Source organism: Pyrus communis, chromosome 1 (genome assembly GCF_963583255.1).
Source record: "Pyrus communis chromosome 1, drPyrComm1.1, whole genome shotgun sequence".
Lineage (NCBI taxonomy): Eukaryota > Viridiplantae > Streptophyta > Magnoliopsida > Rosales > Rosaceae > Pyrus > Pyrus communis.
The window spans coordinates 37,470,179-37,531,126 of NC_084803.1; the positions used below are offsets into that span (position 1 = coordinate 37,470,179).

Genomic DNA, 60,948 nt, shown 5'->3' on the forward strand with positions numbered 1-60,948 from the left:
CCTCTACTAGCTTGATTATTTCTCCCTTGCACACCACGGCCTTGACTTGGCTGACCAGATTGCCTCGAAGATCCTGCACTACTGGAAGCAATCTCTTCTTGCTAGGGCTGTCTTCCCTGGTACCACTGAGATCCACCAGCTGGAATGAGAAGATACGGAGTATAACCTCCAGAATACTAAGGATACCCACTCTGATAATAAGGATCATGGGAATACTGATACTGCCTTAAAACATAAGGAACGACGTCACCTTGATAATGGTAAGCACCATCACGACCCATCTGACCATAACTACCAAACCCTGGAACTTGCTGGATCAGCGTTAGTGGTGGCAAGGAAGGCTACCGGGGCCTCTGCTGGTTCTGAGGATAATTTATAGCTCTATGTCCTATCTGCCCCCAAGTAAAACATCCACTGCTGCCCCGCCTACACTCTTCAAAATGCTTATTGTTACATCTGCGACACAGCGGAGCCCTTCCTCTACTAGTATCCCCTTGTCTCTGGAATCTAGGATCCCCAGAAAATCTACCACCTCTTCCCTGACTAGTGGCACTAAAACCCCCGCTGGAAGAACTGGAACTAGCTCCACTTCGCTTAAAGCTCTGAGTCTTGGGAGGTTCTTAAGATGATTTACCTTTAGCTTTATCATCTTTCTTCTGATTACCATCCTTTTCTTCTTCCTCACTCTCACTAGGCATATTCTCTGAATCCTCAATCCTCAACAAAATCTCATAGAACTCTTGGTAAGAAGCACAAGGAGTAGTGGTCGCCATAAAGCGCCACTTCTTCTTAGTACCCAATCTGAAACGACGGAGCATTTCAACCAGATTAGCAGCAATATCCGGATGATAACGAGACAAGTCAGTGAATCTCCTATAATACTCATTCGCCGTCATCTTCCCCTATCTCAATTGAGTACATTCTTGCTTCTTGCGATCAATATACTTAAGAGGAATAAACCTTTTCTGAAACAACCGTTTAAACATTTCCCAGTCAGCAATTTCCTCTGGGGTCAACTGATAAACCTCATGTTCCCACTAGGATGCTGGTTTTTGACCTAAGAACCATGTAGTCATCTCGACCCACCTTTCAAAAGGAAGATTCCCTTGACTTTGCATCACTCGGAAAGTCTTTTCAAGATGCTCGAGCCACCGTTCTGCCTCTTTATGTCCTTCATGAACCTCAAACTTATCCAACTTTAAGTTATACATAGTCTCCAGGGGAGTCCTCTGAAGAAGGCGAAGCGAAGACTGAATCGCATGAGCTATAACTTCCCCCAACTAAGCTATGTCAGGGAAATTAGGTTCAGCTAAACGATGTGGCTCTCTACGAGGCAGCATAGTTCTGATAGAAGACACCAAAATAATTAGAATATTCACAAAATATGCAGGACTGCCAAACCTAGGCTCTGATACCAAACTGACACACCCCGACCGAAATCAAGGTGTGCTAGCCATCATGTGAGGGTGACATAGCCATGTGCACAATGCTGAAGCAATAATAATATAAGAAATGCGAATAAATAAAAACCAAACTAAATAGAGCACTAGATAAGATAAGGTGCAAGATGAAATAAGTGTGAATTTACAACCAGAGCATAAGTTGCCTAAGTGCAGTCCAGCAGGACAAATACTAATTATACAACACCAAAGGTAATCCTACAATGGTGATAATTTATCAGAGCTGCCGTGGATTCCTCGCAAGCCACCAAAAGCACTCCTAACTAGAACCTGGAGGGGCGCAAAACAGAAAGTGTGAGTGGGCAAAAACAAAGCTTTTCAAAACCATTTCAATTACCAAAGATAGTAATCCTTCGCCTTAAAACCTGTATAATTTCCCAGAAAATAGAATACATATCTATACCACAACCATGCTCAGAATAACAAAATTCACAAATATGCCATGTCGAATATCTCAGCATAAAAATATGTAAGCCAGGTGATATAAATCAATGCAAATGATATGTCAGCCGGAGTCACCTAATGTGACCTGTACGGCTGAATCTAGAGCTCATCCATCTAGACGGAGTCACCTAACATGACATGTACGGCTCAAATCCACATCTCAACAAATATACCTGCACATGAGTCGGAACCACCTAAAGTGGTCTGTACGACAGGACTGGGTGTAAATAAATACGCTTAAGTGCTACAATCACGTGAAGACTGTGCGAATAATCGCGGGTCACCTACGAGTCGGAACCACCTATAATGGTTTGTACGGCACGACTGTGCACCTAACTTGGATCCAAGATGAGTGTATGGTGCAGGAGGTGAACATCACGTGAAAGACTGTGCCCTAACCACGGGTGGGAGCACTAACGCTGGGGTGTAGGTTTATAAGCTCTCAACACATCTCACATAATCATCAATTCACATAAACAATCTACAACTCACCTGGTACTTACCTGAGCGTCCACCATGTCAAAACACAATATGCACATATCATACAAATTCATAGTCTAAGCATAAATCAATAGGCATGGCATTTGTAACATAATTTCATTTAAATCGATTTTCTGGGAAAAATCTCAAGTATATAGGTATATACAGAAAACCAAAAGCCCATTCACTGGTATGTGGAAGGGTTATAGCCCCCAAGCCTCAATTGACTGCGCTCGTCCTGAGGATAGGTCTCACCTATATGCGAAACAACTATATAAACGTTAATTTAAAGCACATAAACAAGACTAGCTAATAACTTCTCATACATTGCTCAAATGGGGTGTTTGAATATACCAACATGATCTACTTAACACCACAAACATCGCCATATTTTAAAATAATTTTTGGATCACCCACGCGCCAGTAAGGGCACGGCCAGACACGCCCCCACGCGCGGCCAACTCTAACGGAAACTTAACTGCCGTTAGGAATATTCCGTTAAATATACCTGACGCCATTAATCGCCGTTAGGAATATTCCGTTAAAATTGGCGAAATATTCTCATTTCTTCTCTGGTGGATCGCCGGACTTCGCCGTTGGCCGCCGTCTGTGTCATTGGAAACTTGAAAAACTTCAAAGCTTGATAACTCACTCATTTCAACACCAAAATTCATGAACTTTTCACCAAAATGAAGCTCTCAACTAGGAGAACATGATCTTACCACTTTGGAGCCTGAAAACAAACAGAATCTCACCGGGAAAACCTCGAATGCTCCGGCAAACTGTGCAACTCGACGAACTCGAGCTTCTCGACGTCCAAAACACTTCAAAATTCTTCTTTGAGCTTCATGAAGATGTCCTAAAGCTTCCTGGAACCTTAAAACTCTCTGAAAAACTTCATGATCACGTTTGCATGAACAGTGCACCAAATCGGGAATTCTTGGTTCTCGGGTTTTTGAAGGCTTCACGTCCAACCAAGGGTATGGATGAGTTCCTGGGCTTGCTAGGAGTCCAAAACCAACCTTCAAAGCTTCGATCCATGCATGAAATGATTGGTTCAAGGTTTGTTCGTACAACTGTATGGAATTTGCAGAAAATTTGAAAGGGAGGAAAGAGAAGTTACATGGGTTAAGGGTGTGTGTGTGTGAGTGTGGTCCAGTTGGCAACCAAACAAAATCAACAAAATCTTACTTCCAATTAAGTCCAAAAAGTTAGGAAGAAAAATAGATTGGTCCAAAAGCTTAGCCCATTTACACACACAACCACACAACGTTCAAGGGCAAAATCATCATCTCACGCTATCGAAATAAATTTCAGGACAAGCTATCACAGTAACTGTTGCCCCCAAAATGTCAGTTTTGTAATTCTTATTATTGAAGAGGATTTTCCAGTTTTATTTTGTTTCATGCAGATTAATTTGCCTGTATTCAAATCTAAATTGAATCATTTCAATTTTAAACAATTGATGTCGGGATAGGGGAATCGACATGCTTTTACCAACTTTGAGTTACATGTCCCTTGAAAATCGATAATTGAATTGTCTCTCTAAGGAAGAAATGCCATAGAGACATACTGTTAGGCAGAGCAAGGATACTGCTGAACTCTTTACAAGTCTTTTACAATGGAAGAGGATTTGGTCAGATCTCTCCCATCAAAGGTCCAGGATCAAGTGATTTGGACCATTGAAATTTGATCCAACGGCTATATTTATTATAATTTTTAGAAGACCCCCTGTTTGTAGCTGTTGGATTAAATTTTAACGACCCGTATTACTTAATCCTAGGCCTGTGATGGGAGAGATCCAGACCAGATCCTCTTCCCCTTAAAATTTAGTAATTGAATTGTCTTCTTTTTTAATTATTTTTTTTATACAATGATATTGCAGGCATGGGATCTGGGCTAAGTCACACACCATAATTTGGCATCAAACTAGAATTGAATTTAAATCCTGCTACTTATAAGTATAGAAAAATATTATTAGACTATAAAGCTAGAGAAATTTATAATTGAATCATTAGACTGCATTATAGTCACAGTTTTGTGAGTATGACCTATGAGTATATAAAAAAAAACAAATGATTATTGAATCTTAATGTGTGACCTATGAGTATAGAAAAATGATTACTGAATCTTCGTGTATGACCTATGAGTATAGAAAAATGATTACTGAATTTTCATGTGTGACCTAATAAGTATAAAAAAAAAATTGATTACTGAATTTTCGTGTATGACCTATGAGGCTATGAGTATTAAAAAAAAAAAAATGATTGTCGAGTAAAACACGAATTTACATATTTTTGAAAAAGCTATGTATTATTGTCGGCTGAATTTTATTGGTTTGTTTGGGCGTACCCACCCTCATTTACCCAAAAAAGGGAAAAGAGAAAAGAGAAAACAGAAAGCTCTCGTCCTTCTTCTACAGCTTCTCTGGTAGCATGATCATCTCCTACCTCCTCTTCTTCATCAACTCTTAAGACTGACGCGCATTCAGATCCTTAGAAATTTGAGCATGGTGGAGAGGAACTATAATTATCAACTTGAGGTTGCGAGTTAGCAAAATTCGATTTGTGAAATCGTCCATTTCACAGTGTCTTTTTGAAGAAATTAGTTGGGACTTCCCTCAACCAGCTTGCCGGCAGGAAGAAAACTCACGGCTTTCGACGTCTTACAATACACAACTCTGGTGTGTGCAAGGTACCTTCGAGCTGTCCTGTTGTGAAAACATAGATCTGCTTGTATAACCTTCTTTTTTTCTTTTCTTTTTTCCCCTTTTGGTCAACTGCTTGTGTTATTCGTTTTGAATTGAAATCTTCATGGTGGATATCCTCTTGGTTTCTTATCTTTAATTTTCTTTTTAATATATTCCGATTAAAACTAAGATCTAAAGTCTTTTATTTTTAGAAAAAGTACGATATTCATTGAAGATTGAAATATGTACAAATCGAGGATAGGGTGTTTATAGTGGACCTCAATAAAAACTTTGTCAAGGTTTTTAACTCGAAGGGAAAAAGATTGTACCGTACCAAAATTAACTACTAGTACTATCCTCTAATAATAAATAAAAAATTATATCAGAAGGCTCTTCGAACCAAGAAATTGGATGATCAATAGTTAGACTAAACCTCGCAAGGCGATGAGTCACCTTATTTGTCTCTCTTCGACCAAATGTAACCTTCCATTGCTTGAATTCTTGAAGAAGCTGGCTTGTATCCTCAAACAGATGCCTGTACTGACCACTAAGTGTTGCACCTGTATTCTGAATTGCAGAAGTCACCAGCAGCGCATCCCCTTCCACCTGGACCTGTTTCGTTCCCCATTGCCGTAAGAACAACACTGTTGCACGTACAGCAGCAGCCTCTGCATGCAGCATCGATCTCACCCCTTCCTTCCTGATTGCCTTTGCTGCCATGAAACCTCCCTCCTAGTTCCTTACCACAATCCCAAAGCCTCCAACCGATCCCTTCTCATCCTATGCTGCATCAAAATTACACTTTATCCATCCAGATTCCGGAAACTGCCATCAAAATTACACATAACACATCTATTAGCTTTTTACATACTAAAATTAGAATAATATAAACGTACCAATAGTGTGGTATATATCTAAATAAAAATTACATAACATACCAAAATACTAATTTGTACACAAATTTGGATTACATAACATACCAATAACATACCAAATTATTGGAACGTTACATTTAGTAAATATGTGTAGTTTCATTTAAAATTTTAAAGTACGTTGGTATGTTTAAAATATCACGTTTGATTTTTTTTTTTTTTTTTTAACAATATATTTTTTGTAAGATTTTAGGAGTATGTTATCTTTCGGAATTTTTTTTTTTAATTTATTACTATTAAAAGGAGGGGATGATTCAAAACTATTACAATAATTTAGATCTTGTCACCTAGTACTACGGTCTAGTGGTATTCCTTTTCACTTGTACGTGGATGTCTTAAATTCGATTTTCGCCAAATTCGAATTTGAATCACATTATTGCTAGCCCATTGTGAGGCTTATCCCACTCCTCCACTCCCTAGTGTAGATGATATAGTTTGTTCAAAAAAAAAAAAACCTTAGATATTTGGGCTAAGAAATTAAAAAACCGAGCATCTAGATCAAAATACCTCCTAAATTATTTGGTGGTTAAGAGTCCTAAATGAGCTCCTCCCTAAAACTTAGAGAGGATTTGAAAAATTACATCTCGAATCAGACCTTCATTCCTAATACAAGTAAGCATACTAGAGCCAAGTTAGACCAAAATTAGACTATTATTATGTTTATCATTTCCTACATATTTCCAAAATTAGACCTGTAATATCATTTGCATCTCAGTGTAAAATCAGATATGTTTGGTACCTGGAAAATATATTCTCCATTTGCTTTCCAATTTGTAGATAATAACTCTTCTTCATGCATTCACTCCTGCAGATAGACTCTATTAAATAGCTGCAATGAGCACCGAGCAACAGAATGCTTCTTCGTCCTCTTACCGGTGCACATATGATGCTTTCTTGAGTTTCAGAGGCACAGATACACGCAAGGGCTTTACAGATCACCTCTACAAGACTTTGGAGTTGGAAGGAATCCACACTTTTAGAGATGATGATGAAATTGCGAGAGGAGCAAACATTGAACAGGAGCTACAGACAGCAATACAAGAGTCACGAGTTTCAGTCATTGTTTTCTCCAAGGACTACGCCTCTTCCAGGTGGTGCCTGAATGAACTTGCTATCATCATGGAACGTAAAAGAACAGATGGACACATGGTTGTGCCAGTTTTCTATGATGTGGAACCATCAGATGTCAGGAAGCAGACGGGCAGTTTTGCAGAATCATTTACTAGACATGAAAAGCGATTCAAGGACGAGATGGACAAGGTGGAAGAGTGGAGGCGAGCTCTTAGAGATGTTGCAGACTTGGGAGGGATGGTTTTAAGAGACCGGTAATTTTTCATTCTCTCCTATATTCAGTCAAGTAGATCAGATGCTAGTCTCAAGCTTGTGAAAATTTTAGCTTTTTTTTTTTCTGAAAAAATAAAAAAAAATAAAAAAATAACTTTCTTGTGTTTTTTCTTTTGGTCTGAAAAGAAAGAACGTATTGTGCCTCATATATTTTGATATCAATAACACATAGGTACGAGTCGCAATTTCTCCAAGATATTGTTGAAGTGGTTGGAAATAAACTGGACTACATGACGAATAGGAGATTAAGAATTGATCCCTATGTGATTGGACGAGGTTACTATGTGAAAAGCCTAAACATGTGGCTGGAAGATGGATCAAATGATGTTGGAGTAGCTGTCATCCATGGAATGGGTGGAATAGGCAAGACCACCATTGCTAAAATTGCTTATAACCAGAACTTCTCTAAATTTCAAGCTAGCAGCTTTCTTTCAGATATTAGGGAAACTTCCAAACAAGCCAATGGTTTTGTTCACTTGCAAAGGAACCTTCTTTCAGATATCCAAAAGAGGAAAATGGAAAAAATATACAGCCTTGATGAAGGTATAGCAAAGATCAAACGGGTTGTATGTTGCAAAAGAGTTCTTATTGTTCTTGATGATGTGGAGAACTCGGAACAGTTCAATGCAATTCTTGGAATGCAAGACTGGTTCCATCCTGGAAGTAAAATTATAATAACAACTAGGCATGAACATTTGTTAAAGGCTCATGAAGTTGTAAGGTTTAAGGTTGAAGGATTACTTGAGTATGAATCACTTAAGCTTTTCAGTTGGCATGCCTTTGGACAACCCCATCCTCAAGAAGGTTACATGGAGCTTTCAAGACCCATACTAGAACATTGTGGAGGGGTTCCATTAGCTCTTCAAGTTCTGGGATCTTCTCTATATGGAAAAGCAATTGATTTTTGGAAAAATGCATTACACAACTTAGACGTGATTTCTGAGGGGAAAATTCAAAAGATTCTTGGCATAAGCTTTGATTCTTTACAAGATCATGAAAAACGTTTATTCCTGCATATAGCCTGTTTCTTCGTGGGAAAGGACAAGGATTTTACAACTACAATCCTTGACGAATGTGATTTTTCCACAGAGGTTGGACTTCAACATCTGGTTGATAGATGTCTTGTGGAAATTAATGTCCACAACAAGTTAATGATGCATCAATTACTTCAAGACATGGGAAGGGCAATAATTCGTGAACAATCACCTGAGGACCCTGGAAGACGCACTAGACTCTGGCATAAAGATGCATTTAATGTTTTGAGAAAATTAACGGTAAGAAACATGATCTTTATCTGTATATATTTGCAATGGTATTCTGCATGTAACTAGTAACTTATCCAATGCTCTTATTTGTTAGCAGGGTACGAGAACTATCAAGGGCCTCATGCTTAGCTTTCCCTCAACAGAGTCATCTCCGGTATTAAATGAGGTAGGTTTCGAAACAAAGGCATTTACAGAGATGCTCAATCTTGAATTACTTCTGCTTGATAATGTAAAGTTGAGTGGAAGCTATGAAGATTTTCCAAAAAATTTAATATGGCTATCTTGGCGAGGATTCTCTTTAAAATCAATACCAGCCAATTTTTGTTTGGAAAATCTAGTTGTTCTTGACTTACGGAAGAGCAGTCTGCAACATGTTTGGAAAGGAACCAGGGTATGTTCTAATCTCTCTCTGTCTCTCTCTCTCTCTCTGTCTCTCAAAATACACACAATCAAAAATAATTTTCAGTAAAATTTAACTGTGTATTCATAGCAACTAATGACTTCTCTTTGACACAGTTTCTTACAAGATTGAAAATTCTTAATCTCAGTCATTCACATGGCCTTAGGACAACATCTGACTTGTCCGGACTCCCTAACCTTGAGAAACTAATTCTTAAGGATTGCATTAATTTGATTGATGTTGATGAATCCGTTGGAAACTTGGGGAAACTTATTTTTTTGAATCTAAAAGATTGCAAAAGTCTTATGAAGCTTCCAAAAAGAATGCACATGTTGAGGTCTCTCAAGGAACTTATTCTTACTGGTTGCTCAAAGCTTGTTCTTCATGACAGTGCCACGGTTATTCATTTACACTCTACATCTAGGGATATGAATAAACTTAGACTGTTATCAATTATATCATGGACACCAATCAGGTGGTGGTGGATGTGGGCATGGCCAGGAAAGACTCTTCAATCAACAAGTTTCTCTCTGGCAAGTTTACCCCGTTTTTTGGGAAGCTTAAGTTTGTCTTACTGCAACGTGTCAGAGGTTCCCAATGATCTGTGTACACTATCTTCCTTGAAGCATTTGAATCTAATTGGTAACCCAATTTTGTGCCTACCACAAAAAATGAAGGGTCTTATTATGCTCGAGACTCTTTTGTTAGATAATTGCACAAACCTCGAAATTCTTCCAGAGCTCCCACCAAGGTTGAAGAAGTTAGAAGCAAAATATTGTACATCATTGAAAAGATTAACAAATTTACCAAACTTATTCAGATCATTGGAATCACTTTTTTGGGGTTGTGAGCATTTAGTTGAAGTTGAAAGCTTGTTGAATATAAAACCGCTGAGAAGCGCTGACATAGAAATGACAAGATATATGGGCCTGTTCAATTTGAAATCCATAGCAAGCACTGATGTCGAAATGATCAACTACTTGACCAGTACAACCAGGAAGGCTCCTGTCCAGGTCTTTCTCTGTCTCCTCTCTCATGTATGGTTGTTCTAATTATTATATCTATGAACTAGTTAGGCCAAACTGTTTGAATAGTTAAATTTGAATTGTAGATTCTTGATGAAACAGGTACTCTATGAATGTGGCATATATAGCATTTTCTTTCATGGAAGCAAGATTCCAGATGGATTTAGCTTCACAACAAGATACAGATCTGTGCTGTCAGTTATTGCACCTTCACATCCTAATCCCAAAATCCGAGGCTTGAATTCATGCGTTTTATATGCAAGAGAACCAGGCTTGGTTATTGATGACTATCTTGTTAGTGCTATGCATTTGATTAAGGTCAGTAATCAGACCAAGGGTCTTATGTGGACCTATTCTCCAGTCACAGTAGGTTTTCCAACTGAGAAGGAAGATATGCTATGGCTAAGCCATTTTCGATTTGGAAACAATGAATTGGAGTATGGGGACGAAATACGTGTTTCGGTGGAGATGCATGATTTTCGGATAAAGGAGTTCGGAATCCAGCTTGTGTACGAGCAGGAAAGATTTCCTTCTAGCCAGAACAATATTGTTGCTGGAGATGTGTCAATGTCAGCATCAGAGTACCAAATGTGGACAGGAAAATACTTTCTCAGTAATCATAGGCACCGTACTCATCAGGCTCAATTCCGAATGAGACAGGAGAATCCAGCACATATTGAATTTTCATTTGGGCCAGAGCGTCTATTTCATAAATTATTCAAGGCCCAAGGACCATTGGAAATAATTGGGACAGAATGTCCAGCAGATTCCTCAACTGCTTCTGGTCACCTGTTTTGGGGAAATAAATGTTTTAGCTACAATGTTAACTGAAGCAATAACTGTAAGCGGACCGTAACGGTAGAGAAATATTCAAGTACCTAAAAGAGCAGCCAGCCATATCAGAATAATTATGCTGGACTTGAGTTGTATAACTTCTCATCTGATATGGCTTGGTCCTTTTATAGCGAATATTGGCGCACAAACTCCCCTTTTCTATATTTTTAGAGAAAGTCTGCGAAACTTAAATCCTATAGTTCTTTTTCTGCCTTTTTCTAATATTTTTACTGCCTTTTTCTACTATAGTACTACTCCTTCATACGATAATCCTAGTGGCCAAAATTATATCCTAACTTTCAAATCCCAATTAAGGTGAAATTTTTTTATGTTTATGCTCACTAAAACCTCATTGATGTACAACGAACAAACAACTACCGTAGAGATAGTTGGTGCCTATAGTATGTGTGGTGGTCTAGATCACTCATTTGAGCCATACATACATGTGAACCGAAAAGCTATTTAACTTTAAAAAGGGGAAATTTAGCATGCCCATGAACTTAAGGGCGGAGCCAGAAAATATTTTATGGGTGGGCTAGCTAAAAAAATTACCCAAAAATCTTTTTTTGTTTTTTTTGTTTTTTTTGTCGGTTTTTGCTACATACGTATTTTATGCAAAAATTTAAGTTTAACTTTTGTATTTATATACTTAAAATTTGCCTGGTAGGAACTCAATAAGTTTCGCAATTGCAAACTAACAAAATTACAATGAATCATCCAATTTCACATATATTTAGATTTAAACACAAGAAGAAGATAGAAAACTTAATATCTCAATTACAATTACACAACTAGATCAAAGCAAAACATTGAAAGTAGAAGACAATATTAAAAAATTGGTTGAAACTAATTAATTAATATAAACCCCACTATATCAAAGCAGAATAATCTTAAACAAAATGACATCACAATTTTCGTGGTAATTTTTATATTTTTAGTTGTGCTAAATACTCACTGGGCTAGTTTCATTAAAAATAATTCTTCTTACACATTTTTTTGTCTATTATAACTACACACTAAAGTATATATACATATTGCTACAAATCCTCCCTGGGCTACATCCTACCGTAGCCCTTAGTGTGGCTACGCCATGACCTTTTAAAATGTTTGTAGCATCTCAGGTTTGAGTCGCAGCAAAGGCATGCTTTCTTAATTTTTGCACGGCTTACAGCTGGTGCGAGGGACCTCCGCACGTTAACGTGACATCTCTTTTTCATTCATTTCACACAAACCAATCATCCATTTAAAATAGTGCTTGAATAAAAACAGGGTACATAATTATATACCTCAAAATACCAAGGAACCAACTTCTCCCTCCAACAATCGAAATTCCTGAAATTCCAAAACATAGCAAATCCATTAGCAATATCATGATGTTTCTTTGCTTTATAGAGTCTAAAGTTTATAAGGATGTGCACACATATGGAGTAAAGAAGTAGTGCAACCTTTCAACCTCATTTCTAGAAAACTACCCAAGAAACAACGAGATAAAGAGAACCTTTTTTTTTGGGTATTCTAATGATATTTTAGCCTAATTTATACCATGCGAAAAAGATTTTGAACTTGGTGCAGTGGCTGCAAAGAATTTGTGCCTCCAAATAATAATGCTTACCCATAACCTAGAATTTTAAATTACCATTTTGTGCCATTAGGATGTGAAAACTCAAGTGGCAGGTGGCAGCAGTGGTACCAAATTATAATTCTAAATCTAGTAACAGAAACCGGTTGATAATTAACCCAGAATATAAAATCCAAAGAAGTTAGAGCAAAAATTACCTCAAATCTTCGCTTCTCTTGTACTTTGGTATTGTGGGGTTGACTTGTAAACGGTAAATGAAGTCCTGAAAACCGAAGAATGAAAAGCATTTTTTCAATTAACTAAAAAGCACTCGTAAACGGAGTAAGATATCTAGTAACCAAAAAATAAATCTTTGAAAGCAGACATAAACAAACTTCAATCACAATTACTTTAATACATTTGGATACAAAGTAAAATTAAATTTATTCAATTTTAATATTAAAAAAAATATTAACTAATGCAGGAAGAACATTTGAGCCTCAATGGCGCGAAAAGTACTCAAAAGTACTCAAAACAAACATTATGATGTGCAAACAGAAAATGATCATGCTCTCCAACCTATATTTGGTGACGGAAAATTTACACAGAAAATGAATGTGCTCTCCAACCTACCCGTTGGCATTCTCCTTTCCAGTTCTCTATATGTGATGTGTAAACCACATTGGTTGTCCTACTAAGACATATAGGACAAAATATTTGGTGCTTAATTTAAATAATTTTTGCATGAGTTGTTAATTATAGTAGGTCTAAATCTAATTTTAAAAGTCTCTCTACCCCAATTATAAATAACAGTAGTGGAAAATTAGGTACATGAGGAATCATGTAGTTAAACAAATTATTAATGCCTCTAAGTTAGAGAGCATTTGAAATAATGGTAGAAAAGAATTTGTGCTTCCAAATACTAATGCTTCCCCATAACCTAGAATTTGCACTCACACTCCTCATTCCTCACTCAAACAGAAAATTAGATTAGAATTTGTTAGATTTTCAGACTCTATGTGAGTGACTCCGTTTGAGGTTTGTCATTCAAGCATGCATTGACTCCACTGACATATTATGTATATATACTCGAAAATTAGAAGAAAAATAAACATGATCTTATTTGTCAACAAACAGGAAAAAGAATACAAAGAAGCCCTGGAAAGTTTCAACGAAAAAAAACAAAGAAAAGGCTCAACTTGTAACCACACTTAGAGCAACTCCACCCCTAAAGACTTTGCGTCAGCACCCAGCTCATTTATCCACTTCAATGAACAGTAATATACCCTAATGAACAGTAATAGGCCAAAGCATCTCCACCCCAAAAAAAATGTGCTGGCACCCAGTCTAAAAATGCGCTGGCACAAACGATCTCCACCCCTACAAAATGCGCTGGCACCCAATCCATTTAAAATATTAAATAATTTTTTTATAAAATAATAAATAAATAAAATAGTTTTAATTTCGGATAGGATTTTTAACCAATCTCGTCACGCCACGTGTCATTATCCGAACGTACTATTTTTTGAATCGATTTCCGCTAAGATTTTCAACCAATCCCGACAACCCACGTGTCACTTTCTGTTTACAATAATTTAGGCAAGATTTCGATAAGATTTTTAACCAATCTTGTCACGCCACGTGTCATTATCCGAACGTACTATTTTGTAGATAGATTTCTGATAAGATTTTCAACCAATCCCGAAACGTCACGTGTCACTTCCTATTTACAATAATTTAGCCAAGATTTCGATAAGATTTTCAACCAATCACGTAGTGCCACGTGGCATTGTCCAAAACCTCATCTTCTCTTTTTTTGTCCATATAAACCCTACATCCCTACATCCATCCTCATACTAAACTCAATCCTTTTTTTTAGCTCAGAATTCTTCTTTATCGTTTTGAAATCTTGAGTTCTTACAATGTCTTCTTCAAGTAGAGCGTATAAACAGTTGCAAGAGCAGCAGAAAAGGTTGTTGGCACAACAGGAAGAATTGGTCAATCTTGACCAAGGTGGAGGTGGAGATGAGGCCTTCGCAATGGAGGAGGATGAAGATGATCACCATAGAAGGCGGAGGGCCTCACATTCCCGCCGTATCATGGAAGCTATGGGTCAGATAGCCAAACCCAGACGTGCGGCAAACATTGATAGAAGAAGGGAAAGACGAGGTAAAGATCTCTTGAAAGATTATTTTATTCCCAACAGCGTTTTCCCTGATCATGTTTTTAGACGTCGTTTTACAGTGCAACGAAGTTTGTTCGATAAAATCATGAGTGATGTTTGCAACCATGATCCATATTTTGTGCAAAAAGAGGATGCTTTTCATGTTCTGGGTCTTCTTCCTGAGCAAAAAATTACGGCTGCCTTGTGAATGCTTGCATATGGAGCATCTGCAGATCAAATAAAGTTCTAAAAATAAATAAGAAATTACATAAGAAATTAAATAAAGTTCTAAAAATAAATAAGAAATTAAATAAAGTTCTAAAAGTAAATAAGAAATTACATAAGAAATTAAATAAAGTTCTAAAAATAAATAAGAAATTAAATAAAGTAGTACAAATAAATGCGAAATTATACAAAGTCTGTGGAGTTAGGATATGTGGTGCTAGGATCTTGGTTGCTAGGATTTCTGTAGCTGGAACCCCCTTGACTTGTTTCGGCATCTCTTGCACGCCTCCTTCGCACGACATCTCTTTTTTCTGATGTCCAAAAATATTTTGAATTCGGAGACAGTCCTACTAGAGACTTGTTCATGGTGTCACGATCTGTTTGAGCCATCCTTTCTTCTCTAAGCATCTCATTCTCTCGATGAAATGCTTCTCTAATCATCTCGTTCTCTCGATTAACTATTTCTCTTTGTCTCTCAGCCGCCGCATCACGAGTCTCAGTAGCTGCTATTATTGCTGCCATAGCAGTAGCTTTTTCTTCATCTCTAGCCTTTTCCCATGCTATGTTCAGTTCACCTTGACGAGTAAGTTCCTCCATATATTTAGTGTAGTCATTTTTGGAAGAACTACCTTTTTTCTTTGATGCCTTTTTACCTTGAGGCATGAGGGACTGACAAGTCGGTTGGGTCTCTGGCACTTCTTTAGGCGTCCCTTCCGTGTCTTCAAATGTGTTGGCTTCTTGTTCGGCTGTGTCTGCTTCTGGCGAACTGTGTAGACCCATACCGTGCATGACAACTTCTGGACCGATTGCCACAATTTTGTATCTAGGGCAATCTTTGACAATTTGCCAACATTCCCATTTGTTGAATGATTTGTTATGGTTCTTTGCATTGTAGAATGCTTGTGCTTGTAGTGTCTATAAAAATGTGGGATAAGATAGTAGTAAAAAATACGGGTGTAACACAAATAAATAAATTAAAATATTGATGGACGTGGAATGCATATAAATTACATAAGAAATTACATAGAAATTACATAAGAAATTAAATAAATTAAAATATTGATGTGGGTGTAACACAAATAAATAAATTAAAATATTGTTGGGCGTGGAATGCATATTACATAGAAATTACATAAGAAATTAAATAAATTAAAATATTGATGTGAGTGGAATGCATATAAATAAATAAAAATATTGTTACCTCATCCGCTAAACTTGTCCCACTACGCAAATTACCAGAAGCATGAGAGATGGCGTTTTTTCAACAAGTAAAGGATGCGTTGAGTTTTTTCCAACGACCTTGAAGACCTTGACTAGATCTGGCATCTTTTCCATGTACATCGCAAAACGATTTCGTAATTTTACTCCACATTTCTCGCTTATCCATCTCATTACCCGTAATCGGGTCATGAGTAGTGCGAACCCAATATTCACACAACGTAACATCTTCAATGAGCTTCCACGAAGTCATTTTTTTCTCTCAAAGTGTACAAAATATTCAAATGTAGAAAGTGTAAAAAGTGTAGAAAATATTGAAATGTGGTGTAAGGTGGAAGATGAGGGTTAGGTATTTATAGAAAAAAAAAATTAATTTTTTAAAATTTTTCTGTATTTTTTAAAAAAAAATTCACAATTTTTAATAAATTTTAATGTTGTAATTAATCTGGACCGTTGGATTTGAAAAATAATCAAATCCAACAGCCAACCAGCTGCCACGTGGCCAACAGTCAAATTTCTGACCGTTGGGCCTTTATTTTTTTTTAATTTTATTTTTGGTGAAAAAAATGTGAACCGTTGATCTGTGATCGGACGGTCCAATTTAAAAGTCAAATTTAAATTTTTTTTACCGTTGGAAATCTAACGGCCTACAAAAACTAGCCGTTGGAAATCCAACGACTCTGAGGAGGGCCACATAGCCCTCAGCTGTTCGAAGGCAAGTTGGCCTGAACGCGGGCCCCACCGCCTACAACACTGTCGCCTACTCGCGCCCAGTCGCGAGTGTTGTGCACGCGCCAGCCTTTTGGACCGGCTTCTGGGTCTGTCCGAAATGGGCTGACCTGCTGCCTGGCTTGGGCTGGGTGCCAAGCTGTTTTGTAGGTTGGAGGTTTTGGACAGGGTGCCGGCCTGTTTTTTAGACTTGGTGCTGGGCAGGTCCACCTCCGGTGGAACTGCTCTTATGGAGGCAGGTGGACCTGCCCTTATGGAGGCAATTACACACAATAAATAAATTATAATTAATTAATTGTCCAGTCCCCAAATTTAACTTATGTTACATGCATGCGATCGAATTAGACCTGGGAAGTGGGAAACATGCTTAATCCTTAAACACTGAGTTGATTGCAGGGCAAGCAAGCATCAAATTAGTATCACTACATAACATCGTTAATTTAACCCAATTCTAAGTGACTAAAACCTTTCCTCCATACATCTTAATAAAAATAAATCCACTTTTTTATTTATTTATGGTGTATTTTGATTTTCCGTCTCTTTGTTTGATTTGAGCTCTAGTAGAACATGCTTTGTTGGAGAACAATTTAGAAACAATAAAATAACAAAAATACAGAACCGAAATACCTATACTTTACTATTCAAAAATACTTGCAATACAGAATGCAATTACACAATAATTACAAAAAATTAAAATAATACTAACTTGAATGAATTGAAGGTAGAGAATAGCGCAAACGCTATGTCCTTCGAACAGTATTTCCGTCCCACTTGTGTGCTTGTGGTTCTACAACGTCTGCTCGACCAGGATACAACTACCTAATTCTACAACCCGCACTGGATTATAAAACTCTAGCGAATTGCTTTGTGTGTTTACTCTCTGGAAATTTTGTACGGAAGACAAGATAGAAGAAAAGATGATTCTCACTTGGACTGTGATTGCAAATATATAGGATGTTTCACACCCTTTCAAATACTTGTTCAGTGTATTTGAAAGTACACAACTCTTTCTAATAGCTGTGTCTTTTAATCAAAACGTACAACTCTTTCTAATAGCTGTGTCTTTTAATCAAAACATTTTTTAATTAATAAATTAATTAAAAAACTTAATCTGAAAATTAAAATTAATGAATCTGATCAATTTTAAATTACAAGGCCTTGTCTTGATTAATTAATATTAATTGTATTTAGGCTATATTATATTCAAGCCTAATCCACACAACCATAAGGCCCAAGCCTTCAATCCATTTCCAAATAGTCCAAGTTCTAATTACTAAGAAGAAGGAATAAGCCTATATAAAGGCTAGTGAAAAAATATTGTTGCCCAATGTGGAATAAGAGGGTCTCAAACTCCTACATGCTTTGTTATATATTAGATTCAAATAGAGGAGGCTGGAGCCTAGAAACGCTTACAAAGAAGATATTCCATAAAGTTTCCATGTTGAGCTAATGACCAAGGTAGGTTAGACTCATATCAGGATTACTACACGTTCTTGACATTTATAATTATTATAACTTTAAAGAAGTTTTCTATTTGTAACCGTTAGATAAAAATCTAACGATCTAAAATCCTTGATCAGGAGGATCCTCTCCTTGGACTCAGGAGAGGATCCAATTCCTAAAGAAAATGAACTTTAGAAAGTAGAAAGTAGGATGTTCAACAAACTGAACAGTCAAGAAACCATTTTTAAATTTGCGTCAGAGGATACACCAAGAATGGACTTTTCCACCAGGCAAAACAATAAATTGCTGATGAACTAAACGGATTTGGATCCTCTCCTCTCCTGAGCCAATGGTGAGGATCCTTCTGATTAAGTATTGTGGACCGTTAAATTTTTATTCAACTGTTATAAATAAGGAATCTCTTTAAAGTTAGAATAATTATAGTCGTTGGATGAAAATCCAACGGTCTATGATGATTGATCAGGCTAATTATCCATAATAGTTGATCAGAAGAATCTTCTCCATTGACTCAGGAGATCCAAATCCGAACTAAACAATCTAAAAAAATCTATGACAACTTTAATGAAGTTAAAAAAATATCTGTGACAATTTGAAGCAGATTGCAAATCAAACATTAAATAATGAATTAAAAAAATCTAAGACATGATTGTATGGCTTCAAGCAGAAGGGAGCAGCTGCGTTTGACTTACACGCGAAAATGTATGCCGTGGATTGATTATTAGAGCTATGTTTTAATGGGAGTTGTTGTGTGTTAAAGTGGTTGTTAGTGTTCTTCCAAAAAAAAAAAAAAAAAACAAAGTGGTTGTTAGTTGGTAACTTCATTTATATGAAAGGGAGTCTGCACTTTGTAGTAAATGCAATGTCGGCTTGGTGGGTGCATCGAAGGTGAATAATTCAAGGCTTCTATTTATACAACCGTAGGCCATGCATAACAGTATGTTGGTTGAGTTAGAAAAACATTTAGGGGATTGGGTCTAGGTGGTTAAATGAGGTTAATATCGACACATGATAATTTTAGTAACGGACATTTACAAAGATCGTGACACATCACACTATATCTCCTCAATCGCTCTCACTTCTTCCAGTCAAGCCATAGAAATCAAACAAAAAATAAGAAAAATTAAACACCCCCTCAACTTTCAAATGAAATTTTTACACGAAACGCGATCGACTCGAACCAAGTGGCGTGAGATTTGTCCAAATGTTTGATGATTTGGGTGGGGTCGCTTCTCATCTATTCATTCACCCCTCCACCATACCACATATATTCATAAACACCACCACCCCCCCCCCCCCCCCCCCCCCCAAAAAAAAAACCAATTTAGATGATTTGGGATCTTGGATTAGCAATAGTTTCCAAATGGGTGGCGATATACACACTATTTTTTTTACTTTCTATGTACCATTTGTTCATTTATTTTTTTTAATTCTTTTGATTCGATGTTCAAAAATTAAAAAAAAATATGTAAGAAGTAAAAATAAATATGTGGACAACATCTGTATTTCAAATAAAGAGAATTGATTGGAGAGAGAGCTGGAAGGATGTTGGAAGAGAGGGAGAAAGGCAAGGTTAGATTTTGGAGTTGCTGTATTTAATGACATAAAAATATTAATAATAATAAAAGTTAATTAGAGTCATGTGGACTATGGAGAACAGGTGTCAAGCTGGAGGTGTGTAGGTTACATAGTTTGGGGCATTTTTACTCACCTTTCTCGAGTAATAATAATGTTCATCATTATATTTATCATTGTTAAATGAATTTAAATTTTAAGATATGTATTTATTCACTCTACAGATTTTTTCTATTAAAAAAAATTATGAACATAACCATTACTCGATAGCGTTGAACAAAAATATTCTCAAGCAAAAATGCTCCTGAGAAAAAGAGAAGCCCATCATCTTTAACTGTTACCCCCAAAACGTCAAATTTGTAAATGAAGAGGTTTTTTCAATTTTACTTTGTTCATGCAGATTGAATTTTCCTCTATTCAAATCTGAATTAAATAATTTCATTTTAAACAATCGATGTTAGGAGAGGGGGCTCCGCATGCTTTTAGCACCTTGAGTTACAAGTCATTTTAATAATTGAATTGTCTATTTTCTTAATTATTTTTTTTTTATAATGATATTATCGGCGTAAGATCAAGATTATATCATATATAATTAGCCAGTCATAATTGACATAGAATTAGAGTCAAATATAAAATTTTTTACTTATAAGCAGAGAAAATATTATTAGAAGGTAGGTCTAATGAAATTTATGATTGAATCTTTAGATTTGCATTAATGAATTTTCGTGAAAAACGCATACTACACGCGTCGGTACTTTTAAAAAAGCTATGCATTATTGTTTGCTGAATTTTATCAGTAAATGTTGGTTTGTTAGGGCTTCCCCACCCGCTTTTACCAAAAACAGAAGAGAAACAAAAAACTATCGTCCTTCTTCTTGATCTTCTCTGGTAGCATGATCATATCCCACCTCCTCTTCTTCATCAACACTTAAGACTAACACCCGTTCAGATCCTTATAAATTTGATCATGGTGGAGAGGAACTGTAATTATCAAGTTGAGGTTGCGAGTGAGCAAAATTCGAATTGTGAAATCGTCCATTTCAGTGTCTTTTTGAAGAAACTAGTTTGGGACTTTCCTCCAACGGCTTGCCGGCAGAAAGAAAACTCAGCAGCTTTCGGCATCTTACAGTACGCAACTCTGGTATGTGCGAGGTACCTCCAAGCTCTCCTGTTGTTAAAACATAGCTCTGCTTGTGTCATTAGCTTTCAATTGAAATCTTCATGGCCGATGAGTCAATGCCGCCATTGACTTTGGATCCCCTTGGCTTTTTTTATTTTTAATTTTCCGTTCTGTGTTTTCCTATGAAATTTATTTTGGGTCTCTAACTCACACTCAGCACCGCCGTGCTGTGACCTGATCGTCACACTCAAAAATTCCTTTGAGCCACTTGGTCATTTTCTTTTGTTTATGAAATTTAGAGAGACAAGCAAAAATGTCATAAATTATTTGGTGGTTAGACCAACTCCAATGGTGGACTAAAAACTAAATTATCCCTCAAAAATTCCCCCCAAACCCACTCCAACCCAAGGGAAAAATTTGGGTTAAATGCTAAATCCTAAACCAAAGCCAAATTCCCCTCAAAATTTAGCCCAGAAATCGGAGTGGACTCCACCCAATATTTATCTGAATTTAAATTTTTTTAGATTAAAATGTTCATAAAATTAATTTACGATAGTCTACATATTTATTTAAAAAAAATTAATTTAACAAAAAAAATAGCCTAAGTTCATTCTTTAATAATTCCGGGCTAAAATTTTAGGCTAGAACGGTTAGAGTAGAAAAGCTGTTTCTGGGCTAAAAGCTAAATTTTTCGGGCTAAAATATTTGATTTTTAGCCCAACCATTGGAGATGGTCTTGAAGTCCCTAAATGAGCTCCTCACTAAAATTTAGAGAAACAAACAAAAATGTATGCGCTCCACTGTGGTTTTAGAAATCGTAACGCACAATTTAACACATGCATTTTTAAATTATTCAGAAATCAATCAAATCAACTGAATCCATATGGTAAAATAAGTCTTTCAGTTTCATCTATATTCTATTAAATTTACTTTAATAGCTTTTGTACCATCACAATCGCAAATTTCTAAGTCCTATATTACAAGTTACATGATTTTTTAGTATGGATTTGAGAATGTGGTTGTTTAATTGTCCCTAAGGTGTAGTAGTAGTTGTTAATTGGAAAACAGCAACAACAAAAAAACCCTAAGACCAACTCCAATGGTGGGCTAAAAGCTAAATTACCCTCTAAAATTTCCCCCCAAACGCACTCCAATCCAAGGGGAAATTTTGAGCTAAATGCTAAATGCTAAACCAATGCCAAATTCCCCCCGAAATTTAGCCCAGAAATCGGGGTGGACTCTACCCAATATTTATCGGAATTTAAATTTTTTTAGATTAAAATGTTCATAAAATTAATTTACGATAGTCTACATATTTATTTATTTTTTAAAATTTAATTTAACAAAAAAAATAGCCTAAATTCATTCTTTAATAATCCCTGGCTAAAATTTTAGGGTAGAATGGTTGGAGTAGAAAAACTGTGTTTGGGCTAAAAGCTAAATTTTTCGGGCTAAAAATTTTGACTTTTAGCCCAACCATTGAAGATGGTCTAAAAGACCTAAATTACTGCAGATTAACATGAGTTAAAAAAAAAACAGGAAAAAAAAAATTATATATATATACACACACACACATAATTTGATCAGACAAGAGCCCAACCTTCATAAATCCATCAAACACATGGTGCTATATACCGATTGCTATTGGTGGAAATCGGTATATCTAGATTTAGAGCTTCAACCCAATGAGCAAAATTGAGATATGGTAAGCAAATTTTTTAAGTTCAAATTCGTCCCGAGGTGCCATGTGACATCCCACATCGCCTAGGGGAGTGATCCTTAAATATATATTCTCATCCCTACCTAGCACGAGGCCTTTTGGGAGCTTACTAGCTTCGGATTCCGTAGGAACTCCGAAATTAAGCGAGAAGGGGGCTAGAGCAATCCCATGATGGGTGACCCACTGGGAAGTTGCTCGTGAGTTCCCAAAAACAAAACCGTGAGGGAATGGTAAGCCCAAAGCGGACAATATCGTGCTATGGTGGTGGAGCGGGCCTGGGAAGTGATCCACCCCGGGCCGGGATGTGACAAATTGTTATCAGGGCCAATCCCTGGCCGGAAATGTGCCGACGAGGACGTCGGGCCCCTAAGGGGGGTGGATTGTGACATCCCACATCGCCCAGGGGAGTGATCCTTAAATATATATTCTCATCCCTACCTAGCACGCACGCCTTTTGGGAGCTCACTGGCTTCGGGTTCCGTAGGAACTCCGAAGTTAAGCGAGAAGGGGGCTAGAGCAATCCCATGATGGGTGACCCACTGGGAAGTTGCTCGTGAGTTCCCAAAAACAAAACCGTGAGGGAATGGTAAGCCCATGAGTTCCCAAAAACAAAACCGTGAGGGAATGGTAAGCCCAAAGCGGACAATATCGTGCTATGGTGGTGGAGCGGGCCTGGGAAGTGATCCACCCCAGACCGGGATGTGACATGCCAGCATAACTAGGAAGCTATTTTTTTCACAAATAAAGTTTTCTTCAGCACAATCTGCAGGGTAATACAGTTTTCCCATACCATATGCTAATTTCCATGTAAAAAAAAAAAAAAAAAGTTATAAGAATATTAAGTAACATAAACCTAATCTCTACCAAAGATTATAAGAATATTTGAATAAAATAAAACTAAATTATAGCTACATTGAAGAATACAATGTGAAAATGCATAGGACATAGACATACTAAAACACCCATGTTCCCACCTCGAGGTTAACGATTCTTTGTTCAGATAGAGAAACAATCAAAACAAACTAACCTGCAGCAACATGCTACGTTAGTAAGAATAATGCACTCGAGATAAAATCCAGAGCTGTGATTGGCATTTCAGAAAACTAAGTCGTAGTATTGTTATTCGAAAGAGTAATGTATTTGTACTATATTTTTATACCACATTTCTATACTACCTTAGGTGGCATCTGATGTAAATAGTCACATCATTTGAAAAATTTGCAAAACCCAAGAAAAGAAAGGAGAAAGACTCCCCGTATATCACAATCATTATTTAATTAACTAGTTTTTCTTAATAATTAGTTTATTAAATAATGAACTAAATTTAAAAATCTGATTAATTCAAATGATGTGGTTGTCCACATCAAATGTCATCTAAGATGATATAGAAATGTGGTACAAAATCATGGTATGAATAGCATTACTTTATTCAATAACCACCCCAGTGTTATTCAAAAACTATATCCTATACTGTTGAAACAATGAAATTTATACAATTTCACTTTCCAACCATGCTACTCCAAATGCTACACAAAAATGAACCATCTCAAACTCAAATTACACCAACGATTTCATGGCTTCCTATTCTTTTTTTGCTATTCAATTTCAGTATACTCTTATTTCATCTTAGCTTTGTAATCGTAAGAGAGTTGTACACATTCTTACACAGAACAAAAAAAAATATATAAAAAAGGAACAATTTGCGGAGCTAAATTCAAGTCGTAGAAAAAAAAACAATTTATTCATGTATCAAAATAAAAAATATAATTCAAAAGACATATTTTGGAAAAGTGGTGGAATCGATCAAAGAATTTAACATTATGTTTGGGTGAAGAAATTTAAAAATGACGGAAATTGAAATGACGAGATTTTATTTTCTAGAATTTGTAAATTTTCTTATTTGGTTAACCTAAAAGAACAATGGAATTGAATACGGAATTTATTATTTTTAAACTCTCAATCATAGAAATTGAGAAATGACACCTATTTACATGGAATTTGAACCTGGGATTTGGAGGTCCCAAATTCCAAGTTTTTTGTCCATGTGGAAATTCTAAATTTCTTTGTTTATGAATCCAAACAAGAGAATTGGTGCCTGTCAATTTATAAATTCTGACTTTTACCAAAATTTCATGTTTATTTCTCTTATCCAAACATAGCGTAAATAGTCGTACATTTCTTCTTAAGTTTAGTCGGAAATTGTAGAGTAATGAAATGTACCAGGAAAAAAAAAATCAATAACCCAAATAATCATCAATCAAACACACTACAAACCCCAAAATTACCCAATTGAAATAACTACACCAATTGAACCTATACCTCAGCCAAATCCCACCACACTCCCCTTACTCCTGAAAAAGGGCTGCAGGACAAATCTAACTGCTTTGTACAATTATATAAGCTCAGACCCTAAATATTTATTTCTTCCAATGAGATATAAATAATTTGGATGCAAAAAACTGGGTAACCAATTGAAGATGGGCCTGCCTACAATACATCGGAGTTCTCGGGCATTTAGATATGTTAGATCCAATCTGGTTGAGTGTAATGGCTCTAAGTGCCCAAATATGCAATACTCCAGTGTACTGTAGAAGAATTCCAAAAGACGAACAGAAAGAAAGAAAGAAAGAAATAAGAGCTTTATAAATCCTTTCTTTAACCATGCGAGCTTAGCAAAATATTTTTTATTATAACTTTATTTTCTTTCAAGTATTTTTTATATTTCTTTGTATTGCTCACAATTGATATAATGTGGAAAGTGTGGTGATAGCTTCCTATCTTTTTAGTACGAATTGTCTCAAGTCTCTCTCTGTGTAAGTCCAATGATTTTGGTTTTGTTTTTACAATTTGTATAAACACTTTCAATCATGCAACTACAAAACAATTAACTTAAAGTCCCTCAAACACAAAAAATAATTAACTTAAAGGAGAAACAAATGGAATTAGTAAAAAGCAAAGACATCGTTTATTCACAATTCATCCATTCAATTCTAAAATTAGCTTATATTCCTCTAATGTTGCACACAAAGCAAACTAAAAGGTCATGGAATGTTTAAAATAGCTAGCAATGTCTTATGCTAGCAACATACAAAACTAACCCTTTGTCCTACATGTGCTCAAAAAATGTAGTCTTATTCTCTTCGAAAGCCACATTAACAGTTTCTCGTATTTATTACTATAGCCAACTTTAGAGTATAGTAATTTGAAAAATTCCATATCTAATTAGACTTTCATAATACAAGTAAGCATACTAGAGCCAAGTCACATATACATGCCTAACAAAAGTTTAGTCCATTTTTACCACAAAAAAATGAAATAAAATAACGAATAATATTCTTGTTTGACGATATGATGAATTTACTCTTACTAGAGACACCAATTTGTTTTTTTTTTTTTTCCTTTTAGGTAATACAAGACATCAACTTATTTGTTTTTGCATCAATTTTTTATATCCCAAATTTCGTGGCAATGTTTCAACACGTTTTCTGTTCACATTTTACAACAAATAAGAATTTGCATTGTGACTTGGTTAACAATAACTGGTGTCTCTTGCACTATTATTATGTTTATAATTTCTTACATACATCTAATATTGGACCTGTAATATGTTTGGCATCTCAGTGTAAAATCAGATGTGTTTGGTAGCTGGAGAATATATTCTCAATTTGCATTCCAATTTGTAGATAATAACTCTTCATGCATTCACTGCAACAGATAGACTCCATTAAATAGCTGCAATGAGCACCGAGCAGCAGAACGCTTCTTCGTCCTCTTACCGGTGCACATATGATGCATTCTTGAGTTTCAGAGGCGCAGATACACGCAAGGGCTTTACAGATCACCTCTACAGTGCTTTGAAGTTGGCAGGAATCCACACATTTAGAGATGATGATGAAATTGAGAGAGGAGCAAACATTGAACGGGGGCTACAGACAGCAATACAAGAGTCACGAGTATCAGTCATAGTTTTCTCCAAGGACTACGCCTCTTCCAGGTGGTGCCTGAATGAACTTGCTATCATCATGGAACGTAAAAGAACAGATGGACACATGGTTATCCCGGTTTTCTATGATGTGGAACCATCAGATGTCAGGAAGCAGACGGGCAGTTTTGCAGAATCATTTACTAGACATGAAGAGCACTTCAAGGACGAGATAGACAAGGTGGAGGAGTGGAGACGAGCTCTTAGAGAAGTAACAGACCTGGGAGGGATGGTTTTAGGAGAACGGTAATTTTTCATTCCCTCCTATATTCAGTCAAGTAAATCAGATGCTAGTCCCAAGCTTGTGAAAGTTTTAGCTTTTCTTTAAAAAATAAAAATAAAAAATAAATAACTTGCTCATGTTTTTTCTTTTGGTCTGAAAAGAAAGAACTTATTGTGCCTCATATTTTTTGATATCAATAACATATAGGTACGCGTCGCAGTTTATCAAAAATATTGTCGAAACGATTGGAAATAAACTGGACTACATGAGGAATAGGAGATTAAGAGTTGATCCCTATGTGATTGGAAGAAGTGATTATGTGGAAAGCCTAAACATGTGGCTGGAAGATGGATCAAATGATGTTGGAGTAGCTGTCATCCATGGAATGGGTGGAATAGGCAAGACCACCATTGCTAAAATTGCTTATAACCAAAACTTCTCCAAATTTCAAGCTAGCAGCTTTCTTTCAGATATTAGGGAAACTTCCAAACAAGCCAATGGTTTTGTTCACTTGCAAAGGAACCTTCTTTCAGATATCCTCCAAAAGAGGAAAATGGAAAAAATATACAGCGTTGATGAAGGAATGGTAAAGATCAAACGGGTTGTACGTTGCAAAAGAGTTCTTATTGTTCTTGATGATGTGGAGAACTCAGAACAGTTCAATGCAGTTCTTGGAATGCGAGACTGGTTCCATCCTGGAAGTAAAATTATCATAACAACTAGACATCAACATTTGTTAAAGGCTCATGAAGTTTGTGTAAGGCTTAAGGTTGAAGGATTGCTTGTGCATCAATCACTTAAGCTTTTCAGTTGGCATGCCTTCGGACAACCCCATCCTCAAGAAGATTACATGGAGCATTCAAGACACCTAGTAAAATGTTGTGGAGGGGTTCCATTAGCTCTTCAAGTTCTGGGATCTTCTCTATTTGGAAAAACAGCAAATGTATGGGAAAATGTAGTACGCAAGTTAAAGGAAAATGCAGTACCCACCTTAGACGTGATTACTGAGGGAAAATTTCAAAAGATTCTTTGCATAAGTTTTGATTCTTTACAAGATCATGATAAATGTTTATTCCTCCATATAGCCTGTTTCTTCATAGGAAAAGACAAGGATCTTGCAACTACAACCCTTGATGAATGTGATTTTGCGACAGAAGTTGGACTTCAACACCTAGTTGATAGATGCCTTGTGGAAATTAATGCCCGCAACAAGTTAACCATGCATCAATTGCTTGAAAACATGGGAAAGGCAATAATTTGCGACGAATCACCTGAGGACCCTGGAAAACGCACTACTCTGAGGCATAAAAAAGAAGCAAGTGACGTTTTGAGAAATTTAACGGTAAGAAACATGATCTTTAACTGTATTTATTTGCGTTGGTGTTCTACATGTGACTAGTAACTTATCCAATGCTCTTATTTGGTGGCAGGGCACGAGAAGTATTAAGGGCCTCATGCTCCACTGTCCCTCAACATTTGAAACAAAGGCATTTACAAAGATGCTCAATCTTGAACTACTTCTGCTTGATAATGTAAAGTTGAGTGGAAGCTATGAAGATTTTCCAAAAAAATTAATATGGCTGTCTTGGCGAGGATTCTCTTTAAAATCAATACCAGCCAATTTTTGTATGGAAAATCTGTAAGAGTATAAACATGAGATAAGATGATCGGGCATTAGCTATTCAGATCCAATAAGGATAAGAAAGTCTTATAGAAGATGAATGTCAGTTCCTGTCAATAAAGGATTTTATTGCAGTAGGAAACTGATATAGGAAAACACAAGTTGTTTCCCACAAGGATTTTAATAGGAAATCCTCATTGGATTAGGAGAGGTGTATGTATATATATATATGCTGTAATCTCTGCTCTCGGGGACAAGCTCAGTCAAGAACTAAGTCCTATTCTTAGTTAGAGCATTAAGAGTTCTGCCAGAGAGGAGAAGAGTTGCAGCAAACAGAATCTGGACATCCGCTGCAATGGCATTTTCCAATGGAGGTTCATCAGGTTAGTGTGATTATGTCTGTTCATGTCTAAACAGGTTTTGTGCTCTCTTGATTGTGTTTATTGTGGCTTTAATCTAGATCTTGGCTATGTTAATCTTACATGTGGTATCAGAGCCTTGGATTTAAGCTCTTAAAATCAATCAAGCACGGGTCAATGAAAATCACCATAATCAGGTTTCGAAACCGGTTTTGAATCTCAAAACAATTTCTTTTAAAACGGCGCGTTTTAATAAAATTAGGTTAGTTTAATATGACTGTCGGTATTCGAAATCGATGCGACTTTCAGTTGGGGGTTTTCTGAGTTTTGTTCTTCTGCAAAAGAGAACTCTAACTCGTCCCTCTCATTCTGACCCACTTATTTGCAATCTGAGTAAATCAAATCTTGTTACTGAGTGTTCAATACATGTCCAAAATTGTTTCCGCTGCTGTGTATTGATGGTTGTCTCTTTAAAAGGTATGTAATCTTCAAAACTCGGATCAGAAATATGAATATTTAAGAATCTTGTATGGAGATTTGTATAATAATTTTGATGAACATGAAAGAAGTCGTTCTTAGCATATGATTTAGCCTCTGAAATATTGCATCTTAAATGATCTGTGTAATGAAAGAAGTCATTCGTAAGATGATTATATCTGGTTAAATTTATTGTCGTTCATCAGATCATAAACTGAGATGTATGGAACAAATCAGTGTGATGGTTGGTTCTGAATATATGGTGATCAGTTTATGATCTACTCTAAAATCAATAATCCTATATGCGCTTATCAACTGGTTGTTGTTAAGATTGTATATATGGATATTGGTTATAAAGCTTTGATGTGCAATAGACTGTGAAACGAAATCAGAACTTTGAATGTTCATTTGGTGATTTCAGGTTCATCGATGTCTGCAATATCAATGAAGACCTTAAACTTGGCAAATATTCCGATCCTCACAGGCGGTAGTAATTACAAGAAGTGGAGGAGGGATATCAACTTGCTATTGACTCTCAATGAGTTTGATATAGCAATTGAAAATCCCAAGCCTGTTATGAGTGATCAAAGCACCAGAGCTGAGAAGTCAGATTTTGAGAGGTGGTCAAGAGCTAATAAGGTAGCACTTTCCATCATAGAAGCTGGAATGACTGACACTATCAGAGGGGGAATTAAGAAACCAGATCTTGCTGTGGAATATTTGGCTGCAATTGAAATGAAATTTAAGGAGTCCGAGAAGGCAGAAGTAAGCCAGTATATGTCTGTGTTGACTCAATACAAGATTGAAGGCACTGGTTCAATAAGGGACCATATAATGAAAATGTCAGATGCTGCCGAGAAGCTAAACTCCATGGACATTAACATTGGTGAAAAGCAGCTTGTATTCATGATTCTTCAAGCCCTCCCTACCAAGTATAATCAATTAAAGGTCTCTTACAACACTCAGGACAAGAACTGGGGATTAGATGAATTGATTGCACAATGTGTGCAAGAGGAAACTCGACAGAAGCAAGAGAAAGGCAAGGAGATCGAAGAAGCAAATTATGTGCAATCTGGTCGAGAGAAGAGAGCATTCAATAATGGCAGCTCTTCAGGTCCTGGTAAGAATTCTAAATTCACTAAGAATTCTAACAAATTCAATATGTCTGCTAAAGTAAATAACTCCCCTAGAAAATCTATCAACTTTAAACCTAGACCTAAAGATGTGTCTAAACTAAAATGTTTTTGGTGCAAGACTAAAGGGCATTTAAAAGTCAACTGTGAAATTTTCAAAGATTATGTGAAGAGTAAAGAAAAGGAACAAGTACTTGTCTGTGTTGAATCAAACCTTTGTGAAGTACCTGTTGATTCTTGGTGGTTTGACACTGGATGCTCAGTACATATAACTAACTCTTTAAATGGTTTTCAAAAACAAAAGGAAGTTGATGATACTTTATACAATGTCTATGTAGGGGAAGGGACAAGGGTTACAGTTCATTCGATAGGGATTGTGAATTTAAAGTTAACTTCTGGTTTTGTTTTAAAATTAAAAGATGTGCTCTATGTGCCAAAGATGAGAAGAAACTTAATTTCTGCCTCCAAAATTGTCAAAGACGGTTTTGCTTTCTTTGCTAATGATGAGTGTTTGAAAATCTTTAAAAAGAACTGTCTAGATTCTGTTTTAGGTACTGCCCTTCTATTTGACAATCTGTGGAGTTTAGAATGTTCAATAGAGTCAAATGATCACTCAATTTTGAATGTTGGTTTCAAAAGAATGCTAGGAACTGACACTTCTTATATTCTTTGGCATAAGAGGCTAGGGCACATTTCTAAAGAAAGAATAATGAAACTTTCAAAGGCAGAATTGATTCCAAAATTAGATTTTACTTCTGCAAATGAATGTGTTGACTGTTTAAAGGGTAAAATGACTAATTTCAGAAAAATGGATGCTAAGAGAAGTCAAGGGCTATTAGAGATCATACACACTGACATTTGTGGTCCTTTCCCAGTCAAAACAATTTGTGGTCATAGGTATTTTGTCAACTTCATTGATGATTTTTCTAGGCTTGGTTATACTTTTCTTATTACAGAGAAATCAGAAGCCCTTAGTTGTTTTGTCAAATATAGAACAGAAGTAGAAAAACAGTTAGGGAAGGTCATAAAAATTGTTAGATCAGATAGGGGAGGTGAATACTTTGGCAGGTACACTGAATCCGGGCAACAAAAGGGTCAATTTGCGCTCTATCTCGAGAAGAATGGGATTGTGGCGCAGTACACCACACCTGGAACGCCTCAACAGAATGGTGTCTCTGAAAGAAGAAACAGGACCCTCATTGGTATGGTAAGAAGTATGATGTCAAGATCAAAATTGCCAGGATTTCTGTGGGGAGAAGCTTTGAAAACAGCTAATCATATATTGAATCAAGTTCCAAGTACGGCAGTATCTACCACACCTTATGAGTTATGGCATGGGAGAGTTCCCAGTTTTACTTATTTCCATGTTTGGGGTTGTAAAGCGGAAGCTAGGTTCTATAATCCTAATGAAAGAAAGCTGGATCCAAGGACTCAATCATGTTACTTCATTGGTTATCCCGAGAAATCAAAAGGATACAGGTTCTATATCCCACAAAGTCACACTCGGATCCAGGAAACAAATAATGCAGTTTTTTTGGAAGATCAAGATGTCTCACATTTGTCAAGGGAAGCTTTTGTATTTCAAGAGATACATCAAGATGGTGATGACCTTGTGGCAATGGACTACACTCATGTTTCATTGTTTTCTAATCCATTGACGCCTGCTACAGAGGATATGAGTGAAGAATTGGGGGTTCAAGTTGACAACACTGCAGCAGTCGATCAATTAGCACAACCTGAAATATTGACTTCTTTTGAAGAACCACCAGTATCAGTTCCATCTCATGTTGAAATCAGAAAATCAACAAGAGCCCGAAAATCCACTGCAACAAGTGACTATGTGTATTTGCAAGAGAGTGAGTTCGACATAGGTGACAGTGATGACCCTCTTACATATACTCAAGCAATTGAAAGTCCTCAATCAGTTCTATGGAATAATGCTATGAAGGATGAGTTAGAATCTATGTTCAAAAATCAAGTATGGACACTGGTAGATTCAAACTCTGAAATTCGGCCAATAGGTTGCAAGTGGGTATATAAAACTAAAAGGGATGCTAATGGAAGAATTGAGAGATATAAAGCACGGTTGGTTGCTAAGGGGTTTACTCAGAGAGAGGGAATCGACTATAATGACACTTTCTCTCCAGTTTCCTCTAAAGATTCTATGCGAGTTATAATGTCTTTGGCTGCTTATTTTGATCTTGAGTTACATCAAATGGATGTAAAAACAGCTTTTCTTAATGGCGATCTACAAGAAGACATTTATATGAAGCAACCTGTTGGATTTGTTGAAAGGGGGAAGGAAAGTATGGTATGCAAGCTCAATAAGTCAATATACGGCTTAAAACAAGCATCAAGGCAATGGTACATGAAATTCGATCAAATTGTCTCTGCACAAGGTTTTGTCGAAAACAAGTTGGATGATTGCATATATATTAAATTCTCAGGATCCAAATTCATTTTCTTGGTACTTTATGTTGATGACATCCTTCTTGCAAGCTCATGTCCTCAATTGCTTCAAAGTACTAAAAGAATGCTCAGTGACAACTTTGAGATGAAGGACCTTGGTGAAGCACATTATGTATTAGGAATAGAGATTGTTCGAGATAGGCAAAAGAGGCTTCTCGGTTTATCTCAAAAGGCATACATTGACAGAATCTTGATGAGATTTCATATGGAAAGTTGCAATAGTGGTCAAGTTCCGGTCAATAAAGGTGATAAGTTCTCGAAGAGTCAATGTCCAAAAACTGATTTGGAAGCAAAGAGAATGCAAGCTAAACCTTATGCTTCTTTAGTTGGAAGTCTCATGTATGCAACTATATGTACAAGGCCTGATATTGCCTTTATTGTTGGCTTGCTAGGCAGATTTCAAGCAAATGCAGGTGAAGCACATTGGGTAGCAGCCAAGAAGGTTCTGCGATACTTGCAGAGAACCAAGAATCATATGTTAGTATATGGTAGAACCAATTCTTTGGAACTTATGGGATATACAGATTCGGATTTGGCTGGAGATGTGGATGATAGGAAGTCAACTGGGGGTTATATCTTCATGCTTAATGGAGGGGCAGTTTCATGGAAAAGTGCAAAACAAACTGTTATAGCTACATCTACTATGGAGGCTGAGTTTGTAGCTTGCTTTGAAGGCATGAAGCAAGCAGCATGGTTAAAGAATTTCTTAACAGATTTAAAGGTTGTAGAATCGATCCAGAAGCCTATTAAGATGTTCTGTGATAACAACTCGGCTGTATTCTTTGCCAAGAACAATAGGCGGACTTCAGCTTCACGCTTGATGGATGTCAAATTTCTTAAGGTCAGAGAGCAAGTCAAGAAAGGAACTATCGAAGTACAGCACATAAGCACTACAATGATGCTTGCTGATCCGTTAACTAAGGCACTGCCTGTTGGAGAATTTAGAAAGCATGTTTCTTTAATGGGAGTGCTGGAAAGTTTTGATCAGTGGGAGTAATCAAGCATGTTTTGAGGCTTTGGAGTTGCAGCTGTGAAGAATAGATGAATAAATGCAGCTCTGACAAACTGAGGTTAAGTTATAGCTAGTTTGCTAGTTTGATTTTGTGTTTTAATAAAGTGTCTTTGTCCCGAGACTGAATGCTTTAAGTTTTGAAAGTATTGCAGTATTGGAGATAGACTATGTTAGAAATTTTGATTCATTTGATACTTTGAAAAACAGTTTGTCTGTTTTAAAGTTTATAGTTAATGAATTTTTATTTCAGTCTTTAAAATGTTGCTTTTCAATGAAGATTGTTATGTGTTGTGATCTTTTGAAAAGTGGGAGCATAATCTGGACTGTTTATGATTGTTTTGAATCGTGAGTCATATTTACAGATTGAGTACAAGTGAGCTTAGATTTAATACTGCATTTTGGCTATGTTAATCTTACAAAATCTAGTTGTTCTTGACTTACGGAAGAGCAGTTTGCAACATGTTTGGAACGGAACCAAGGTATCATCTAATCTCTCTTACTCTCTCTCTCTCTCTCTCTCTCTCTCAATACACACAAACAAAAATAAATTTCAGTGAAATTAAACTGTGTATTCATGGCAACTAATGACTTCTATTTGATACAGATTCTTACAAGATTGAAAATTCTTAATCTCAGTCATTCACATGGCCTTAGGACAACATCTGACTTGTCCGGACTCCCTAACCTTGAGAAACTAATTCTTAAGGATTGCATTAATTTGGTTGATGTTGATGAATCCATTGGAAACTTGGGGAAACTTGTTTTCTTGAATCTAAAAGACTGCAAAAGTCTTATGAAGCTTCCAAAAAGAATGAGCATGTTGGGGTCTCTTGAGGAGCTTATTCTTACTGGTTGCTCAAAGCTTGGTCCTCATGACAGTGCCACGGTTATTGATTTACACGCTACATCTAGGGATATGAATAAACTTAGACTGTTATCAACTTTATCATGGACACCTATCAGGTATTGCTGGATGTGGGCATGGCCGAGAAAGACTCTTCAATCAACCAGTTTCTCACTGGCAAGTTTACCACGTTGCTTGGGAAGCTTAAATCTGTCTTACTGCAACGTGTCAGGGGTTCCCAATGATCTGTGTACACTATCTTCGTTGAAGTATTTGAATCTAATTGGTAACCCAATTTTGTGCCTACCACAAAAAATAAAGAGTCTTATTATGCTCGAGACTCTTTTGTTAGATAATTGCACAAACCTCGAAATGGTTCCAGAGCTCCCACCAAGGTTGAAGAGGTTAGAAGCAAAATATTGTACATCATTGAAAAGATTAACAAATTTACCAAACTTGTTCAGATCCTTGGAATCACTTTTTTGGGGTTGTGAGCATTTAGTTGAAGTTGAAAGCTTGTTGAATATAAAACCGCTAAGAAGCGCTGACTTAGAAATGACAAGATATACGAGCCTGTTCAATTTGAAATCCATAGCAAGCACTGATGTCGAAATGATCAACTACTTGACCAGTACAATCAGGAAGGCTCCTGTCCAGGTCTTTCTCTGTCTCCTCTCTCATGTATGGTTGTTCTAATTATTATATCTATGAACTAGTTCGGCCTAACTGTTTGAATAGTTAAATTTGAATTGTAGATTCTTGATGAAACAGGTACTCTATGAATGTGGCATATATAGCATTTTCTTTCATGGAAGCAAGATTCCAGATGGATTTGGCTTCACAATAATATATAGATCTGTGCTGTCAGTTATTGTACCTTCACATCCTATTCTCAAAATCCGAGGCTTGAATTCATGTGTGTTATATGCACAAGAACCAGGCTTGGAATATCGTCTTACTGTTCAGCATTTGATTAAAGTCAGTAATCAGACCAAGGGTCTTATGTGGACCTATTCCCCACTCACAGTAGGTTTGCCTACTGAGAAGGAAGATATGTTATGGCTAAGCCATTTTCGATTTGGAAACAACGAATTGGAGTATGGGGACGAATTACGTGTTTCGGTGGAGATGCATGATTTTGTCCGGGTAAAGGAATTCGGAATCCAGCTTGTGTACGAGCCGGAAAGACCTCCTTCTAGCCAGAATAATGTTGTTGCTGGAGATGTGTCACTATCAGCATCAGAGTACCAAATGTGGACAGGAAAATACTTTCTCAGTAATCATGGGCACCGTACTCATCAAGCTCAATTTCGAAAGACACAGGAGAATCCAGAACATATTGAATATTCATTTGGGCCAGAGCGTTCATTTCATAAATTATTCAAGGCCCGAGGACCATTCGAAACTGTTGTGAAACTTAGAGCATATCCAGCAGATTCCGCATCTGCTTCTCCTCACCCATTTTGGCTAAAATAAAGAGAAACCTCCTCAGTTCTTTATCCAGCATCATTCATTTATGGTTGGAAAGAAACATCAGCATCAGTTTTCTTGGTGAGTATCGTCCCTTTATTCTTTCTTGTTATCTATTTCTGAATGTATACTCATGGCTTTGTTGGATTTGTTGCTCTTTGCTTATTGTCTTTGATTTGTTAATTGAATGAATATATTAAACAAAAGGAGGGAAAGCTCTACGAACTCAGAACAACAAGGTCATAAGACCAATCAAGGAAACAAAACCGGAACAGTCCTCATGAGTTAGCCGATGATGTTTGAAAACCCCTATAGAGCAAAACCAACTTCAGCGTAACAGCAGTGGGACAACATGTATTTCTGAAAATCCTGCAATTAGATTCCCTCCAAGGCCTACTCCTTACAAACGAATCTTGAGTTCCTGCGACGTAGTATTTGGGGTAACTTCTATGTTGACACATTTATACGAGAAAACTTTTCTTATTCTATTATTATGCATTCGGATTAGAAAGTGCGCGATCAATAAGATATTGAAAACGTGTATTTCCTGGTACATTATATAAAATTAATAATTCGCTAAATTCATAAGATAATATATTATAGAAAATTCATATAGATTCTGCATAATATGTAAATTAATAATTTCCTGATACATTGTGCTTATGATTCGACAATAAGGCCTTCCTAAAATATGACTCAATGATTGTTTGTTTTTTTTCTAGAAATTGATACCTTGGATCTTATCTTTTTCTTAATATGATAAAAAGTTCTGATGTGGTTTTTTCATATTGCAATAAAAAATTATTCAATGTCATCACCTCTTTGAGAACTTCTTTTCGGAAAACGGGCTCCATAGTAGAACCATGTACAATCTATTTTTAGAAAATAAGTAGATTCAAAATTTTACTTGGTTAAACAATAAAGTTGTTAGTTCGTAAAATGAGAAACTAAATTAATAACTTATTAATTTATCAATTATTTAATATTTTGCTAAATTAATTAAAAAAAATTGTGGTCTCAAGGCTATTAATTTATAGAGGTCTAATGGATTTAGATAGAGGAGACTAGGTATGTTTCCCTTTAAAGAGTCTGATATGGTTGCTTTAAGTCTCACTTCTGCCATAGTCTACTTACATGCCAGAGTCAGATTTTCCTTTTCCTGTTGAGTCAAGTTCTCAACATTCAACGTAGAAATGATATGAATTTCCACCATTATTGTGTTTTGAGGTTTTGAGCATCTCCCTTTCATACAATGGGAATGCATTTACCATGGTATCCCAAATCAATTATGCACCACCATGCTTGGATAAACTACAGAAATGTCTCCTCATGGCATGCATGATTGACTTGAGATACTGTCAGAATGTCATCTTTGTTGTAAGTAAGTTTTTCTCCTCTAAACATTTGTTCACCAAGGAATTTACATGTGAAATGAAACTCTAAGCAAAGAAATTTAAAAATGAGAAAGTGATCCACCTAATCACGTGTGTCGGTATGTAATTGGGCCACGCAAGGACTAATGAACAAAAATTTTAAATGTCACAATACAAGCTATAGTAATTTGTTAACTGCATTTGATTTCATATTGTTTTAAGTTACAAGCAGCAAAGACAGGGAACAAAAATGGAATGATAATCTTTGTTACTTCCTATTCTAAAACAAATTTCCAACACTCTGAATCTTGCAGCTTTTAGCTGCTCTGTGTTTGACCAATTAGTAGACACAAAATTGGAAGAGATCATCCTGTAATTTCTAGTTAAACAAATCAAGGGCAAACAATTTTACGCCACCCTTACCTAGTTTACCCTTCCTTAATGTCAACCTCTTCTCTTACAAAATTTGTATAAGCCTAACCTGCGCGCGCAATAAATTCCTAATTCTAATCTTGGGACAACGTAAAAGGAGTGCAGCGGGAAGAAATATCTACCCCAGCAACCTCCATGGCATCACAGACCACTCGGGCACATGACTTTTTTGAAACTACAAGACAATAAGGTGTAAAACATTTCAGAGCTATGTGGCAGGTATTGCACAGAGGGGAAACAAAAGCACAAGGCTCTCTAAGCAAACAATAACAGAGAAGAATCGTCGTATACACAATCGTTTTCTACCAATAGCGAATGACATAGCAGACAACTAGAAGAGAGTAATGATTCTCAATATATAGCTTTTTTACTTATCCTTTAAGATTATTCACAAGAGCATTCGATTTTTGTTAGAAACGCCATATGGAGAGCGCCATTGTGCTGATTGTTATGTTCCTGACAGGAACTAATTACTTCTCCTTGAAACGGTGTCTTCCAAGACAGAAAATCCTTAATCTCAGTCACTCACATGGCCTGATGACAACCCCTAACTTGTCAGAAGCCCCTAACCTTGAACAATCGATTCTCAAATATTGCTTAAATTAGGTCGAGGTAGATGACTCGATTGGATACCTAGAAAAACTTGTTTTCCTGAATCTACGACTGCAAAATGTGAGTGCTGGAGATGTGTCAGCATCAATGTATCAAATATGGAAAGGCAAATGCTTTGTGTGTAATCACAGTCTAGACCATACTCATCATCCTCAGTTCATATTTCAGAAAGAACAGGAAGAACCCGGCTCATCTTGATTTTTCATACCATCCAGAGGGCTGCTTTTTTTAATAATCATTACTTACTTAAGCACATAGCGTTTCCTCAGGAGGACGATGAATATTGTTGTGTAACTTGTGTTTTGCCACCCGAAAGGGTAAGATTTTACAAGAGAAGAAAAAAGATAAAGAAGGCGATGATTATTGATTGCGTCTATTCGAAAGAAGTGTAGATTTGGGCACTATCCATTTGCGGTGCAGATCATCGAGCGTTGAAGAAAAGATCATGGTTTGTTTTCTTTTGTGAGTCTTATTTTCTGTTTCTCTTTGTATAGTATATACTATATATGTATTTTGTTTGAATAATTGAATCCTCTTAACTCGATCTTCTTCAATATTTTGTACAAAGGATGCAAGGGTTCAAATACTTGATGTGGATTTCATATCTGAGCTCCATATTGGTTCTTATCTGAGCTCCTTCAGCGGATAAACAATGTGGTCAGCGAATAAAGGAGTTTAATCCAACTTAACTGTTAACAATCAGACGGGCAGATCTTCCCGTTGTTTATTTTCCCGTTTCTTCTTAATTTTTTGTTTTTGCTCCAATCTTTCTTTATTTTTATTTTTCTTATGTTTTTGCTCCAATCTTTCTTTATCACATAACCGTAACTACTTTCTGATTAAATACTATTTTTTTTATTTCTTAAAAATAAATTAAAAGCTACTTAATACTAGGGTTTAGTGATATTCATCTTTACTTATAAATGAAAGATATCTTATGCTCGATTCTCGTCACTTAGTCTTCTTAATGTAGATAATATCGTTTGTTGAAAAAAAAAAGTAAATTAAAACACTAAAATTAAATAATAAAAAATTAAATAGAAACCCAACGGTCGTCAACTTCCTCACCCCGGTGTGAGATGTTAGATAATTTGGGTTGGGTGAGGTGGGTTGGGGTCGCTCCTCATCTATTCATTCACCCCTTCACATCTGTGCATCCACCCCAATTTAGATGATTTGGGATCTTGGATTAGCAATATTTTTCAAATAATAGAGAGGAGACTGGAGAGAGAGAGAGGGGAGGAGTGAGGAAGAGCGAGATGGAATGGGATGGTTAGATTTTGGAATTGTTATGACATAAAAATATTAATAATGATAAAAGTTAATTAGAGTTATGTGAGAGGACACATGTCAAGCTGAATTTGTGTTGGTAGCATACACTAAAGTTAAGTTTGGGCAATTTTGCTCACCACCCTCAAATGATGGTGATGCTCACCACAATAGAATATCAGGGTACACATAACAAACATACGAACAAACAGATTATAAATTACGAATATTATTTGATTAACGAAAAAACAAAGAAATAGGATTGCCAAGACGGCTACACTTAAAGACTACATTTTAATCAACTTATTATCATACTAAATTATAAGCTATATTTATAGAGAACAAAACCTAAAAAAACCCTAATTTGAATGAGCTAAGCCCAAATCTTAAATTAACAAGCAAACCCAAATAATTAAATAACTAATTTTCCAAAACCTCCGTCAAACTCATGGTGGTACATGACATGAGTTTGCCAACAAGAAAATGTCGATGCAGGCTTCGCTAGGTGGACAAGCAAGCAAGTAAGCTTGGCTAGGCTGAACTTGACTTAACTTGCGAATTGGCAAACTGATTTTGCTTCAAACATGCATGAGGGTATGGAAAGAAAGCATATGAATGCTCCCCATCACTAAACGAACGAGATTTTTATATCCCAATTGCAGTAACGGACGGACAAAAAAAATATTATCACTCAAATGGTCATAAGTCCAAATACTTAAGTAACAGTCGCAAAATTCCCATACAGGCCAACAACTCGTGTGGGCCTCAAAGACTTTAAACAAAATCAAACAGCCCATTTCTTTTTGCCCTTTCCCGGTGTGGGCCGAAAGCTCAACCAAATTCCAATTTTTTCTTTTCCGTGTGGGCCTCAAACATACCGCCACTTTTTCTTCTTTTTCTTTTCCTTTTTCCCTCTTTTTCTTTTTCTTTTTCTTTTTTACCGATCCCTATAATTGTTGCCCCCAATTAGACAATTTTGCTAATTCTTATTAATGAAGAGGATTTTTCAATCTTACTACTTGTTTTGAATTTGCCTGTGTTCAAATCTGAACTGAATCATTTCTTTTTTAAACAATTGGTGTCGGGAGAGGGGGCCTCCGCAGGCTTTTATCAACTTTGAGTTACAAGTTCATTGAAAATTAATAATTGATTTGTCTCCTTAAGGAAGAAAGGCCATATGTCACATTCCGGTTCGGGCCCCCACCACATCTCAGGCCCTCTCTACACACCTTGACCCGAAAAGTCCACTAGGACTCCAAATCGAGCTGTGATGGGCGACACCGGGAAGGTGACGAAACCATAGAATGTGATGATGTGTAAAGTGTGAATAAATTTAAACCTAAAAGTGCCTATATACACAACTACACGGTGAGCGGGTATGGACCCATTTCACACGTGATACAGAGCATAAAACAAGTACAGTGAACAAAGATAATAATTATACCATCAATATATGCCACCAAAATTGGGAGTACCACATGTTCTCGTCGATACGGAACCATGCTACTAGAACCTGGAGGGATGAAAAAATAGAAAGTGTGAGTGGTCAAAACAAAGATTTTCAAAATCATTTCCATTATCAAAGGTAGTAACCTCTCGTTGAAAAACTCGAATAGTTTCTAGAAACAAAACCGTGAGGGCGTGGTTGAGGCCCAAAGCTGACAATATCGTGCTACGGTGGTGGAATGGGCCCAGGATGTGGTGGGGGCCTGGGCCAGGATGTGACACCATAGAGACGTGGTGTTGGATGAACTCTTTACAAGTCCATTGAAAATTAATAATTGAATTGTCTTTTAATTTAATTATTATTTATCTTTTTTAAGGGAATTGTTATTGGCATTCTAAATTTCTCATTTTACATTTGAAACTTTCTATATTTAGAAAGAAAAATATACTTGTGAAGAATGTAGAATGAGATTTTTAGAGTGTCAATAATACTTCCCTTTTTTAATTATCTTTTTAAATGATATTGTAAGAGTAGGATTTGAGCTAAGTCACATGCCATAATTTGATACGGAAAATCAAATCTAAAACATTCTTTTCTATAAATGGAGAAGATATTATTACACCGTAGGGCTAGAGAAATTTATGATTGAATCTTTAGATTTTGCATTATAGTCGCTCTATAGTGACTCTTTTGTGACTGAAAAAATGATTACTCAATTTTCGTGGAAAACGCGAATTATACATGTACCTTGACTACTTTTTGGAAAAGCCATATATAATTGTCTGCTGACTTTTATCAGTAAGTATCTCATGTAAATCTTGGTTTGTTTGGGCTTCCCCACCCTCATTTACCCCCAAAAAAATAAAAAGAGGTAGCATGATCATCTCCCACATCTTCTTCTTCATCAACTCTTAAGACCGAAGCCCATTCAGATCCTTGGAAGTTTGAGCATGGTGGAGAGGAACTATACTTATCAACTTGAGTTTGCGAGTTGGCGAAATTCGATTTGTGAAATCGTCCATTTCAAAGTGTCTTTTTGAAGAAACTAGTTGGGACTTTCATCCAACAGCTTTCGGCATCTTACAATACACAACTCTGGTGTGTGCGAGGTACCTCCAAGCTCCCCTCTTGTGAAAACATACCTCTGCTTGTATTATTTGCTTTCAATTGAAATCTTCATGGCCGATGAGTCAATGCATTGGCTTTGGATCCTCTTGCTTTCTTATCTTTATTTTTCGTTTTAATATTGTCCTATGAAATTTGTTTTAAGTCTCTAACTCACACTTAAAAGCACCGTTACACTGAAAAATTTCTCATAGACAGTGGGTCATTCTCTTTTGTTTATGAAAAAAATCATAAACTTATCCAATAACCACCACATATCATCCCTTATTGACATAATTAGATTCAAGCGCTACATTTTATAATTAAACATTAGTTAGTTTTTAGGTTTTTTATTCAAGTTCTCTGAATTTTGATTAAACGCTTTAACTTTATCTGTGATCTTTTCTTTATTTTTAACTCAATATGTTATATAAATTTAAAGAATATAAATATGGGTCTCTAAATTCATTGAAATTGTTTTGTAAGACTATATATATATATTTTTTTTTTTCAGAAACGTGAACTAAATCCATTCATGAAAAAAGATCCAGTCCTTTTCTTTTTTTCTTCTTAAAATAAATATGAGTCATTATTTTAATAATTAATTTATTAAAAATTAATAAAATATATTTTTGTATAAAGTTTTGATATGAATTTCTTTTAGGGTTACACATAACGTGTCATTAGCTTTTTACGTACCAACGCCTTCAAACTTAAGCCACAGCCCACTCCCAGTCCAAATCCATAAACCCTGCCACTTTAATTGTTTTCGGAAGAGTGGCAGTTTCGTAAATAAAGTGAAATGCAGCAAAAGTATAGTGCCAATTCTTCCCCAATTTAGACTATAGTAATATGAAAAATTCCATCTCCAATCAGACTTTCATTCTTAATACAAGTTAGCATTCTTGCTAGAAACACCAATTTTTTTTTTTTTCCTGGGTATTGCTAGAGACATCAACTTATTAGTTTTTGCATCAATTTCTTCAATCCCAAATTTTGTGGCAATGTTTCAACGCGTTTTCTGTTCACATTTTACAACAAATAAGAATTTGCATTGTGACTTGTTAACGAATAACTGGTGTCTCTTGCACTATTATTATGTTTATCATTTCTTACATACTTCCAAAATTAGACATGTAATATGATTTGCATCTCACTGTTAAATCAGATGTGTTTGGTAGCTGGAGAATATATTCTCAATTTGCATTCCAATTTGTATATAATAACTCTTCTTCATGCATTCACTGCAACAGATGGACTCTATTCAATAGCTATGATGAGCACCGAGCAGCAGAATGTTTCTTCGTCCTCTTACCGGTGCACATATGATGCATTCTTAAGTTTCAGAGGTGCAGATACACGCAAGGGTTTTGCAGATCACCTCTACAGTGCTTTGGAGTTGGCAGGAATCCACACTTTTAGAGATGATGATGAAATTGAGGGAGGAGCAAACATCAAACAGGAGCTACAGACAGCAATACAAGAGTCACGAGTATCAGTCATTGTTTTCTCCACAGACTACGCCTCTTCCACGTGGTGCCTGAATGAACTTGCTATCATCATGGAACGTACAAAAACAGATGGACACAAGGTTGTGCCAGTTTTCTATGATGTGGAACCATCGGATGTCAGGAAACAGACGGGCAGTTTTGCAGACTCATTTACTAGACATGAAGAGCGCTTCAAGGACAAGAGAGACAAGGTGGAGGAGTGGAGACGAGCTCTTAGAGAAGTAACAGACCTGGGAGGGATGGTTTTAGGAGAACGGTAATTTGTCATTCCCTCCCTATATTCAGTCAAGTAGATCAAATGCTAGTCTCAAGCTTGTGAAAGTTTTAGCTTTTCTGTTTTTTTTTCAAATAAAAAAAAATTAAATAAATAACTTGCTCGTTTGTTTTCTTTTCGTCTGATATATTTTTATATCAATAACATATAGGTACGAGTCGCAATTTATCCAAGATATTGTTGAAGCTGTTGGAAATAAACTGGACTACATGAACATGTGGAATAGGAGATTAAGAGTTGATCCCTATGTAATTGGAAGAGATTATTATGTCGAAAGCCTGAACACCTGGCTTGAAGATGGATCAAATGATGTTGGAGTAGCTGTCATCCATGGAATGGGTGGAATAGGCAAGACCACCATTGCTAAAATTGCTTATAACCAGAACTTCTCTAAATTTCAAGCTAGCAGTTTTCTTTCAGATATTAGGGAAACTTCCAAACAAGCCAATGGTTTTGTTCACTTGCAAAGGAACCTTCTTTCAGATATCCAAAAAAGGAAAGTGAACAATATATACAGCCATGATGAAGGTATAGTAAAGATCAAACGGGCTGTACGATGCAAAAGAGTTCTTATTGTTCTTGATGATATTGAGAACTTGGAACAGTTCAATGTGATTCTTGGAATGCGGGACTGGCTCCATCCTGGAAGTAAAATTATCATAACAGCTAGACATGAACATTTGTTAAGGGCTGAAGTTTGTGTAAGGTTTAAGGTTGAAGGATTACCTGAGCATCAATCACTTAAGCTTTTCAGTTGGCATGCCTTTGGACAACCCCATCCTCAAGAAGGTTACGTGGAGCTTTCAAGACCTGTAGTAGAACATTGTGGAGGGGTTCCATTAGCTCTTCAAGTTCTGGGATCTTCTCTATATGGAAAAACAATTGATTTTTGGAAAAATGCATTACACAACTTAGATGTGATTTCTGAGGGGGAAATTCAAAAGATTCTTGGCATAAGCTTTGATTCTTTACAAGATCATGAAAAACGTTTATTCCTGCATATAGCCTGTTTCTTCGTGGGAAAGGACAAGGATTTTACAACTACAATCCTTGACGAATGTGATTTTTCCACGGAGGTTGGACTTCAACATCTGGTTGATAGATGCCTTGTGGAAATTAATGTCAAAAACAAGAAGTTAATCGTGCATCAATTACTTCAAGACATGGGAAGGGCAATAATTCATGAAGAATCACCTGAGGACCCTGGAAAACGCACTAGACTGTGGCACAAAGATGCATTTAACGTTTTGACAAAATTAACGGTAAGAAACATGAATTTTATGTGTATATATTTGCAATGGTGTTCTGCATGGTAACTTATCAAATGTTCTTATTTGTTAGCAGGGTACGAGAACCATCAAGGGCCTCATGCTCCACTTTCCCTCAACAGAGTCATCTCCGGTATTAAATGAGGTAGGTTTCGAAACAAGGGCATTCACAGAGATGCTCAATCTTGAACTACTTCTGCTTGATAATGTAAAGTTGAGTGGAAGCTATGAAAATTTTCCAAAAAAATTAATATGGTTGTCTTGGAGAGGATTGTCTTTAAAATCAATACCAGCAAATTTTTGTTTGGAAAATCTAGTTGCTCTTGACTTACGGAAGAGCAGTCTGCAATGTGTTTGGAAAGGAACCAGGGTATGTTCTAATCTCTCTCTCTCTCTCACTCAGTACACACAAATAAAAATAAATTTCAGTGAAATTAGACTCTGTATTCATAGCAACTAATGACTTCTCTTTGATACAGTTTCTTACAAGATTGAAAATTCTTAATCTTAGTCATTCACATGGCCTTAGGACAACATCTGACTTGTCCGGACTCCCTAACCTTGAGAAACTAATTCTTAAGGACTGCATTAATTTGGTTGATGTTGATGAATCCATTGGAAACTTGGGGAAACTTGTTTTCTTGAATCTAAAAGACTGCAAAAGTCTTATGAAGCTTCCAAAAAGAATGAACATGATGAGGTCTCTTGAGGAACTTATTCTTACTGGTTGCTCAAAGCTTGTGCTTCATGACAGTGCCATGGTTATTTACATACACACTACATCAAGGGATATGAATAAATTTAGACTGTTGTCAACTATATCATGGACACCAATCTGGTCTTGGTGGAAGTGGGCATGGCCAAGAAAGACTCTTCAATCAACCAGTTTCTCACTGGCAAGTTTTCCACGTTGTTTGGGAAGCTTAAGTCTGTCTTACTGCAACGTGTCAGAGGTTCCCAATGATTTATGTACACTATCTTCCTTGAAATATTTGAATCTAATTGGTAACTCAATTTTGTGCCTACCACAAAACATGAAGAGTCTCATTATGCTCGAGACTCTTTTGTTAGATAAATCCATAAACCTCGAAATGCTTCCAGAGCTGCCCCCAAGGTTGAAGAGGTTGGAAGCAAAATATTGTACATCATTGAAAAGATTAACAAATTTACCGTTGTTCAGATCATTAGAATCACTGTTTTGGGGTTGCGAGCAATTAGTTGAAGTTAAAAGCTTGTTGAATATAAAACCGTCGAGAAGCGCTGACATAGAAATGAGAAGATATATGGGCCCGTTCAATTTGAAATCCATAACAAGCACTGATGTTGAAATGATCAACTACTTGACCAGTACAGCCAGGAAGGTTCCTGTCCAGGTCTTTCTCTCTGTCTCCTCTCTCGTGTATAGTTGTTCTAATTATTATATCTATGAACTAGTTGGGTCTAACTGTTTGAATAATTAAATTTGAATTGCGGGATCTTGATGAAGCAGGGAGTCTATGAATGTGGCGTATATAGCATTTTCCTTCCTGGAAGCAAGATTCCAGATGGATTTGGCTTCACCACAATATATGGATCAGCGCTGTCGGCTATTGCATCTTCACATCCTAATCTCAAAATCCAAGGCTTGAATGTATGTGTTTTATATGCAATAGAACCGGGCTTGGCAGTTGATGACTATCTTGTTAATGCTCAGCATTTGATTAAAGTCAGTAATCAGACCAAGGGTCTTATGTGGACCTATTCCCCAGTCACAGTAGGTTTTCCAACTGAGAAGGAAGATATGTTATGGCTAAGCCATTTTCAAATTGGAAACAATGAATTGGAGTATGGGGACCAAATACGTGTTTCGGTGGAGATGCATGATTTTTGGATAAAGGAGTTCGGAATCCAGCTTGTGTACGAGCAGGAAAGACCTCCTTCTAGCCAGAATAATGTTGTTGCTGGAGATGTGTCAATGTCAGCATCAGAGTACCAAATGTGGACAGGAAAATACTTTCTCAGTAATCATAGGCACCGTACTCATCAAACTCAATTCCGAAAGAGACAGGAGAATCCAGCACATATTGAATTTTCGTTTGAGCCAGAGCATCAGCTTCATACTTATTCAAGGCCCAAGGAGCATTGAAAATAATTTGAAACTTAGAGCATGTCCATCAGATTCCCCCATCTATTTCTACTCACCTATTTTGGAGAAAATGAAGAGAAACCTCCTTGGTTCTTTTTCCAACATCAATTATCTTGGTGAGTGTCGTCTTTTTGTTCTTTCTTGTTATATCTTTCTGAATATAAACTCATGGCTTTGTTGGATTTGTTGCTCTTTGTTTATTGCTTTGATTTGTTAATTGAATGAATATATTAAACAAAAGGAGGGGAAAGCTCTACGAACTCGTGTAGTTGATGCATGTAGTACTCAGTACTACCCTTTCAGACAATAATCCTAACTTTAAATCCCACTTAACGTGATATAATTTGGTGTCTGTAGTATGTCTGGTGGTCTAGATCACTCATTTGAGATATGCATGTGAACCAAAAAGCTGTTTAACTTGAAAAAAGGGAAAATTTAGCATGCCCCTGAACTTTCAAAATGTTGGGAGCAGCTCAGGTTTGACTCCCAGCAAAGGCATGCTTTTCTTAATTTTTGCACGACTTACAGCTGGTGCGAGGGACCTCTGCGCGTTAACTATGTGTCAGTCTGGGTCCATTTATTCCCTAGCCATCAGTGTGCTGTCTAACTATGTCTTTTATATTCACAAAAAAGCATCGGCCGTCTTTACAGTGTCGAAACTGTTGACCGTGTTCAAACCGTGTGCAGGGCGTGTCGGCATGTCGGAGTGTCAGACACTTCGAGGTTTGGGAGTGTCCGTGCAACCTAGGCTTCAAGGACGAGATGGACAAGGTGGAGAAGAGCGCTTGCTGATGTTGCAAATCTGGGAGGGATGGTTCTAGAAGATCGGTAATTTTGCAGAACATTTTCTTTAATTAGAAAGTATTATCTATATATGACCTTTTATAACTCGTTTATTAGGCACGTTATTGTTAGCTCATTGGAGGCTAAGGCCACCCCTCTTTCTTTTAGGGTAGATAATATTGTTTGTTGACAAAAAAAAAACTTGTTTATTAGGTTGATGATAGTAAAGCCATATGGAGTTGACGGATTTTGGGTTTATAACTTCATACTATCTTTCATGTACCTTTGCAGCAATATTTTATGAGGTTTCTTACTCATGTCAATCATCAATTACGTTTCTTACTCATGTCAATCATCGATTACTCTTTTCTTTAGATAAAAATTACGTAGTCTTCATATGACTTGATGTCTAATGACCATATGTTGTAGGTATGAGTGGTAGTTTATCCAAGATATTGTTCAAGAGGTTGGAAGTAAGCTGGATCGTGTGGCAGTAAATGTGCTCCCTATGCTGTTGGAATCGATAATTGTGTGCACGGAATAAACAGATGGTTAGAAGATGATTCGGGTAATGTTGGTGCAGCGGTTATCTATGGGATGGGTGGAATTGGCAAAACCACGATTGCCAAAGCTGCTAATAAGACGAACCTTGCAAAATTTTAAGGAAACGGCAGCTTTCTTGCAGATATTCAGCAACTTCAGAACAATCATGGTTTGGTTCGCTTGCAAATAAATCTTATTTCCGATATCCAAAGGGTGAAAGTAAAGAAAATAAGCAAACATGAAGGACCAATCAAGATCAAGCATGCTGTAGGTTGCAACAGAGTTCTTATAGTTCTTGATGATGTGAACCATTTGGACCAATTCAATGCAATTCTTGGAATGCGATAGTGTTTTCGCCCGGGAAGTAAAGTTACCGTAACAACTAGACATAAAAGGCTCATGATATTTATGCAGTATTTGAGATTAAAGAACTGAGTGAATATCAAACACTCAAGCTTTTCAGGCGACATGCCTTCGGGCAAGTCAATCCCATTGAAAGTTACTTGGAGTCATGAACCTCGACCAAATTGAAGAAATCTTTGAGAATCAATTGCTCATGGTTTGGGACTTTTGACAAGTTGGGGGTTGTCGTAAGGCCATGTGAGATCATCGAGCGTTAAAGAAGAGATTATGGTTTAATTTCTTTTGTGTCTTATTTTCTGTTTCACTTTGTCTAATATAATATAGTGCATTTTGTTTGAATAATTTAATCTTCTTAACTCGATCTTACTTTTGTATATTTGCATCTTGGTTGAGAAACAGCGTTACTCAACAGTTAAAAATCAGACGGGCAGATCTTCTTGTTTATTTTCCAATTTCTTCTTAATTTTATGTTCTTGCTCCAATCTCTCTTTAAATTTTCATTAAGGTGTGAGAGCAAAGGTGAGATGTGCTTGAGAAATAAGGAAACATTTTTGCTACCAAGATATTGTATGTTCTTGCTCCAATCTCTCTTTAACTTTTCTTAATTTTATGTTCTTGCTCCAATCTCTCTTTAAATCTTTGTCCTCTTACCGGTGCACATATGATGTCTTCTTGAGTTTCAGAGGTGCAGATACACGCAAGTGCTTTACAGATCACCACTACAGTGCTTTGGAGTTGGCAGGAATCCACACTTTGAGAGATGATGATGAAATTGAGAGAGAAGCAAACATTGAACAGGAGCTACAGACAGCAATACAAGAGTCACGAGTATCAGTCATTGTTTTCTCCAAGGACTACGTCTCTTCCAGGTGGTGCCTGAATGAACTTGCTATCATCATGGAACATAAAAGAACAGATGGACACATGGTTATGCCATGATGTGGAACCATCAAATGTCAGGAAGCAGACGGGCAGTTTTGCAGAACCATTTACTAGACATGAAAAGCGCTTCAAGGACGAGATAGACAAGGTGGAAGAGTGGAGGCGAGCTCTTAGAGATGTTGCAGACTTGGGAGGGATGGTTTTAAGAGACTAGTAATTTTTCATTCTCTCCTATATTTTGTTCTCATCATTGGAATCACTTTTTTGGGGTTGTGAGCATTTAGTTGAAGTTGAAAGCTTGTTGAATATAAAACCGGTGAGAAGCACTGACATAGAAATGACAAGATGTATGGGCCTGTTCAATTTGAAATCCATAGCAAGCACTGATGTCGAAATGATCAACTACTTGACCAGTACAAGCAGGAAGGCTCGTGTCTGTTAGATACCAGTTCCTGCCTCTAGTTCAACCTTAACTGGAAGCAAGAATTACAGGGAATGCCGAGAGAAAGGAAATGTAGTATTTTTTTTGTAAAATGCATTTTTAATATTTTATTTCATCTATGTCTGTTGCAACAAGAAAGAAAGAGCTTAATAGCACTAGCAACCTCTCCAATGTAAGACTGCCACATGGCGCACACAGCCTAAAACTCTTAACAAACAGCACAAAAGAAAGACAAATTACATAACGACCCCAAAACGCTACATTTCGACCCAAAGCTTCAGCTGTCTCCTGTCCATTCCATTGCACCAATAGTTGCACCCCAGTTGCATTTCCCTTCTTATACATCCTCCTAGCCAAGATTGCCCGCAGTAAGTTCTGCATCAAACCATCATCTGCAGTAATGGGCAGATTCACATGTGAAACTACTCTTTCCCCCAATTGCTTCTTGAGGCGACTTACATGGAACACAGGATGTATCTTTGATCCTTCAGGTAATTTCAGTTTATAAGCCACCATACCAATCTTTTCCAACACGTCATAAGGACCATAGAACCTAGGTTGCAGTTTATGGTAACTGTGTGCAGCCAACAATGTTTTAAAGAACTCGCCTCGGGGCGCGCCTAGGGCGCCCTTGAGGCTGGGCGGAGAGGCAAACGCCTCAGTTTTGCTGGAGTAGGCGAAATGCTTCGCCAGAGACGCCGAGGCGGCGAACGTTTTTTTTTTTTTTTTTTTTAAACTATCCAAACTCAAAACAACGTCGTTTGGGTAAGGATTTTCAGTCTTCACCCACCATACCTTCGAATTCGACCCATTTTTCTGCCTCTGCCTTTTGCCTTCTGCGGCTCTGCCTTGCTTCTTCTACTCCCGCGCGCCAGAAGCCCAGAGGCTCAGAACATCGGTGTCGCCACGCCGCCACGCCGCCATCACCTCAGCGCCATCAGCCCAGCCCCAGCGCCGTCAGCAAGATCCCAAAGGTTACGGTTTCTGAAATTAGGGATTTATTTTCTGGGGAAGGGGTTAATAGTTTTCTGGGGTTAATGGGGATTTAGTTTTCTGGTTTTGCATTTTCTGGGGAAGGCCGAAGGTGCTCTGCGAGAGAGAGACAGAGAGAGAGACAGAGAGAGAGAGAGGAAGAAGCAGAATAGAAAACAGGGGACAGAGCCCACAGTTTTATGTCTGTGTTGCTGCCAAACTGTTTTGCACTTATAGTCTTATACCATAAACTTAATGCTTCTGCCGGCTGCCATAAATTGTGTCCATGTGCACTGCCATAAATTGGCACTTAGATAAATTGTTAGAAATTGTTAGAAATTGGCACTAAAGGGTTAATTGTTAATAAATTAATTAAAGGATTAATTTATAAATTAATTAATAAATTGTTAGAAATTTATTTAGATGAAGAGGATTTAGATGAATGATTTATATATTTGTTTGTATTTTGATTTATATGAAGATGATTTGGATGAATGATTGTTTTCTTTGTTTGTATTACCTTTTGAATGATGAATTTGGGTGATATTACCTTTGAATGATGAATTTAAATGATATTATCTTTTGAATGACTATGGATTTGAATGAAAAATTGAGAATGGATGTTTATTTTACATAGTATTATTTTTTAATATAAAAAAAAATTAAATCCTGTAAGGCTTCGCCTCACGCCTCACACCTCACGCCTAGGCTAGGCTTCGCCTCGGACGCCTCGCCCACGCCTCACGCTTTTAATACATTGGCAGCCAATGTTTACAACTGATAAGGAACTAGCTTCAGGTATACTTTATCCCCCACATTGAAATGCCTCTCAGTTTTTCTTTTATTAGCTTGCACTGTCACCCTATTTTGTGCCAATTCCAGATTGTGCTTGAGAACAGCAAGCATGCTATCTCTTTCGAGAAGACTTTGTTCCACAGAGTCCATTTGGCAGTTCCCATATGGAGTTATATGAGGTGGAGAATGACCATACACCAATTCAAAAGGTGTAAAACCTGCAGAAGTGTGATCTGATGTATTGAAGCACCACTCAGCCCATGGCAACCAATTCACCCATTTTTTAGGCTGCCCTCCAATAAAACATCTTAAGTAGGTTTCCAAACACCTATTCATAACCTCAGTTTGTCCATCACTCTGGGGGTGATAACCTGAACTCATGCATAGTTTTGAGCCTTGTAGCTTAAAAAACTCCCTCCAAAATGCACTGATAAACACAGGATCTCTATCACTCACACTTTTTCCAACATCAATTATCTTGGTGAGTGTCGTCTTTTTGTTCTTTCTTGTTATATCTTTCTGAATATAAACTCATGGCTTTGTTGGATTTGTTGCTCTTTGTTTATTGCTTTGATTTGTTAATTGAATGAATATATTAAACAAAAGGAGGGGAAAGCTCTACGAACTCGTGTAGTTGATGCATGTAGTACTCAGTACTACCCTTTCAGACAATAATCCTAACTTTAAATCCCACTTAACGTGATATAATTTGGTGTCTGTAGTATGTCTGGTGGTCTAGATCACTCATTTGAGATATGCATGTGAACCAAAAAGCTGTTTAACTTGAAAAAAGGGAAAATTTAGCATGCTCCTGAACTTTTAAAATGTTGGGAGCAGCTCAGGTTTGACTCCCAGCAAAGGCATGCTTTTCTTAATTTTTGCACGACTTACAGCTGGTGCGAGGGACCTCTGCGCGTTAACTATGTGTCAGTCTGGGTCCATTTATTCCCTAGCCATCAGTGTGCTGTCTAACTATGTCTTTTATATTCACAAAAAAGCATCGGCCGTCTTTACAGTGTCGAAACTGTTGACCGTGTTCAAACCTTGTGCAGGGCGTGTCGGCATGTCGGAGTGTCAGACACTTTGAGGTTTGGGAGTGTCCGTGCAACCTAGGCTTCAAGGACGAGATGGACAAGGTGGAGAAGAGCGCTTGCTGATGTTGCAAATCTGGGAGTGATGGTTCTAGAAGATCGGTAATTTCGCAGAACATTTTCTTTAATTAGAAAGTATTATCTATATATGACCTTTTATAACTCGTTTATTAGGCACATTATTGTTAGCTCATTGGAGGCTAAGGCCACCCCTCTTTCTTTTAGGGTAGATAATATCGTTTGTTGACAAAAAACAATACTTGTTTATTAGGTTGATGATAGTAAAGCCATATGGAGTTGACGGATTTTGGGTTTATAACTTTAAAGTATCTTTCATGTACCTTTGCAGCAAGATTTTTTAGAAGATTCAATTTTTCAATGTCTTGTATATAATCTACCTGCATTATGAGGTTTCTTACTCATGTCAATCATCAATTACGTTTCTCATTCATGTCAATCATCGATTACTCTTTTCTTTAGATAAAAATTACGTAGTCTTCATATGATTTGATGTCTAATGACCATATGTTGTAGGTATGAGTGGCAGTTTATCTAAGATATTGTTCAAGAGGTTGGAAGTAAGCTGGATCGCGTGGCAGTAAATGTTGCTCCCTGTGCTGTTGGAATCGATAATTGTGTGCACAGAATAAACAGATGGTTAGAAAATGATTCGGGTGATGTTGATGCAGCGGTTATCTATGGGATGGGTGGAATTGGTAAAACCACCATTGCCAAAGCTGCTAATAAGACGAACCTTGCAAAATTTTAAGGAAACGGCAGCTTTCTTGCAGATATTCAGCAACTTCAGAACAACCTCATGGTTTGGTTTGCTTGCGAATAAATCTTCTTTCCGATATCCAAAGGGTGAAAGTAAAGAAAATAAGCAAACATGAAGGACTAATCAAGATCAAGCATGCTGTAGGTTGCAATAGAGTTCTTATAGTTCTTGATGATGTGAACCATTTGAATCAATTCAATGCAATTCTTGGAATGCGATAGTGTTTTCACCCGGGAAGTAAAGTTACCGTAACAACAAGACATAAAAGGTTCATGATATTTATCCAGTATTTGAGATTAAAAAACTGAGTGAATATGAAACACTCAAGCTTTTCAAGTGACATGCCTTCGGGCAAGCCAATCCCATTGAAAGTTACTTGGAGTCATGAACCTCGACCAATTGAAGCAATCTTTGAGAATCAATTGCTCATGGTTTGGGACTTCTGAAAAGTTGGGGGTTGTTATAAGGCCATGTGAGTGACTGAGATTAACGGTTCAGTCTTGGAAGACACTGTTTCAAGGAGAAGTAATTAGTTCCTATCAGGAACATAGCGATCCTTAACTGTGTGTATGAGAGAGAGAGAGAGAGAGAGAGAGGAGAAGGGGGATTTGCAGGTGTGGGATCCAACAGTGAAGATATAACAATCCAACAGGAAACACCTCCTTGGAGTCACAATGTGAGTGCTGGAGATGTGTCAGCACCAAAGTATCAAATGTGGAACAGAAATACTTTGTGTGTAATCACAGTCTAGACCATACTTATCGTCCTCATATCAGAATGAACAAGAAGAACCCGGCACATCTTGATTTTTCATACGAACCAAAGGGCTGCTTTTTTAATGATCGTTACTTATTCAAGCACATAGAGTTTCCTCAGGAGGACGATGAATATTGTTGCGTTTTGCCACCTGAAAGATAAAGAAGGTGATGATTAATGACTGCATCTATTCAAAAGAAGCGTAGATTTGGGCACCTTCCAGTTGTGGTGCTGATCATCGAGCGTTAAAGAAGAGATCATGGTTTATTTTCTTTTGTGAGTCTTATTTTCTTTTTCACTTTGTCTAATATAGTGCATTTTGTTTGAATAATTTAATCTTCTTAACTCGATCTTACTTCTGTATATTTGCATTTTGGTTGAGAAACAGCGTTACTTAACAGTTAAAAATCAGACGGGCACATCATGTTGTTGTTTATTTTCCAGTTTCTCCTTAATTTTATGTTCTTGCTCCAATCTCTCTTTAAATTTTCATTAAGGTGTGAGAGCAAAGGTGAGATGTGCTTGAGAAATAAGGAAACATTTTTGCTACCAAGATATTGTATGTTCTTGCTCCAATCTTTCATTAACTTCTCTTAATTTTATGTTCTTGCTCCAATCTCTCTTTAAATCTTTGTCCTCTTACAGGTGCACATATGATGTCTTATTGAGTTTCAGAGGCGCAGATACACACAAAGGCTTTACAGATCACCTATACAATGCTTTGGATTCGGCAGGAATCCACACTTTTAGAGATGATGATGAAATTGAGAGAGGAGCAAACATTGAACAGGAGCTACAGACAACAATACAAGAGTCACGAGTATCAGTCATTGTTTTCTCCAAGGACTACACCTCTTCCAGGTGGTGCCTGAATGAACTTGCTATCATCATGGAACGTAAAAGAACAGACGGACACATGGTTATGCCAGTTTTCTATGATGTGGAACCATCAAATGTCAGGAAGCAGACGGGCAGTTTTGCAGAACCATTTACTAGACATGAAGAGCGCTTCAAGGACGAGATAGACAAGGTGGAGGAGTGGAGGCGAGCTCTTAGAGATGTTGCAGACTTGGGAGGGATGGTTTTAAGAGACCGGCAAATTTTCGTTCTCTCCTATATTCATTCAAGTAGATCAGATGCTAGTCTCAAGCTTGTAAAAATTTTAGTTTTTTTTTTTTTTTTTTTTTTTTTTTGAAAAAAAAAATAAAAAAAAATAACTTGCTTATGTTTTTTCTTTTGGTCTGAAAAGAAAGAACTTATTGTGCCTCGTATATTTTGATATCAATAACTTATAGGTACGAGTTGCAGTTTATCCAAGATATTGTTGAAATGATTGGAAATAAACTGGACTACATGACGAATAGGAGATTAAGAGTTGATCCCTATGTGATTGGACGAGGTTACTATGTGGAAAGCCTAAACATGTGGCTAGAAGATGGATCAAATGATGTTGGAGTAACTGTCATCCATGGAATGGGTGGAATATGCAAGACCACCATTGCTAAAATTGCTTATAACCAGAACTTATATAAATTTCAAGCTAGCAGCTTCTTTTCAGATATTAGGGAAACTTCCAGACAAGCCAATGGTTTTGTTCACTTGCAAAGGAATCTTCTCTCAGATATCCAAAAGAGGAAAATGAATAAAATATACAGCCTTGATGATGGAATAAAAAAGATCGAATGGGCTGTACGTTGCAAAAGAGTTCTTATTGTTCTTGTTGATGTGGAGAACTCGGAACAGTTCAATGCAATTCTTGGAATGCGAGACTGGTTCCATCCTGGAAGTAAAATTATAATAACAACTAGGCATGAACATTTGTTAAAGGCTCATGAAGTTGTAAGGTTTAAGGTTGAAGGATTGCATGAGTATGAATCACTTAAGCTTTTCAGTTGGCATGCCTTTGGACAACCCCATCCTCAAGAGGGTTACATGGAGCTTTCAAGACCCATAGTAGAACATTGTGGAGGGGTTCCATTAGTTCTTCAAGTTCTAGGATCTTCTCTATATGGAAAAACAATTGATGTTTGGAAAATGCATTACACAACTTAGACGTGATTTCTGAGGGCTAAATTCAAAAGATTCTTGGCATAAGCTTTGATTCTTTACAAGATCATGATAAACGTTTATTCCTGCATATAGCCTGTTTCTTCGTGGGAAAGGACAAGGATTTTACAACTACAATTGTGAAGAAGAAGTTAATGTCCACAAGTTAATAATGCATCAATTACTTCAAGACATGGGAAGGACAATAAGTCGTGAAGAATCACCTGAAGACCCTGGAAGACGCACTAGACTGTGGCATAAAGATGCATTTAACGTTTCGAGAAAATTAACGGTAAGAAACATGATCTTTATCTGTATATATTTGCAATGGTATTTTGCATGTGACTAGTAACTTATCCAATGCTCTTATTTGTTAGCAGGGTACGAGAACTATCAAGGGCCTCATGCTCAACTTTCCCTCAACAAAGTCATCTCCGGTATTAAATGAGGTTCGTTTCGAAACAAAGGCATTTACAGAGATGCTCAATCTTGAACTTCTGCTTGATAATGTAAAGTTGAGTGGAAGTAAAAGATTTTCCAAAAAGTTTAATATGGCTATCTTGGCGAGGATTGTCTTTAAAATCAATACCAGCCAATTTTTGTTTGGAAAATCTAGTTGTTCTTGACTTACGGAAGAGCAGTCTGCAACATGTTTGGAAAGGAACCAGGGTATGTTCTTATCTCTCTCTATCTCTCTCTCTCTCTCTCTCTCTCTCTCTCTCTCTCTCTCTCTCTCTCTCTCTCAAAATCCACACAATCAAAAATAAATTTCAATGAAATTTAACTGTGTATTCATAGCAACTAATTACTTCTCTTTGACACAATTTCTTACAAGATTGAAAATTCTTAATCTCAGTCGTTCGCATGGCCTTAGGACAACATCTGACTTGTCCGGACTCCCTAACCTTGAGAAACTAATTCTTAAGGATTGCATTAATTTGATTGATGTTGATGAATCCATCGGAAACTTGGGGAAACTTATTTTCTTGAATCTAAAAGACTGCAAAAGTCTTGTGAAGCCAAAAAGAATGAACATGTTGAGGTCTCATGAGGAACTTATTCTTACTGGTTGCTCAAAGCTTGTTCTTCATGACAGTGCCACGGTTATTCATTTACACTTTACATCTAGGGATATGAATAAACTTAGACTGTTACCAATTATATCATGGACACCAATCAGGTATTGGTGGATGTGGGCATGGCCGGGAAAGACTCTACAATCAACGAGTTTCTCTCTGGCAAGTTTACCCCTTTTTTGGGGAAGCTTAAGTTTGTCTTACTGCAACATGTCAGAGGTTCCGAATGATCTGTGTACACTATCTTCGTTGAAGTATTTGAATCTAATTGGTAACCCAATTTTGTGCCTACCACAAAAAATGAAGTCTTATTATGCTCGAGACTCTTTTGTTAGATAATTGCACAAACCTCGAAATTCTTCCAGAGCTCCCACCAAGGTTGAAGAAGTTAGAAGCAAAATATTGTACATCATTGAAAAGATTAACAAATTTACCAAACTTATTCAGATCATTGGAATCACTTTTTTGGGGTTGTGAGCATTTAGTTGAAGTTGAAAGCTTGTTGAATATAAAACCGGTGAGAAGCGCTGACATAGAAATGACAAGATATATGGGCCTGTTCAATTTGAAATCCATAGCAAGCACTAATGTCGAAATGATCAACTACTTGACCAGTACAACCAGGAAGGCTCCTGTCCAGGTCTTTCTGTCTCCTCTCTCATGTGTAGTTGTTTTAATTATTATATCTATGAACTAGTTGGGACTAACTGTTTGAATAGTTAAATTTGAATTGTAGATTCTTGATGAAACAGGTACTCTATGACTGAGTTGTTGGTCGAGCCATGCGCCCCACCCTCCAACTTCAGCCCTGATCCTCCTTGCTCACTCGACATGGATCACGCACAGCAGCACACACAGCACGGCAAACACACACGCAGCAGTCGCGGCTTGCTGCAGAGATGCGGCGAAGACCACAGACTTGCCCCTTTTTTTTTATATTTGTTTTCACGGCAGCAGCAGCAGTACGGCGGGAGCTTTAGGGTTACACTTTGGCTCTGATGCGAAATTGAATTTTACAGTTGGACTTTTCTGTATTTCATAATTCTCAATCAAAATACATACAATTCTTGTTACAAAATGAAAAAACAATAAGGAACACACTATCCTTCGATTCCTTCCTAAAACATGACTATTAATTACAAAATATTTACATTCATTTTCTCCTAAATATTGACCCACACCAATAGTTGTTGATATGGAATTAGAGAAGCAAAAGCTTTAGCACTTATTAGTTCCCTTCCTTTTTGGCATTGTGTTAGATCATCTCCAATGGTGAGCTAAAACTTAAAGTTTTCCTTTTTTTCTCTCCCAAAATTTACTTCAACCCATGACCTAAAATTAACCTAAAACCCAAATGGAGGGCAAATACCCGCCCAATTTTAGGCCACAAAGCAAAATGGGCACCATTAATTGAGACTGAAACGGGGGCTGTGAAACCCACTACCCACTCCCTAATCGCCTATGCGCTGAACGCGCTAGGCTTTCTCAAAATTTTTGTACCAACCCACATCGGGTTGTTCCCCCACTTTCAGACCATCAAGTAGCCGTTGGGCTACTTTTCTTCATCCAACGGTTCCATTTAAATGGGTCGTTGGTTAATCCAATGATCCAGGTTCAAAGTAATTTTTTTTTAGTTTTAATGAATCCAACGGCTTAGATCGAATATAATCAAATCTAACAGTAAAAAAAAAAAAAATCTAAGTTTATGTAGTTTATTAAATGTCGTTTGTATTAAGTTTATATGGTTTATCATGATTTTTATATATTGATTTAGTGATTTTTTTCAATTTTATCGGAATTTAACTATTTTTAGGTTAAAATGTTCATATAATTAATTTAGTATAGTCTACGTAAATTTTTTTTAAAGTTAATTTTAAAAATAAAAAAATAAAAAAAAGGCATTAATTCATTCTTTGATAATTTCGAACTAAAATTTTAGGTCTGGAGGGTTGGAGAAGAAAATCTATTTTTGGGCTAAAACCTAAATTTTTTGGGTTAAATATTTTTAGATTTTAGGTCACCATTGAAGATGGTTTTAGTGGCGTGACACATATGCAATATTCAATTTTTTAAAGAGGAGGCATACGTCGGTGGAGAGTCCAGAGAGACGCGTTTTCAGCTAGTTACCGTAGCATTTCCCAGAAATGATTGAATTTTCTTATACGACTAAGTATAAAAAATGACTACAGAAATTTCGTGTAAAACGCGTTTGGACCTTACATCTGCTGAATTTATTGGTTTGTTTGGGTTTCCCCACCCTCACTTACCGAAAACAAAACAAAAATAAAAAATAAAAAATAAAAAATAAAAAATAAAAAATAAAAAAATAAAGAGAGGAAACAAGAAGCTCTCGTCCTTCTTCTTGAGCTTGTCTGGTAGCATGATCATCTCCCACCTTCTCTTCTTCATCAAATCTTGAGAGTGGCGCCCATTCAGATCCTTGGAAAGTTGAGCAAGGTGGAGATGAACTATAGTTATCAACTTAAGGTTGCGAGTGAGGCAAAATTCGATTTGTGAAATCGTCCATTTCAGTGTCTTTTTGAAGAAACTAGTTGGGACTTTCATCCAACAGTTTGCCGGCAGGAAGAATACTCACAGCTTTCGGCGTGTGTGCGAGGTATCTCCAAGCTCCCCTCTTCCTAAAACATAGATCTGCTTGTATTATTAGCTTTCAATTGAAATCCTCATGGCCGATGAGTCAATGCATTATTGACTTTGGATCCTCTTGCTTTCTTATCTTTATTTTTCTTTTTAATATTTTCCTATGAAATTT

General features: G+C 36.8%; 7 protein-coding genes and 1 pseudogene across 7 annotated transcripts in view; 7 read left to right on the forward strand and 1 right to left on the reverse strand.

Moving 5' to 3' along the window:
* Positions 1-896, reverse strand: part of LOC137727032 (uncharacterized) — a 2,895-nt gene extending 1,999 nt beyond the window's left edge. Inside the window, exons 1-3 of the mRNA XM_068465979.1 lie at positions 635-896; positions 455-543; positions 56-139 (exon numbers count right to left, since the gene is read on the reverse strand). Coding sequence (XP_068322080.1) covers positions 56-139; positions 455-543; positions 635-896 — 435 coding nt within the window. The remainder of the gene's footprint in view (positions 1-55; positions 140-454; positions 544-634) is intronic.
* A 3,865-nt stretch (positions 897-4,761) lies between these two features.
* Positions 4,762-11,066, forward strand: LOC137749482 (disease resistance protein RPV1-like). Its single transcript, XM_068489582.1, has 6 exons — positions 4,762-5,078; positions 6,817-7,330; positions 7,522-8,623; positions 8,712-9,005; positions 9,131-10,027; positions 10,142-11,066. The coding sequence occupies exons 2-6, from the start codon at positions 6,840-6,842 to the stop codon at positions 10,868-10,870; spliced, it is 3,513 nt and encodes a 1,170-aa protein (XP_068345683.1). The 5' UTR covers positions 4,762-5,078; positions 6,817-6,839; the 3' UTR covers positions 10,871-11,066.
* A 15,314-nt stretch (positions 11,067-26,380) lies between these two features.
* LOC137727043 (TMV resistance protein N-like) lies at positions 26,381-26,875 on the forward strand. The gene has a single exon (XM_068465987.1). It carries the CDS (start codon positions 26,381-26,383, stop codon positions 26,873-26,875), a length of 495 nt encoding a protein of 164 aa, XP_068322088.1.
* Positions 26,876-26,889: 14 nt separating this feature from the next.
* LOC137727052 (disease resistance protein RPV1-like) lies at positions 26,890-28,491 on the forward strand. Its single transcript, XM_068465998.1, has 2 exons — positions 26,890-28,190; positions 28,279-28,491. Exons 1-2 carry the CDS (start codon positions 27,114-27,116, stop codon positions 28,489-28,491), a joined length of 1,290 nt encoding a protein of 429 aa, XP_068322099.1. The 5' UTR covers positions 26,890-27,113.
* Positions 28,492-34,323: 5,832 nt separating this feature from the next.
* On the forward strand, positions 34,324-36,416 carry LOC137727072 (disease resistance protein RPV1-like). The gene is made up of 3 exons (XM_068466014.1): positions 34,324-34,398; positions 34,524-35,420; positions 35,535-36,416. Exons 1-3 carry the CDS (start codon positions 34,324-34,326, stop codon positions 36,237-36,239), a joined length of 1,677 nt encoding a protein of 558 aa, XP_068322115.1. The 3' UTR covers positions 36,240-36,416.
* A 5,842-nt stretch (positions 36,417-42,258) lies between these two features.
* On the forward strand, positions 42,259-47,869 carry LOC137749491 (disease resistance protein RPV1-like). The gene is made up of 6 exons (XM_068489593.1): positions 42,259-42,475; positions 43,724-44,237; positions 44,407-45,517; positions 45,600-45,893; positions 46,003-46,896; positions 47,013-47,869. The coding sequence occupies exons 2-6, from the start codon at positions 43,744-43,746 to the stop codon at positions 47,646-47,648; spliced, it is 3,429 nt and encodes a 1,142-aa protein (XP_068345694.1). The 5' UTR covers positions 42,259-42,475; positions 43,724-43,743; the 3' UTR covers positions 47,649-47,869.
* Positions 47,870-49,946: 2,077 nt separating this feature from the next.
* LOC137727083 (TMV resistance protein N-like) lies at positions 49,947-50,433 on the forward strand. Its single transcript, XM_068466024.1, has 2 exons — positions 49,947-50,206; positions 50,298-50,433. Exons 1-2 carry the CDS (start codon positions 49,947-49,949, stop codon positions 50,431-50,433), a joined length of 396 nt encoding a protein of 131 aa, XP_068322125.1.
* A 3,608-nt stretch (positions 50,434-54,041) lies between these two features.
* On the forward strand, positions 54,042-58,938 carry LOC137727094 (disease resistance protein RPV1-like; annotated as a pseudogene).
* The last annotated feature ends 2,010 nt before the right edge of the window (positions 58,939-60,948 follow it).

Excerpts from the sequence above, each read along its gene's own strand:
- LOC137749482 (XM_068489582.1), top strand. The coding sequence starts at position 6,840 with ATGAGCACCGAGCAACAGAATGCTTCTTCGTCCTCTTACCGGTGCACA. Across the intron at positions 8,624-8,711 it reads ATGTTTTGAGAAAATTAACG|GGTACGAGAACTATCAAGGG; the intron begins GTAAGAAACATG and ends ATTTGTTAGCAG. Across the intron at positions 9,006-9,130 it reads ATGTTTGGAAAGGAACCAGG|TTTCTTACAAGATTGAAAAT; the intron begins GTATGTTCTAAT and ends TCTTTGACACAG.
- LOC137727043 (XM_068465987.1), top strand. The coding sequence starts at position 26,381 with ATGAGCACCGAGCAGCAGAACGCTTCTTCGTCCTCTTACCGGTGCACA.
- LOC137727052 (XM_068465998.1), top strand. The coding sequence starts at position 27,114 with ATGAGGAATAGGAGATTAAGAGTTGATCCCTATGTGATTGGAAGAAGT. Across the intron at positions 28,191-28,278 it reads ACGTTTTGAGAAATTTAACG|GGCACGAGAAGTATTAAGGG; the intron begins GTAAGAAACATG and ends ATTTGGTGGCAG.
- LOC137727072 (XM_068466014.1), top strand. The coding sequence starts at position 34,324 with ATGTTAATCTTACAAAATCTAGTTGTTCTTGACTTACGGAAGAGCAGT. Across the intron at positions 34,399-34,523 it reads ATGTTTGGAACGGAACCAAG|ATTCTTACAAGATTGAAAAT; the intron begins GTATCATCTAAT and ends TATTTGATACAG. Across the intron at positions 35,421-35,534 it reads TCAGGAAGGCTCCTGTCCAG|GTACTCTATGAATGTGGCAT; the intron begins GTCTTTCTCTGT and ends TTGATGAAACAG.
- LOC137749491 (XM_068489593.1), top strand. The coding sequence starts at position 43,744 with ATGATGAGCACCGAGCAGCAGAATGTTTCTTCGTCCTCTTACCGGTGC. Across the intron at positions 45,518-45,599 it reads ACGTTTTGACAAAATTAACG|GGTACGAGAACCATCAAGGG; the intron begins GTAAGAAACATG and ends ATTTGTTAGCAG. Across the intron at positions 46,897-47,012 it reads CCAGGAAGGTTCCTGTCCAG|GGAGTCTATGAATGTGGCGT; the intron begins GTCTTTCTCTCT and ends TTGATGAAGCAG.
- LOC137727083 (XM_068466024.1), top strand. The coding sequence starts at position 49,947 with ATGTTCTTGCTCCAATCTCTCTTTAAATCTTTGTCCTCTTACCGGTGC. Across the intron at positions 50,207-50,297 it reads AAGGACTACGTCTCTTCCAG|GAAGCAGACGGGCAGTTTTG; the intron begins GTGGTGCCTGAA and ends ATCAAATGTCAG.